The sequence below is a fragment of the Nicotiana tabacum genome, chromosome 12, assembly GCF_000715075.1.
Source record: "Nicotiana tabacum cultivar K326 chromosome 12, ASM71507v2, whole genome shotgun sequence".
NCBI lineage: Eukaryota > Viridiplantae > Streptophyta > Magnoliopsida > Solanales > Solanaceae > Nicotiana > Nicotiana tabacum.
In genome coordinates, this window is record NC_134091.1 from 105,578,944 (window position 1) to 105,651,032 (window position 72,089).

Here is a 72,089-nt window from a genome sequence, read left to right on the forward strand (position 1 = left end):
TCCGGTATCGAACCCGTAGGTTTTCAAAAGCATAATTACCTGCTCAGACAAATCATTCTGGTCTCGATAAGCCTTGGACAGCTCGGCCCAAAGATCTTTTATTTCCTCCTCTCTCTGTCCTAAGGAGAGTTTGAGAGAGTTTCTCTCATCGATAGCGCATTTCAGGTCGGCCGCGTATCGATGCAGCTCATTCTGGGAATGAGAACATTGTACTCGATGGACTACCGTGGCCTACAAAGAAACAAGGAGCGAAGTTAACGAAAGACGAACATAAAGGCAATACCAACAAAAAGGTTTTCAAAAGACTCATGGTCCAAAGCCTGCCGCAAACCATGAAAGAGATCTGATTCATCACCGGCACTGGCAACGTCCTCGATACCAGTAAACAGGTCACGAAGCAGATCCTCTTCATCGTGAGGCCTATCTAGATTAAGGGCCCCCGGAGCTTGAGCTTCCCGAATCACCCCTGCGGAAAAAGCGGGAAAGAGAGGCGAGTCTTCGATCGTTGCTGCCTCAAGTGAATCGCTTGGAGCATTCACCTCGGCTCGGAGGGGTTCGAAGGGCTCCCTGATTGTAACCCCTGCGGGTTGATTCCGATGAGAGGTGTCTTCGACATCCGATAGTTCGGGGACTCTGCAGGAACCACTCTCCGGTATATTTTCAGTTTGAGACGGAGTCCCATAGGGCATCATCGATCCAGCCGGCATTGAAGCATCGGTGGCTCTTTTCGTTCGGGCCGCCAGCGTGGACTCATTATATTCTTCTTCTTCTTCTTCTTCTTCTTCTTCTTCTTCTTCTTCTTCTTCTTCTTATTCTTCTTCTTCATTCCTTAGGCGCAAAACGGATTCTACGGTCAAAGGAATGACATTCTTGTTTGGTTTACGAGCCGTCCTCTTCTTCGGTTTTGGATATTCGGACAACGAAGCTCTCTTCTTTTTATTTTCCTTCACAGGCTTTGGAATGAAGGTCGAGACATCCTCCTCATTAGACAGAGGTCTCAAGACCACATCCTTACCCAAACCTGCATATGGGAATCCTTATCAAAAATATGTCGAGAAGTGCCTCGTCAGATTCCGAGAAATGAGCTTACCGTGGTTTTTGGCCTCCCACCGACCCTTAGACAAATCACGCCATGAGCGCTCGGCGTATGTGGAAGTCGAAACAAGAGCCCGTACCCAATTCTTGAGGTCGGGAACCGCTCCGGAAATCCAGGGAACTGCTACATCACGAAAAGGGGAGTGTCGATAAAAGAACAAATGAAAGAACAAAATAGGAACAACTGCAAAATCACACTTACGTTTCAGATTCCACTCCTCGGGAAAGGCCATCTTTTCAGTCGGGATCAGGTCCGAAGTCCTTACTCAAACGAACCTGCTCATCCAACCCCGGTCCCTATCCTCGTCAATACTCGAGAACAAAGCCTTGGTAGCCCGACGCTGGAGTTTTATTAACCCTCCCCGAAAAAGTCGGGGACGGTATAGCCGGATAAGTTGATCAAGGGTGAACGACATCCCCTCGATTTTGCTTACGAAATATCGGATCAGAATAACGATCCGCCACAAAGAAGGATGGACCTAGCCTAAGGTTACCTGATACTGTCGACAGAAGTCAATAACGACGGAATCGAGGGGACCCAAAGTGAAAGTATAGGTATATACACTCAAAAACTCTTTCACGTGAGAAGTAATGTCTTCGTCAGGGGTAGGTATTATCACTTCTTTTTCCCCCCAATTGCAGTCCTTCTTCAACAGATCGAGGTGCTTCTCAGTAATCGAACACATGTACCTCGATACCGGCTCACACCGGCCAGGGACCGATGAACATTTATCAACTTTAAAATCTTAAGTAAGGACGCACGCCCCGGGGAGACACTCCTCTGGCCGTGGTTCCACCGGTGTCTCATCGGCGACACACTGTGAAGATGAGGCTTTATCTTTCTGAGGAACTGTTTGTGATGTTTTTTCCATTTTTGAATTCAAAAATAAGGAGCAGAAGGAGGTGGTGGAGATTTGGTAGAATTGAGGGATCCTTTCGGAAAGAAATCACAGCTCTTTTGTAAGAAGAGATTGGGAAATTTTAGAAGATTGAAGATGTAAAATTGGTAAAAGATAAAGGTGAGAGCAATTTATAGGTTCAAAGCGACGGCGGTTCATTATCAGCAGTGGCCGACCATCGCCTGATATGCATTAAATGTCTTGGGAGACTAAACCAACAGGACAGCTATCATGTGCGTCATGATCGAACCTGATGGAATCAACAGAATATAATCCGATCGAGCTGTTGAAAATCATATCGTTTCTCGCCGTATTTACTTCTGAGAAATGAGGAGACTATCTGTATACGGTCGAAACGGATTTGGCATGTCCGGCACGGTTCGAAGGGTGATATATCGAAGTAAGATCCTGAAGGAGGGAGGGCACGAACTAATCTAGAGCCTGGGAAGGCCAGTCCGTGCTGAGATCGATATCATAATCAAACTCGAACAAGAATCGAACCATGGCGCGGGTAGATCTATCATGTAGATAATCCAAAAAACCAACCTACATCGACCAGGAATCCGTTCGAGGGCTCAAACCGGGATCGAGCTCGAGTCAAGATCACAAGTTCGAGCCCAAATCAAGCTCGAACCAAAATTGAGGGTTCTAAGCAAGATCGGGCTCGCAGACAAAAGCCGTTGTAATCCCACTAGAGGGAATCTTGGCAGAAATTATGGAAAAGCTGATTTATCATGGGTTTCCCGCTGAATGTTTGTTTTATTATACTTGGAGCAAAACCCCTTCACTATAAAAGGACTTGTTTATCATATTTGGAAGGAGGACACTATCAAAAAATTGTATTATCCCCTCTACAAGAAAGAGGGATCTTTTCTAGTTTCTCAGTTTGATCCTATTTTTGTTAAATCCTAAATTTCATTGTTCATAATTGGTTGGCCTGGATTACGTTTTTCTCTAATCTATATTCATACTTTTGTTTATCCTAGCACTCTGTATTAAGTTGTACCACGTATCTTCGGAACTACGCATAAATTCAACTCTATCCCTTTTTTTCCGGTAAACAGATACAATAACATACCTCAGGTTGGGAAAGTTAGCAAGTGGCAATTGCCAATTCTAGACCACACGAGGTCGAAGCTACCCACCAAAGGACCAGAGCGCTCTCTTCTTAAACATACAACAACAACAACAACAACCCAGTATAATCCCATCAGTGGGGTCTGGGGAGGGTAGTGTGTACGCAGACCTTACCCCTACCCTGGGGTAGAGAGGCTGTTTCCAATAGACCCTCGGCATCCTTCCCTCCAAGAACTCCCCACCTTGCTCTTGGGGTGACTCGAACTCACAACCTCTTGGTTGGAAGTGGAGGGTGCTTACCATCAGAGCAACCCACCTTGTCAAAAACATATGGTAGATAATTGTATATGTCTCTTTTTCACCCAAAGATTAACTTGAAGTGGACATAAACTAGCGGAACATATGCGTCAAACGAAAACTAGCGAGAAGTGAAGTTTAACTTTCAAGTAAGAGATTTCGTGCTGATAATGTATTACGAAATATAGCTCAAAATAATAATATGAAACTAGAAAATAGACAAGAGATGTGGAGAGGTAAAGAGAGAACTATCTTATTTCTTTAAGTGTTTCCCAAGTGTGTACAATATCACTTCTTATCCTCTGTTTATAGTATTACATAGAGGTATATAAAATAATATCATAAACTTGACATTAAACATTTGATATCATGGGGGAGGTTATGGAGGTATGGGAGTTACAACCATACATATTGGAATAGTGGGAGTTATGGAGATATAATGGAGAAGAGAGGGTGTTACTCCTTTAGGAGTTATGGACATTCACCATAATATAGTATTTCATCACAAGTTTTTTAATCCCACATATTATTAGAGATATATTTGCAATTATAAATTTTGAAAAGAAATTGTAATATTCCAAACCAACAGAGGATAAACTTGTCATTTTAACTTTAAAATAAGAGAAGATAAAGAATGTTTTATAAGGAAATGAGGGACCAAGGGAGTCAAAAAAGTGGGAAGCCAATTCCGGCCATCTTAATTTCTTTTATTGAAGAAATTCAACTGGTGCATTTTGATTTATTTTGTAGTTTAAAAGTAAAGAAATCTGATTAGATGTTATTGTTAACATCTGCCGTCAATTCATTTTTTCCATAATTAGTTCTTAAATACAGGATTTGAAATGGATCTGCTATTGAAGCCCTAGTTGGAGCAAGCCATCAAAGATTTCGGAAACTAGAAGAAAGACTCCAAGGACTACACCAGGAGTTAGGGTATATCAAGAAAATCGATAAATCACACCAAACCAGTGATCTGAGTAAAACCGGAAAAAAAAATTTCGATTGTGGTTTGGTTAGGTGTTGGAACAGAAAATCCGACCATAATTGGTTTGATTTGGTTTTAACTAAAAAAGGTCAAAGCGAAACCAAATCAATCCGATAGTACATATATACAATTTTTAAAACTATTTTAAACATATAAATATTTATTGTAATATAATTTGTAAATATTTCTTGAACTTTTTCATATTTTTATCTTTTAACGTATTATTTTAAATTTGGACTTAACATTCTTGAATGGTAAATAAATGTTTTAGCCCATAAACGCAGTAACTTAGACAAAGTTCAAATCAATACTAATGCTAACAAAATAAATTTAATTCAATACTAGGAATGACTGACAATGTTGGATAACTATTTTTTTAGTTTTACATTGGTTTTTAATGAAAACGCATAACTTAGTTTATCTTTTTCTTTAGTGCTTAGTTATGTAATTAATTATACTTATTTGCTATACTTATTTTAGCATGACCTATATAGTATTTTTAGATTATTTTAATTTTTATTATGGCTTAATAATTAACAATATTTGCTTTGTGTAATTTTATTATCTTTGTTATTAAATAATTTAGTAAAATGCTATGACTTATCTCATATTATTGTGTTATTTTCTTGAAATATATATTATATAGTTGTATCTTACTAGGACTAAAGAAATATTTGGAGCTCAAGTTACATATTTTATGTTATGAAGATTTTACCGAAAAAAACTCGAAAATCCAAAAAAATAGAAAAACCATAGAAAATTGAGATTGAAAAATCCAATTTTGTTGGTTTGGTTTGGTTTGGTTTGGTTTATATATTCAAAAATCCGACACTATTAGTTTAGTTTGGTAATTGAAACATCCGACACCATTAGTTTGGTTTGGTTCTTTAGATCTTTGAGCGTGTTGAAGGTATTTGGGGGTATTAGGAGATCTATAATTATGTAAAAGATAAAAATAAAAAATTAGTATTGGGCAGTGTGTACGGTCAAAACCGATTCTCAGTCATAAAGACTGATTGAGACAATGACGTTTCAATCGAAGGGTATCCACACGACAAGCTCGGACGAATTTCGAAGTAGGGGCTTCGAGCTTCGAACTATAAGCCCAATCGACGGCAAAACTCGATATCGTTATCGAGCCCGTGTCCGAATCATAATACGGGGCAACACCAATCGACACAGGCCCCGAATATCGATGCCCCAAGGCAGAATTGAGCTCGAACCAAGACTGGGGGTTCGATCTAACACCGAGCTCGGGTCAGTGCTAAGCTCGCAGACAAGAGCCGTTACAACTGCACCGAGGGAGAGAATCTTGGCGGGAATCAAGGAAGAGACAAACCATCATGGGTCCTCCACTATATGTATTATTTTATTATATTGTTATAGATAAAGCAGTGACCCTCTACTATAAAAAGGGACATAGACTACAATAGACGGAGGGAGATTTCATTGTGCTTGTTTTCTTTAGCTCATTCAGTCTTCATGTTCATTATTCCCACTTTATAGCAAAAATACATGTATTGCCATTTGGTATCAAAGGAAATTGCATACCCTTAGAATCATATCTAAATTTAATGTTATCCGATTTTTCGGATAAACAGTTTGGCGCCCACCGTAGGGCTAAGGATAACAGTGATCGTTTGATATAAACCTAAGGTACACGCCAGTTTGCAACTTCAAATCAGCAATGGCTTCACCTATCGACCATGAAATCGGCCTTCAAGATGAAACCAACAACTTGGTGCCCGGGGCCGGAAGGCCACTCGATGAAGGCGCTGAGGCTCGAATCGAAACACCCAAAATTCGAGCCGAAGTATCATTGGATGTGAATTCACAAATAGCTCTAGAGGCAAATCAGCATTCCGGACCGGAAAGAAGCATTCAGGGCGGTACTCGATCCGTAGCTCGAGACTCCCATAACGAGGAGGAGATCAGAGTCAGCTTATGGATGATTTTCGAGATGTTACAAGCCCAGCAAATAGCGATAGCTCAGTTGCAGAGCCAAACTCAGGTGCAAAGCAGGCCGGAGCCCAATCCGCTTCGAGAAGTCACCCACAGAACGGAACCAGCCATAGAGAAGCCAAATGAGCAAAAATCGGGGACTACTCCCGAAATTACTAAATTGCTCGAGAAACTCACAAAACGAGTCGAAGCCAACGATAAAAAAGTAGAAACATATAATTCCAGGGTCGACCAGATCCCGGGGGCTCCACCAATGATAAAAGGGCTAGATTCGAAAAAAATCATTCAAAAGCCTTTTTCCTCGAGTGCAGCTTCAAAACCAATCCCCAAAAAATTTCGTATGCCCGAAATACCCAAATATAACGGAACGACCGACCCCAACGAGCACGTCACTTCTTACACGTGTGCGATCAAGGGCAATGATTTGGAAGATGATGAGATCGAATCTGTATTATTAAAAAAATTCGGTGAAACTCTATCAAAGGGGCAATGATATGGTATCATAATTTACCATCTAACTCCATTGATTCTTTTGCTATGCTTGTAGATTGCTTCGTAAAAGCTCATGCCGGAGCCATAAAGGTCAAAATCAGAAAGTCGGACCTGTTCAAGGTAATACAAAAGGATAACGAGATTCTAAGGGAGTTCGTAGCTCGTTTTCAAATGAAACGAATGGATCTGCCACCAGTCACAGACGATTGAGTTGTTCAAGCATTCACTCAAGGTCTAAATGAGCGGAGCTCGAGGTCTTCGCAGCGGCTGAAGCAAAATCTGATCGAGTACCCGGCTATTACTTGGGCCGATGTGCACAATCGATATCAATACAAAATAAGAGTCTAAGATGACCAGTTGACTTCTAGGTCCATTACGAAAAAGCAAAAGTCGGCCAGAGATCGATACCAGCCATATAGCGGAAACGATACTATTGTTGAGTATCCGAGGACTCTTTAAAATTAACCTCGTACACAGGGGGGTTTTATCATTGAACGCATCTGTGATGACTATCAAGTTCGGTACAAAGGAAGTTACTTCGTTATTTCATGACAAACAATGTCTCAACGGGAAACGTTGTAAGGGCCAAACGGTCAAAACGAACCATGCTTATATAGTTGGCCCGAGCCCTGACGTAAAACATGAACCCATGTATAATGACCTGCAAAGAAAGCTCTCTTCTTTACCGATATTCTATGTTCAAGATTTATTATGCAAACAGGATCGAGTTCGAATTATTCGCTCGATTGCCAAGCCCACGGGCTACCTGTATTTCGAGTTCGAGCAACCACTCACTCGACCATTAAGCCTACGGGCTACTTTGACTATTACGCCTACGGGCTACATTGCATCGAGTTTGAATCATTCGCTCGATTGCCAAGCCTACGAGCTATCTTTATTTCGAGTTCGAGCAATCACTCACATGACCATTAAGCATACGGGCCACTTTGACTATTACGCCTACGGGCTACATTGCATCGAGTTTGAACCATTCGCTCGATTGCCAAGCCTACGGGCTACCTTTATTTCGAGTTCGAGCAACCACTCACTCGACCATTAAGCCTATGGGCTACATTGACTATTATGCCTACGGGCTACGTTGCATCGAGTTCGAATCATTCGCTCGATGGCCAAGCCTACGGGCTACCTTTATTTCGAGTTCGAGCAATCACTCACTCGACCATTAAGCCTATGGGCTACTTTGACTATTATGCCTACGGGCTACATTGCATCGAGTTCGAATCATTCGCTCGATTGCCAAGCCTACGGGCTACCTTTATTTCGAGTTCGAGCAATCACTCACTCGACCATTAAGCCTACGGGCTACTTTAACTATTACGCCTGCGGGCTACATTGCATCAAGTTCGAATCATTCACTCGACTACTAAGTCTACGGGCTACCTTTATTTCGAGTTCGAGCAATCACTCACTCGACCATTAAGCCTACGGGCCACATTGACTATTACGCCTACGGGCTACATTGCATCGAGTTTAAATCATTCGCTCGACTGCCAAGCCCACGGGCTACCTTTATTTCGAGTCCGAGCAATCACTCACTCGACCATTACGAGTCACTCTTCTCAGTGAGGCTCCGAACTTTGGCATCATGCTCCTCCCTGATTCGGAGAAAAGCCTCGTGATGCAACATCGAAGCCTGCAAACAAAAGGAGAAACATTAGAATGACCTACAACTCTGTGTAAAAGAAGCGGCAAAAATGCCATCAGGAGTTACCCGATTCAAAGCATGTTGGGCCTCGTTGAAAAGACAGGAAGCCCCTCCGCATTCATCACTGATTAATCTTCTCCGGTCACCAAGTACCGAAGGTAACTGGCAATTCTCACAGGGGAAGAAAAATTTCGGGTATCCTCGATAAAGTCGGGGACTATAAAGACGCATAAGATGATCGAGCATTACATACGTCATGGCCGGGGTCGATAGAAACGTCAGCATAAACTTGATCGAGTCGCAGGAAAATCATATCGTTCCTCACCACATCCTTCCCAAGAAATGAGGGGACTATCTGTGTACGGTCAAAACCGATTCTCAGTCATAAAGACTGGTCGAGACAATGATGTTTCAATCGAAGGGTATCCACACGACAAGCTCGGACGAATTCCGAAGTAGGGGCGTCGAGCTTCGAACTATAAGACCAATCGACGGCAAAACTCGATATCGTTATCGAGCCCGTATCCGAATCGGACTACGGGGCAACACCGATCGACACATGCCCTGAATATCGATGCCCCAAGGCAGAATCGAGCTCAAACCAAGACTGGGGGTTCGATCTAACATCGAGCTCGGGCCAGTGCTAAGCTCGCAGACAAGAGCCGTTACAACCGCACCGAGGGAGAGAATCTTGGCGGGAATCAAGGAAGAGACAAACCATCATGGGTCCTCCACTATATGTATTATTTTATTATGTTGTTATAGATAAAGCAGTGACCCTCTAGTATAAAAAGGGACATAGACTGCAATAGACGGGGCCCCCGGGAAGAGAGAGAGGGAGATTTTATTGTGCTTGTTTTCTTTAACTCATTCAGTCTTCCTGTTCATTATTCCCACTTTATAGCAAAAATACATGTATTGCCATTTGGTATCAAAGGAAATTGCATACCCTTAGAATCACATCTAAATTTAACGTTATCCGATTTTTCGGATAAACAGTCAGGCTTAGCAAAATAATGGGGAAAAGAGGAAGGAACAAAAAGCCGACCCAATAGATCTTTTTATCCAAAAATTGATCGTCACAGATATGTCTATTGCGACAGTTACGAGAAGTGCTGCAATAATTTACCCTACGACAACAGTTACTAGACAAAGGCAATGGTTTTGTAGCTAAACTGTCTCAAAAGCACTTTGATGCTTAGGCAACGGTTACAATCGTTGAATAGATCGGCTATAGCAACGGTTATACAACCGTCGCAAACAATTTCGTTGCCATACATATAATTAAAGTGTATTTTGGTCAGGAAATAAATACTTGAACAAAATACACAAGCATTTTGATAATGAAATATAATTATGTGAGAGGTCTTGTGAGAAAGGAAAAATAAAGGCAAAGGTGTTTGGTGAATATTTCGGAACAGTTTATAAATAAGGCGTGACCACACAAGTGTCAAGTGCCATGTAGTAACCATTCTCATGTGAGTTCTAATATATTCTTCAATCTATGTGTATCTTTTTCTTGGTTATGTTACTTCTTTGTATCTCTTAGTATTCCATTTGTTTTTTTAAAATATTGTTATAATAACATGCCATTGTATATGTAGCATTATGAATGTACATATGTCGAGTTGGTTCAGATTTTTCAATTATCAAACCAAATCAATTGTCTCGAATTTTTAAATATTTAAACCAAACCATACCAACAAAAGTTGGATTTTTCAATCTCGGATTTTTCGATTTTCTCGGATTTTTTCGGATTTTTTCCGACAAAATCTTCGTAGTATAAAATATATAATTTGTGCTCTAATATTTCTTACGTCCTAGTAGGATAAAACTATATAAGATGTTACCCAATAAAATAATACAAAATAATGTGAGATGAGTTATGATTATACTAAAATACTCAAGAAATCGCATAAAATAAATATTGCCAAGTAATAAGTCATAATAAAATAAATATGATCTAAAAGTACTAATTAAGTCATGCTAAAATAAGTACGACTAATAAGTACTAAGCATTAATTACATGGCTAAATAATATTTAAAGGAAGTTATGCATTTTCACTATTTAAACCAATGCAAAACTAAAAAAATAAATATCCAATACTATTATCATTCTTAGTATTGAATTGAATTTTTTTTTTGTTAGCATTAGTATTGATTTGATTTTGTTTTGGGCTTTATTTGAGTTACTAGCTTTTATGGGCTATAAAACATATTTTATCATTCAAAAGTTCTAAGTCCAATCTTGAAACAATACATTAAAAGAAAGAACTATGAAAAAGTTTAAAAAATATTTATAAATTATATTACAATTATTATTTTTATGTATAAAATATTTTTAAAACTTGTATACATGTAATGTTGGGTTGGTTTGATTTCGGTTTGACTTTTTTTAGTTAAAACCAAACCAAACCAATTATGGTCATTTTTTTTCCTAACACCAAACCAAATCAAACCAAACCATAGTCGAGTTTTTTTTTCTCGGTTTGATTCGAATTATCGATTTGATGTGGTTTGTCGGTTTTCTTTGTACACACCTATATAGCATGTATGGTAGTTTCTATATTTTGATAAGTTAATATTTTTTGTGTGTGATGCTGCTTAGTACTTTTGATTTATTGGATATTAGTTCTTGACTAATTTTTCATAGAATTAAAATATTCTCAATTTTGAAGTGTCCAATCTTGCTAATTTGGGTAACTTTTGTGCGGAGAAAAATATTTTGATGAAGATTTTTGTGTGAATATTTTACATAAAACTTTATTTTAATAATACTAATATTTATTTTACAAAACTTTTTATTACATGACTTGACATACACATGCAACAAATAAGAACCTTTTTTGCTAGGTAAACATAAGTAAACTTACAAGTAGGTTTTTATCGGAGATACAACAACAACAACCCAGTATAATTTCACTAGTGGGGTCTGGGGAGGTAGTGTATACGCAGACATTACCCCTACCCTGGGGTAGAGAGGTTGTTTCCAAATGACCCTCGGCATCCTTCCCTCCAAGAACTCCCCACCTTGCTCTTGGGGTGACTCGAACTCACAACCTCTTGATTGGAAGTGGAGGGTGCTTACCATCAGAGCAACCCGCCTCGAGCAACCCAGCTTTCATTGGAGATAGATGGAAGAAATAGTAGCAGCGCTGGAACTTTGGCAATTAAGCACACAAACTTGGTAACTGGTAAGAAAAGTGAAAAGAGAAGACGTTGTTTCGATGGCATGTTAAGAGGCGTCCATTAATTGAGAACATGAAGAGTAATGAGGAGAGCATCAATACTTTGCCAAGAGTAGCGATGTAAAAGCATAAAGGTTGCAACGGTTGAAAACCTTAGGAACAGTAGTTAATGGTCTTCAGGTTAATTAGGTTAATAACAAGGGCAATTAAGTAATTTAATTTTAATTTAGGGGGTTTTCTGCTTTTATAGTACTCTCTTCGTTTCAAATTAGATGATGTACTTTTTTTTTTAGTTTCTAAAATAAATAACACATTTCTAAATTTGGAAATAATTAACTTTAAACTCTTCATTTTACCCATTTTATCCATAATGAGAAGTTTTTATAACCACATAAATGTTATGGCCGCACAAAGCTTTTATCCCTTAAACTTTTAAGATCACAAATTTCAAAAGTCTTTTTTTTTTTTCTTCATAAATTCCGTGTCAAATCAAATTAGCTCGTCTAAATTGAAACTTTATAGTTTAAAAGTAGAGAAACGTGATTAGATGTTATTTGTTAACGGCTGCCCTTAATTCATTTTTGCCATATTTAGTTCTTAACTATAGGGATCTGCTATTGAAGCCTGAATTAATGTGGTCAAAGAATTCGGAAACTAGAAGAAAGACTCCTGGGACTGCAGCAGGCACGGATCTTTCGGCCATGAATTATCTTTATTTTGTGATCCACATAAATCTGACAGGCGAGTGAACATTACTTGAGGAAATAGAACTGAACTGGATTTTTTCCCACCTCAGTGATATCCTTACTTCAAATTAGATAAACTTTTAAATTAAAACTTGAAAAAAATGTGCACATTATTACCTAATTTTCGCATTGTACTTCATAAAAGATGGAAAACAAAGAAACTGGAGCTTGAAATGTAACTAAAAAGGATGTTTAAGGTCGACAGTTGAGCAGCTTTACTTAACATCCACTTATTTCAAAGTTCACATTGCTTGAAAGAACAAAGACAAACAGGTATTTCTTTATTGGAACAAATTCATCAGAAAAGAGGAAAGAAATACAGTGACACCATATGAAACAAGTATTCTGCTTGATCCATGAACCCAGGCTCCCGGCAATGTCACCTTGATTCTCTCCTACAGAAAAGAGGAAAGAAAAATATGAGAATGTGTTTAAAACCTAACAAAAAAGGAAAATATAATAGTGACCATTGTCGAACATATGATTAACAAACACAAAAATAAGTGAATGATCATGATTAAGATGCTGATACAAAGGACACCTGGATCCTGTTGTAATGGAATTTACTGTTCAATAAATGTTTGAGCAAAGTGCAATGCTAAATTTGAGAGAAAACACTTAACCTTAATCATGGAATTTATATTTTGTGTAGAGATAGCTAGATTCCAATCTCTATGGATCATTTCAAGATAAAATGAATCTGACTGACCTTTCAGCTTCATTGTGCTGCTTTGGACTAATGTTCAGGAGGAAATACGGTGAGGTTGAATTTGCTACTTTTAGATGTCTTGCTTTCCAGTATATCTTTTGCTGATTTGACCGCTTTGCTTGTGTTCTCCAGCCTCATCTCTTTAAGGTTTGGTATATCAGCCAGTCCACGTGGCACAGCCTGGAGCTTATCACAGGAGATAAGAACAAGGTGCCGAAGTATTGGAAAGTTAAGATTTGAAGCTTCCCAAGTTTCTAATTCTGCTGCTTTTTCAATCCATAGGACCTGGAGTTGGCTAAAACCTCCAACCTCCGGCTGCCAGGAATCACCGATAAATGCATCTTCTTTCAATTTTAGGACCTCAAGGGATTCCAACTGCCCCAATCTATTCGCCTCACTCCAAGCAAACCTTGTATTAGCCAAAGTTAATCTCTTCAATGTGCGTACAATTCTGAAGAATGCTGCAGGAAGGTGAAGCGCTTGATTCATGTAAATAACATCATTCAACAGTTTCAGATGTTCCAGGCACTTTAGCTCTTCAAGATTATTGATTCCACCCTTTTGGGTATCAAGAAAAGCCGCCATTTGCCCTCGGATGTTCAATTTTCTGAGATGACAAGCCTTGGCGAGCACATCTTTCTTGCAACTTTCTGGTGCAACCAAAGAAAGAGTTTGTAGAAAAGAAGCTTTACCTGTCGTGATAGCAGGGGATGGCAATTTTGCAGGTATGTTGGTGTGGAGATGCCTCAACTGTAGCATGTTCCATATGTCTGCTTTTATGTCAAGGGTGGGCTCTGATGTACTTGTATTAAGTATAAGAGTTTGTAAATTCCAGAATTTACCAAAGGTCGGAGGAAGGGCCTTGAATTCACCTGAGATAGCAATATACCTCAAATGAAATAACTGGTTAAAATCCTTGGAGAAAAGAAATTTGATGGATTCAACTTCCAAGACCCTGATAAGGGGAAACGCTTTGTGGATGAGTTTGATGTCATTAGGAGATAATTCGGTTTGTTTTTGTTTCGAGGAAAAACAATAGAAAGATCTCACATGTTCTGCAAAAGGTTTTCCAGAGAGAAAGTCATGCAGAATAGAGGGTTGAATGCACAATCGACGACAAGCATCTTGGTTTTGTATCGAAGGAATAACGTGACTCGGTGTTGGACATATTTCTTGAAACAGCCATTTGTTAGAAGCCTCCTTTATGCAGAACTCATGCAACATGTCGTGAATACGACACGTTTTTATTTGACCATCAGACCTCTTTTGCTGCAATATCACTAAGTTTCTATTGACAAGATCGTTCAAATAAAATTCTGCTATCTCCTCAAGAGTGTAGTTCTGTTGGGGCTTTATTAACCCCTCCGCTATCCACAAGCGAATTAATTTCCAAGAAGGGATATCAAAGCCTCGAGGAAAGACACCACAATACAAGAAGCACGTTTGCACCTCTTGCGGCAGACGATCATAACTCATCTCTACCAATTTAAAGCAGCTCTCTTGGCTATTCGTAAAAAGATGCTGCACCACATTTCTCTCAACTCTTAGCCAATCATTTTTGTTCGAACGACCTCTTAATGCTCCTGCAATTACCACTAGTGCAAGTGGTACTCCTCCACATTTTCGTGCAATGCTTTCTCCAAGTTCTACCAAGTCATCAGGACAACTTCCCCTGCCAAAAATTCTTTTTACCAACAATTCGGAACTTTCTGCTTGAGTCAAAAATTTCAGATCATGAGGATCTGGATTGGTATAACTAGCCAAATATTTATCAACCGTGGTAATCATGATTCGATGCTTCTTTTTGTTTAATGGGAAAACTTTCTTTACAGCATCAGTGACTTCTGCTGCCCAAACATCATCTAAGACAATGAGGCATCTTCCCCCTTTATCTATATACCCACATATCACCTTAGCTAATGCGTCCACTTCCTCATGTTGATAATCTTCGGTACGTTTAGTGAAGAATTTGAGAATATTAAGAAAAATATCCTTTATTTTATAAGATTGGCCCACGTAAACCCATAGGACGTTAAAAAATTCATATGAAAGCTGAGGATCATTGTAGATTTTTCTTGCCAGTGTAGTTTTTCCAAGTCCGGGCATACCCACCACGGGGACAATATCCAGACTTTCCCCTGGACCTTCAACAAGTCGCTTGATCACTTTGTTCGCCTCCTCATCAAAGCCGACGACTTCATCATCCTCCAAAGAAGGACCCTTTTTAAGATAACAAACTGGATTGCATCAGAAAACAGTGGATAATGTTCTTAAATTTTTGCAATTATGAATATACAAAGTCTAAACTTAACTGCAATGCTGAGATAAGATAAAACTATTTGCAAACATGATTATTAGCAACAAAAAAAAATTGGAAACCAAATTACTGCATAAGTGACATAAAAGCACTCCCTCTGCCTCATTCCACGTGGCTTTGTTTGACTGGCCACATAGATTAAGAAGGCAAAATACATAAACTAACGCTTAAAGTTGGCCCCATTTGACGCCCGCCGCTGACATGGCAAAGTGTTTATCTCTCAAACAAATTTGAGCGCATGATACATATAATTGTGTTTTAATCTTTTTTAAAATTATGTGGGTCCCACATTTTCACCCTTTTCCTCACACTTCTTCTTCAACAATAGTCAGTTCACTATTAAAACACTATAGACTAGCTCATGAATATGTCCGAAGATTAAAGGCAACGCGAGAAAATTTTCAACAAAAAACTAATAATAAAAAATATGTAAAACTAGTAAAACATCATTTTCAAAGCATACTTCACTTGTATTCTCGATCCTACCAACCACAATTCACAAAGCAGTGCATATTTGAAGAAGCAAAATGCTAATAAATGACAAAGCACAAAAAATAAAGTTACAACCATTAAAATCATTACATGTAATGGGGTAGCAATACCCAGGTTGTTAATTTCTGCAATTATACTACTAAAGTAAAAAAAAAAAATCACTATTCAATCGACTGAATCTCTCTTACAAAACTAGTGAAATTATCTTCTCCACACCAAAAAAGTGTTTTCGTAGTAGGAGGAAGAAGAAAGAATAGGCTTGACAAGAAACGGCATTGCTGACCGAAAATTTTTTCCGGCAATATACGTACCCGGAAAAATGAAAAAATGAAAAGGAGAGAGACGACAGCGCTTGCTTTTCACTCGCACGCAGCTTCTGTTACGACCTTTAACAAACTTGTAACGACCCGACCGGTCATTTTGAGTATTTACACTCCTTTCAACTATTTGAAGTCTTAAATAACTTCATATGATGTATTATGACGTGTGTGAATTTGTTGGTGTTGATTTTCAAGTGTTTCGGGATTAGTACGGAAGAATGAATTTCATGTTAGAAGCTTAACTAAGAAGGGTTGACCGGAGTTTGACTTTCGTATAAACGACCCCGCAATAGAATTTTGATGATTTCAATAGTTCCGTATGGTGATTTTGGACTTAAGAGCATGTCCGAAATTTTTTTTGAAAGCCCGTAGTTAAATTAGTCTTGAAATGACGAAAGTTAAATTTTTGGGAAGTTTGACCGGGGAGTTGACTTTTTGATATCAGGGTCAGAATCCAGTTCTAAAAATTTTCATAGTTCCGTTATGTCATTTATGACTTGTGTGCAAATTTTGAGGTCAATCGGAATTGATTTGATAGGTTTCGACATCAAATGTAGAAGTTGAAAATTCTTAAGTACCTTAATTTTGAATTGGGGTATGATTCGTGGTTCTAGCATTGTTTGATATAATTTGAAGTTTCGACTAAGTTCATATGATATTTTAGGACTTGTTGGTATGATTTGACGGGCCCCGAGGGGTTTATTTGTATTTTTGGATCATTGGTTGAGAGAACAGTAAAGTTAAAAAATTTGAGAGTTTGACCATGGTCAATATCGGGTCAAGATGATCTCTTTTTAGTGTTTTGAGTGTGCGAGTAGGTCTGCAGCATGTTTTATGATTGATATAAATATATGGTTTGTGTCCGGGAGATTCCGGATGAGTTCCAGGGTAGTTTCAGATTATTTCGGAGAAGTTTGAGTTTGCTAGTTTCTGGTGGGCTACTATTCATTCGCAATTGTGAACCATTTATCACAATCACGAAAGTACTGTTCATTCGTAATTGCGAACCATTTGTCGTAATTGCGAAAACACTGTTCATTCACAATTGCGAACTATTTATGGAAATTGCGAAAATACTGTTCATTCGTAATTGTGAACCATTTGTCGCAATTGCGAAAACACTGTTCATGGGAGGCACTGTTCATTCGCAAATGCGAAACTGGATAGAATGTTTAAGATCTGAAAATGGGACTTCGTCTCATTTTCTATTTTTACCGATTTGGAGATCGGATTGAGGTAATTTTTGAAAGATTTTCAGAAAAAATATTGGGGTAAGTGTTCTTAACTCAATTTGGTTAGATTACCCGAATCCATCACAATTTTTATCATTTAATTAGTAAATTAAGTTGGAAAAGTTTGAAAACCCTCTTGGATAAATTTGAGAATTTGAGGGCCGAATTATTTTCAGAATTTAGTAATTTTGGTATGGTTAGACTCGTGGTTGAATGGGCGTTCATATTTCATAACTTTTGCCAGATTCTAAGACGTGGGCCTCACTAGCGATTTTTAGCTAAATTTCGGATTTTTATGAAAATGGTTACATTTTCTTATGAAATTAATTTCAATAAATTTTATTGACTGAATCGAATTATTTGAGGCTAGATTCGAGGCATTTGGAGGCCAATTCATGAGGCAAAGGCTTAGAATTTCACGGTTTGAGGTAAGTAACAGTTTTAAATCTGGTCCTGAGGGTATGAAACCCCAGATTTATTGTATTATGTGAGTATTTTGGAGGTGACGCACATGCTAGGTGATGGGCGTGCACCGCAAAAATTGGGACTTGGCCCATTCCGTGAAACTGAAAAGTTGAATAAGCTTGTTGTTAGCTATGTGCCCTTTTTGTGCTATAGAAATTTGACACTAAATCATGCTTAGACTATGCGTTGGTGCTGTAAAGACCCCAGTGGTCGTAATACTTGTTGAACCTTCCTGCTTACTGTTACTTGTACTCAGTCGTTGTATTACTTGCATATTTTACCTAAGTCTCTGTTATTCCCTCCTGATACATTATATCATACTGTTTTGGGCTGATTCACCTTTATTACTAAGGGCCGTGAGACTAGCGAGGTTAATGACTGAGTGAGGCCGAGTGCTTGTTTGTGAGGTATTGATACCATAACACGTGAGTGGTCCGTGCGGATCCAGATATTATACTATAGCATGTGAGTTGTTCGTGCAACACGTGAGTTATCCATGCGGATTCAGATATTATACTATAGCACGTGAGTTATCCGTGCGGATCCAGATATTGATTCTATAGCACGTGAGTTGTCCGTGCGAATTATAGCGCTTGGGCTGTAGGAGTCCCTCCGGAGTCTATACACCCCTAGTGTGCACAAATACCTATTGAGCTGAGTGATTGAGCTGTTGTGATGAGTTGGGTGATTGTTGCCTTGAGAGGATGTACTTGCTTTTCATTTGTTGTTGCACTTAGTTGCTATCTGTCATTGTTGTGAAATCTCTGAAAGATTTTTATATCCGAATTACATGAACTTGAACTGTATAAAATTAATTTGACTTAACCTGCCGGATTTGAAAGCATGTCTATTCTTTGCTGGAATTACAGAAAAATAAACTATAACTGTGTAGCTCGTCTCAGTTCTTTATTTATTATTGTTACTTACTGATTTGGTTGTACTCATACCACACCTTGCACTTCGTGTGCAGATCCAGGTGTTTCCGGATATAGCGGGTGTTAATTCTTTCGCCCAGTTGATTTTCTGGAGATTCAGAGGTAGCTGCCGTGTTTCGCAGACCTTGCCTCTCCTTCTCTATCTCTTTTGCTTACTTATTTGGTCTCAGACTATTATGGACCGTATTTTTCAGACTTGTATTCATATTAGATGCTCATGTACTCATTGACACCGGGTTTTGAGAGTATTTATATTTGTACTTGTGAGGTTTTTCCGCTGAATTTAATCATTACGTTTTCAAATTTAAAAGATATGTGATTTATTGAGATTGTTGGCTTGCCTAGTATTGATATATGTGTCATCACGAAAGGTGAGATTTTGGGCTGTGACATGTTGGTATCAGAGCCTAGGTTACATAGGTCTCGCGAGTCATGAGCAGGTTTAGTAGAGTCTTGCGGATTAGTACGGAAACGTCTGTATTTATCTTCGAGAGTGTATTTTATCGTGCAGAATTCATTCAGCTTGAAACATAACTCTTTGAATTCCTTCAACGCATTTGTGTGCGCATGTGTGTGCTCGATATTAGTTGTGCATCACCAGCTTGTGATTCCATGAACGATTTTCGTGATATGTATTCTGTGTTTTGGTGATGGGCCAGTCTGGAGGACTTAAGGCCAGGGTTAGACCGCAGCTTAAGCTCGGTAGCTTCAATTGTGTGAACTTGTACATATGGACTCATATTTCCAGTAGTGTTCCTATGAGTGGAATTTATGGCCCGATGAGCAGTTGAATGGCTATATGATAAGTATTATGTGATTGCAGGATGTGTTCAGATGGGTTGAATATGACGAATAAAGTTTACTTGTGACTCAAGAGTTTGCTATTGTGTACTTGATTTCTATTATTTGACATATAGTCTCGAATTATGAGTATATTGAAGGATGTTTCACGTCATTAAATTGTGGGACAAATTAAATTCTCATGTCTTGTTAATAAGTTTGGACTCAGAAAGATTTAGTGATTGTGTAGTAATTGTGGCTGCCAAAGGGTATAACAAGATGCCAATTTGAGGCTAAGCAGGTGAGTTATAATGTTGAGTGGAGAGTTTCTTTTCTACCAGCGGAGTGTATGTGTTGAGATTTGAATTTGAATTTGGTTGAGAAAGTTGACTTCACTGTCACGAGAATGAAGGCGAGCTTAGAAGATGAATTGAGGTATTTTATGGTTTGTGTTACCTGAGCTTGTGAAGAATTTTTGTTGAACCGACTGCAGTATTATGGCAGTAATAAAGTATGGATATTGTGAGTTATGGAATATTTTGTTCTATGGCTTTGAGCCAAGTGGGGGAGCCTGCTATTGACGATTTGATTTCATGGTTGTGTATTGTACTGGTTTCGGTTTAAGGCATACATATGATTCAATTATGACTTGCAAAGATTGATATCGAGGATGACTCAAGTAAGGGAATTCCCGGATATAGGTTATATTGCACTTTATGAGTATATTGAAATTATGGGATGAGTGAGTTGTTATTGTGAAGGATGCAGTACGAACGGAGTATGAATTTGATCGATGGTGTTAAGGCAGGGTTACTTCTTTGGGTGTTGTTGTGCTAAGGGGGCATGTGTCTTTCGGCCCGTTTGGGTGGTACAATTTGGATTTGAGGAAAGTGAGCGACTCTCGAGAGGGTTCTACTGGATTCAAAATATATATGTGGCAATTGAAAATTTTTCGGATTCGTATATCGCTAGAATCAGTTATTTACATTGGATGGTATCGGGACTCGTGGTAAGTCTATATGGCTATGGATTATATATTTCAGTATAAAAAAGAAAGAGAAATAATTTTAAAATTCACATAAGGTCCTTCAGAGTGGGTGTCTCGGTTGTCATACTTTGTGGTTCTTAAGAAGAATACAGTGGCTTATGGGCCTGAGGGCGGTGTATTTTTATGTTAGAATGTCTTGTAGTGAGATTTGGGTAAGGATCATAGTGTTCTAACAAAGAGAAGTTTCAACTTAAGAGTTATTCAGAAGAAACTCAGAGAAAATAGGATAACTGGATAGTAGGCTAGACCAACATGGTAATGGTATGCTGGGTTATTTTGGGTAATTATGATGTGGTGAGACTTTACAGATGTTTTGGTGGCAATATTCTTAGGTTTGGTGACCTGTGTGGCTTGGTCGAGTTAGAGGGGTTCAGTTCTGATAGCTTGGTTATGTACAAATAGATTTTAAAGTGTTCTTGGTGGTTTCTACTAGGGGTTGAACTGGATATTTTCTACCGGTGTGAGGAACATATTGTGTATTGTGACTTTCTCCTGGATGGGAGCAAATGAAAGGTTTCTAACGAACCGGGTATGTAATTTGTTGGTGACTCATAGTTGATAATGAGATTATCGTACTTTTCACATGATAGATGTGGTGTGTTGTGCTGGATTAAGATTTCCATGTAAAAGATAACAGCTCAGTCTTGAAGGAAAGGTCACGAATTTTGGACAGAATGGCTAGTTTCAGATATTTAGATGAATGATATAACTGGTCGGCAATCCCAGATAAGGGTGCACATTTCAGAAGGCGCAATGTGTTTTGATTTACGGATGTTCATTGGTATTGCGGTACTCACCTGGTTGATAGACTATCGATATTCAAATTATTGCTATGTGGCACGGAAGAATTATGAAAGTATTCCTCATGGTAAGATCGTGAATGGAAGATGTGCTAGTCATTCTAGTGCTGGAGTTGGGATCAGTTACGGTGATTCATGTGTTTGATGAATTTGGAGACTGAGAGTTCTTAGAAGTATATTGTTTCGGGTTGCGACCTGTTTGAGGTGAGTATTTTATTTCAACTCAGTGGAGGCACTAGTTGCGTTAATTATTTGTGGTAGCTACGCGCTATAAGTGTGCATATATGTGAGGTGAGCCAATGTGCGGGCATCAGGGCAAGTATTCATACTCGAAAAAATAGTTAGGCTATGATATGCCTAAAGTTAATTGTTAAGCGTAAATTTATAACGTTTCTCGTGTTCGTACCTTTGTTGAGAACTATCTGGGCTATATTTGAGGTTACAAAGAGGCTAATTCCCCCGAATAAATGGGGTAGTTACTATTTATGCGTTAACTTGCCGATTTGAAGTGTGATAGCAGACTTTGCACATGCTTACGCTATGGCGTGTTATTTATACCAATCCAGGAGCATGAGAAACTTATTTCATTATCATATACATGTGTACTTGTTTAATTTCTCCTGTATGATATGTTGGGACTGGAGGCCTGTAACCATGCCAAGCGATTTATATTATTGGCACGCGAGTTGTCTGTGCCGTGTGTGGGAATTCTATTTCTATGATAATTTATCTGATTTATTAATTTCCTTCCTCTACAATTGTGCACATACGCCTACAGTTATCCTCTTCACGAAATCTGAGGAGTTGGTTGTAACATTGTGGTTGTGGTGGTGCTTGTTGAACTTGTAATACGGTTCTCTTCCTTGAGACATCTCCCATATTTGGGTACACGGATTGCGCAGTTGTGGCTTGAGTTATATTGATGTGGCGTGTATGTGAGACAGTTATGTTTAATAATATAAGGTTATTGGACCTAGAATGGGTACTATCAGGTTTGATTACAATATATTCGGGAGGATAATATTGAAAGTCTGCTTAGAAGGTGATTATGGTTCTGGTCAGGGCGAGAGAGCTCCATGGCTAGTTGATATGATGAGTGGTTATGAGTTTTGATTGTTTATTTCATCATTGGCAGTGTACAAAAGTTTTAGAATGAGGTTCTATTGAATGTGTGGTTTTATACTAGTACTTGGTTGGTTTTGAGTAGTTACTGTGATCGGGAATGGTGCTGCGAGTATGCGAATTGTGTAATATGTTATGTGATTATATCTGGCATTATGGTTATGGTTCGATGCAGCTTGTTCATATGTGAGATTCGTGTCTTGAAAAGAATTCTAGATGTTAAAAATTGGGCTCCCAGGGTTTTTGGGTTAAGGTTAAATTAATAATTTTCAATTATGTTGTGTTGTCATGCCTATATATAATAGGGTGACGTGGGATCACCCCCGGGTATGTGCGTTGAGAGGTGGAATAGAGATTTGAAGGTTTATGAACAACTCTTGGCACATTCGAGGACGAACGTATGTTTAAGTGGGGGAGAATGTAACGATCCGACCGATAGTTTTGAGTATTTATACTCTTTTCAACTATTTGAAGTCTTGAATAGATTCATATGATGTATTATGGCGTGTGTGAATTTGTTGGTGTTGATTTTCAAGTGTTTCACGATTAGTTCAGAAGAATAAATTTTATGTTAGAAGCTTAACTGAGAAGGGTTGACCGGAATTTGACTTACGTATAAACGACCCCGCAATAGAATTTTGATGATTCCAATAGCTCTGTATGGTGATTTTGGACTTAAGAGCGTTTCCGAAATTTATTTTGGAAGCTCGTAGTTAAATTAGTCTTGAAATGACGAAAGTTAAATTTTTGGGAAGTTTGACCAAGGAGTTGACATTTTGATATCGGGGTCAGAATTCAGTTCTAAAACTTTTCATAGCTCCATTATGTCATTTATGACTTGTGTGCAAAATTTGAGGTCAATCAAAATTGATTTGATAGGTTTCGGCATCAAATGTAGAAGTTGAAAATTCTTAAGTTCCTTAAGCTTGAATTGGGGTATGATTCGTGGTTCTAGCATTGTTTGATGTAATTTGAAGTTTCGACTAAGTTCATATGATGTTTTAGGACTTGTTGGTATGATTTGACGGGCCCCGAGGGGTTTGTTTGTATTTTTGGATCATTGGTTGAGAGAACAGTAAAGTTAAGAAATTTGAGAGTTTGACCATGGTCAATATCGGGTCAAGATGATCTCTTTTTAGTGTTTTGAGTGTGCGAGCAGGTCCGTAGCATGTTTGAAGATTGACATTCATATATGGTTTGTGCCCGGGAGGTTCCGGATGAGTTTTAGGGTGGTTTCAGATCATTTTAGAGAAGTTTGAGTTTGCTGATTTCTGGTGAGGTATTGTTCATTCGCAATTGTGAACCATTTATGGGAATTGCGAAAACACTATTCATTCGCAAATGCGAACCATTTGTCGCAATTGCGAAAACACTATTTGTGATGACCCAAAATATCATCTTTAAATTTAATAATTAATTATGTGTTCTAAGATCTCGAAAAGCACTATTTTATCATTCCTCGACTTGCGTGCGCAGTCCGTAATATTTTCCGAAAAGTTTTCAGGTGAAAAATAGATTAAAATATGAATTAGAGTTTTAAAACTCAACTGAGTTGACTTTGGTCAACATTTTGAGATAACAGATTCAGATCAGTGTTTTGACAGTTCTGGTAGGTCCGTATCGTGATTTGGGACTTGGGCGTATGCCCGGAATCAAATTCCGAAGTCCCTAGCTCGAGATATGGAATTTTGAAGAAACATTAAAAGTTTAAATTCAAATAGTGACCGGATGTCGAATTATGTGCAAACGACCCCGGAATAGAGTTTTGATGATTTCAACCGCACTGTATGGTGATTTTGGACTTAGGAGCGTGATCAGAATTTTATTTGGAAGTCCGTAGTGAAATTAGGCTTGAAATGACTAAAATAAGAATTTAAAGTTTTGAAGTTGACCGGGGAGTTGACTTTTTGATATCGGGGTCGAAATCCAGTTCTGAAAATTTTTACAGCCCCGTTATGTCATTTATGACTTGGGTGCAAAATTTGAAGTCAATCGGACTTGATTTGATAGGTTTCGACATCGAATATAGAAGTTGGAAATTTTAAGTTTCATTAATCTTGAATTGGAGCATGATTCGTGATTTTAGCGTTGTTTGATGTGATTTGAGGTTCAAATAAGTTCGTATGATGTTTTAGGACTTGTTGGTGTATTGGGTTAAGGTCCCGAGGGTCTCGGGTGAGTTTCAGATGGTTAACGGATCAAAAGTAGGACTTAGCTACTGCAAAAGCTGCTGCAATTTTTCTGTTGGAAATGCTGTCAAAATCGAGCTCCCTGACAAAATCGAGCTCCCTGACAAAATCGAGCTCCCTCACAAATCGAGCTCCCTCACAAATCGAGCTCCCTGACAAATCGAGCTCCCTGACAAATCGAGCTCCCTCACAAAATCGAGCTCCCTCACAAATAGAGCTCCTTGATAAATCGAGCTCCCTAACAAATCAAGCTCCCTTAAGGATACAGTTCAGCACGGTGATGCCAAGGAAGTCACTATTGGTGATGACGATGTATTACGGATGCAGTGCAGCCTATGTGTGCCTAATGTGGACGGTTTGCGTAAGTTGATTCTCCAGGAGGCTCACAGTTCACGATACTCCATTCATCCGGATGCTGCAAAGATGTATCAGGACTTGAGACAGCACTATTGGTGGAGGCGGATGAAGAAAGACGTAGTGGGGTATGTATCTCGGTGTCTAAATTGTCAACAGGTGAAATATGAGCATCAGCGACTGGGTGGATTACTTCAAAAGTTAGAGATTCTAGAATGGAAAGGGGAGCGGATCACTATGGATTTCGTTGTTGGGCTTCCACGGACATAACGAAAGTTTGATGCAGTTTGGGTGATTGTGGATAGGCTAACCAAATCAGCTCATTTCCTTCCTGTGATTACTACTTACTCTTCAGAGCAGCTGGCTCAGGTATATATTCGCGAGATTGTCAGACTTCACGGTTTACCGATATCTATCATCTCTGACCGAGGTACACAGTTTACCTCACAGTTTTGGAGGGCAGTACAGCGTGAGCTGGGTACTCGGGTAGAGTTGAGTACAACATTTCACCCTCAGACGGACGGGCAATCCGAACGCACTATTCAGATACTGGAGGATATGCTTCGTACGAATGTGATAAATTTTGGGGGTTCTTGGGATCAGTTCTTACCACTTGCGGAGTTTTCTTACAACAACAGTTACCAGTCAAGCATTAAGATGGCTCCGTATGAGGCTTTATATGGTAGACGGTGCCGGTCTCCAGTGGGTTGGTTCGAACCGGGCGAGGCTAGACTATTAAGTACAGACTTGGTTCAGGATGCCTTGGAAAAGGTTAAGTTGATTCAGGATCGACTTCGTACATCCCAATATAGACAGAAGAGTTATGCGGATCGAAAGGTTCGTGATGTTGCATTCATGGTTGGTGAGCGGGTATTGCTCCGGGTTTCGCCTATGAAGGGTGTGATGAGGTTCGGGAAGAAGGGCAAGTTGAGCCCTAGGTATATTGGGCCTTTTGAGATTCTTGAGAGAGTTGGAGAGGTGGCTTACAAACTTGCACTACCGCCTAGTCTCTCTGCGGTTCATCCGGTATTCCATATTTCTATGCTTCGAAAATATCACGGCGATCCGTCTCATGTGTTAGACTTCAGTTCGGTTCAGTTGGACAATGATCTATCTTATGTTGAGGAACCAGTGGCTATTTTGGATAGGCAGGTTCGAAAGCTGAGGTCAAAGAACATTGCTTCCGTAAAGGTTCAGTGGAGGGGTCATCTGGTCGAAGAGACGACTTGGGAGACCGAGCATGATATGCGCAGCTGTTATCCACACTTATTCACCAGCTCATGTATTTTTTTTCTAACTCCGTTCGAGGACGAACGCTTGTTTTAGAGGTGGAGAATGTGATGACCCAAAATGTCATCTTTAAATTTAATAAGTAATTCTGTGTTCTAAGACCTCGAAAAGCACTATTTATCATTCCTCGACTTGCGTGCGCAGTCCGTAAAATTTTTCGAAAAGTTTTCAGGTGAAAAAGAGATTAAAATGTGAATTAGAGCTTTAAAACTCAACTGAGTTGACTTTGGTCAACATTTTAAGAAAACGGACTCGGATCAGTGTTTTGACAGTTCTGGTAGGTCCGTATCGTGATTTGGGACTTGGGCGTATGCCCGGAATCAAATTCCGAAGTCCCTAGCAAGAGATATGGAATTTTGAAGAAAAATTAAAAGTTTAAATTCAAATAGTGACCGGATATCGAATTATGTGCGAACGACCCCGGAATAGAGTTTTGATGATTCTAACAGTTTTGTATGGTGATTTTGGACTTAGGAGCGTGATCGGAATTTTATTTGAAAGTCCGTAGTGAAATTAGGCTTGAAATGACTAAAATAGAAATTTAAAGTTTGGAAGTTGATCGGGGAGTTGTATTTTTTATATCGGGGTCCGAATCCAGTTCTGAAAAATTTCACAGCTCCGTTATGTCATTTATGACTTGGGTGCAAAATTTGAGGTCAATCGGACTTGATTTGATAGGTTTCGACATCGAATATAGAAGTTGGAAATTCTAAGTTTCATTAAGCTTGAATTGGAGCATGATTCGTGATTTTAGCGTTGTTTGATGTGATTTGAGGTTCAAATAAGTTCTTATGATGTTTTAGGACTTGTTGGTGTATTGGGTTGAGGTCCCGAGGGCCTCGGGTGAGTTTCAGATGGTTAACGGATCAAAAGTGGGACTTAGCTGCTGCAAAAGCTGCTGCAATTTTTCTGCTGGGAATGCTGTCAAAATCGAGCTCCCTGACAAAATCGAGCTCCCTGACAAATCGAGCTCCCTAACAAAATCGAGAATCGAGCTCCCTGGCAAAATCGAGCTCCCTGACAAAATCGAGCTCCCTGACAAAATCAAGCTCCCTGACAAAATCGAGCTCCCTGACAAATCGAGCTCCCTGACAAAATCGAGCTTCCTGACAAAATCGAGTTCCCTGACAAATCGAGCTCCCTGACAAATCGAGCTCCCTGCAAAATCGAGCTCCCTGATAAATCAAGCTCCATGACAAATCTGTAAGTTATAAAAATAGGGGACTTCGTCCCATTTTGCCTTTTTGACAAATTGGAGCTTGTGGAGAGGTGATTTTGATATATTTTCAAGGAAAAATATTGGGGTAAGTGATTCTAACTCGAATTTGGTCAATATACATGAATATATCATTGTTTTCACCATTTTATTAGTGTTTTTGAAATAGAAATTTGAGAAACTTTTAGAAATCTCATAGAAATAAATTTTTTAGATTTCGGTGTTGATCCGAAGTCAGATTTGAGTGAAATTGGTATGGTTGGACTCGTAATTGAATGGGTTGTCGGATTTTGTGAAGTTTCGCCGGATTCCGAGGTATGGGCCCCACGAGCGATTTTTGAGCTAATTTCGGATTTTATTGAAAAATGTAGTATTTTCTTTTGAAATTGATTCCTATAATTTTTGTTGACTGTATCGAATTAATTATGACTAGATACGAGTCGATCAGAGTCTAAAAATCGAGGAAAAAATATAATACTTGGTTAAATTGGAGCAAGTCGAGGTAAGTGACTTGTCTAACCTTGTGTGGGGGAAATTCCCCCCCAGGATTGATAATTGTAATGTGTGAAATGTCGTGTACACGAGGTGACGAGTGTGTACACGGGCTAAATGTGAAGGATTATGTTTAAATTGTGTAGATCACTATTGTGCATTAATTAATTATTTTATTTTGTTATATTCTTCATCATTGATTTAATGTTTATATTTTAAATATGCTTGACCTTTTCCTGATAATTGTTTTATCTGTTTAGTTGGAACTTGGTTTCTTTTATTCTGTGCATTATTTGAAGGTTGATTTTCTTTAAATTAAATATTATTAATATGAAGTATTTGAATTTTTTTTAAACTTGATATTGAAGCAACATATTAAAGAGTTTGAAATATTATTTTCCTGAATTGTTTACTCTTGAATATTTTTGTAAGATTTTCGTACTCATTGTGATGGAGCAGTGAGCTCTTTATTGTGGAAAAATATTATTGATGATTTATTTTGGCATGAGCGGTGAGCTCTTTATTGTGGAATAATATTGTTGTTGAATTATTTTGGCAAGTTAAATTATTTGAGCACTTGAGGTACAAATTGTGATATATTGTGATATTGAGACGCATGCGGTGGTATAAGGTCTGGGTATTGAAACGCATGCGGTGAGATAAGGAAGGCTTGATACGCGTGGCTAGTAGGGGGAACTACTAGAAGTCATGCGGTGTGATAAGGATGGCTAAAACGTGTGATGCTATTTCGGGAAAAATATTTTCTTTCAAATAAATTGTGAAGGCTCCCGCGGTGAGATAAGGAAATGAGATATTGTGAATTTGCTTATGATTTGGGACTACGAGGCGGTACCTCGGGAGTGCTCTTGTTGATATTGATTTATGGCCGCAGTTGCCTTTTGATTATTGTTGTGATTTCTTAAAGTTGAAAAGAATTATGTTTTGTTTCCACGAGGTATTTATTTGCCATTATTTGGTGTAATTAAATGTGACATACTACTTGATTCATTTTCAATGTCATTTTATTTTACTATATTGTTAAACATTTTACCATGCCATTATTATATTCTAGAAGGGCCTCACCTGACCTTGTCACTACTCTACCGAGGTTAGGCTTGACACTTACTGGGTACCGCTGTGGTGTACTCATACTACGTTTCTGCACATCTTTTTGTGCAGATCTAGGTATATCTTACCAGCCTAGACGTCAGTGAGTTACCTGCGCACGGAGACTTCGAGGTATATCTGTCAGCGTACGCATACTCCAGAATCCCCTTCTATTTTTTTTTATGTTGCTTCCTTATTTTTCTTTAGACCTTGATATATAGAGACATTGAGAATAAATTCTTAGAAGCTTGTGACTTATTTCTACCGGGTTTTAGGAGTTGAAATTGTTTGAATTGTAATTTTAATTATTTTAGATATTTATTATTATTTCGCATTGATAGGCTTACCTAGTCTTAGAGACTAGGTGCCATCACGACATCCTACAGAGGGAATTTGGGGTCGTGATACTGTTCATTCGCAATTGCGAACCATTTGTCGCAATTGTGAAAACACTGTTTATGGGAGGTACAGTTCATTCGCAAATGCGAAGTTTTTGTCCGAAAATGCGAACCTGGATAGAATGTTTAAGATCTGAAAATGGGACTTTGTCCCATTTTTCATTTTTACCGATTTGGAGCTCGGATTGAGGCGCTTTTTGGGAGATTTTCAGAGGAAACAACGGGGTAAGTGTTCTTAACTCAATATTGGTTAAATTACCCGAATTCATGGTTGTTTTTATCATTTAATTGGTGAATTAAGTTGGAAAAGTTTGAAAATCCTCTTGGATAAATTTGAGGATTTGAGGGCCGAATTGTTATCCGAATTTAGTAATTTTGGTATGGTTATACTCGTGATTGAATGGGCGTTCATATTTCGTAACCTTTGCCAGATTCCGAGACGTGGGCCCTACTGACGATTTTTGAGCTAAATTTTGAATTTTTATGAAAAATTTACATATTCTTATGGAATTAATTTCAATAAATTTTATTGACTGAATCAAATTATTTATGGCTAGATTCGAGGCGTTTGGAGACCAATTCACGAGGGAAAGGCTTAGCGGAATAAGAATTTCACGGTTTGAGGTAAGTAACAGTTTTAAATCTGGTCCTTAGGGTATGAAACCCCAGATTTATTGTATTATGTGAGTATTTTGGAGGTGACGCACATTCTAGGTGATGGGCGTGTGGACGTGCACCGCGAGAATTGGGACTTGGCCCATTCCATGAAACTGGAAAGTTGAATAAGCTTGTTGTTAGCTATGTGTCCTTTTTGTGCTATAGAAATTTGACAATGAATCATGCTTAGGCTATGCGTTGGTACTGTAAAGACCCAAGTGGTCGTAATACTTGTTGAACCTTCCTACTTACTGTTACTTGTACTCAGTCGTAGTATTACATGCATATTATACCTAAGTCTCTGTTACTCCCTCCTGATACATTATATCTTCTGTTTTAGGCTGATTTACCTTTATTACTGAGGGTCGTGAGACTAGAGAGGTTGATGGCTGAGTGAGGCCGAGGGCCTGTTTGTGAGGTATTGATACCATAGCACGTGAGTTGTCCGTGCGGATCCAGATATTATACTATAACACGTGAGTTGTCCGTGTAGCACGTGAGTTATCCGTGCGAATCCAGATATTGTACTATAGCACGTGAGTTGTCAATGCAGCACGTGAGTTATCCATGCGGATCCAAATATTGATTCTATAGCACGTGAGTTGTCCGTGCGGATTATAGTGCTTGGGCTATAGGAGCCCCTCCAGAGTCTGTACACCCCTAGTGAGCGCAAATACCTATTGAGTGTGAGTACTAAGGACTGAGAGCCGAGTGATTGAGCTGTTGTAATGACTTGAGTGATTGTTGCCCTGAGAGGCTATACTTGCCTTTTCATTTGTTGTTGAACTTAGTTGCTATCTGTAATTGTTGTGAAATCTCTAAAAGATTTTTATATCCGGATTACATGAACTTGAACTGTATAAAATTGATTTGACTTAAACTGCCGGATTTGAAAACATGTCTATTCTTTGCTGGAATTACTGAAAAAGAACTATAACTGTGTAGCTCGTCACTATCTTTAGTTCTTTATTTATTATTATTACTTACTGAGTTGGTTGTACTCATACTACACCCTGCACTTCGTGTGCAGATCTAGGTGTTCCCGGACATAGCGGGTGTTAATTCTTTCACCCAATTGATTTTTCGGAGATTCAGAGGTAGCTGTCGTGTTTCGCAGACCTTGCCTCTCCTTTCCTATCTCTCTTGTGTGCTGTATTTGGTCTCAGACTATTATGGACCATATTTTCTAGACTTGTATTCATATTAGATACTTATGTACTCAGTGACACCGGGTTTTTGGGAGTATTTATATTTGTACTTGTGAGATTTTTTCCATTGAATTTAATCATTACGTTTTCAAATTTAAAAGATATGTGGTTTATTGAGATTGTCGGCTTGCCTAGTATTAAGATAGGCGCCATCACGACGGGTGAGATTTTGGGTTATGACAAAACTTAACGTCTCAGATTGGTGCGAACAGATCAAATTCTATCGGAGTTTTAGATCTTGATGTTGTACTTTATACTAAGAAGCTAGCTACTATTACTCAATGTAAATATTCGACCGGTCATTTTGAGAATTTGAATGCAATTCGATGATTTAAGGTCTCGAGCAGCTTCTTATGGTGTATTACGACTTGCGAATATCGTTGGTTTTGATTTTCGAGTGATTCAGAGCTTATTTAGAAGAACGATTCTCATTTTAGAACTTTAAGCTGGAAGAGATGACCAAGTTTGCCTTTTGTATATTTGATCTCGGATAAGAGTTGGTAATTTGAAAGTTTAAAATTTTTCTAAGTTTGGCAATGATTTGACTTTGTGGTTATCAGGCTCGGAGTTTGGTTTTAGGACTTGAAATAGGTACGCTTTGTCAATAATTACTTGTTTGCAAAATTTGGTGTCAATCGAAATTGATTTGATATGATTCAGACGCTTGTTTGTAATTCTAGAAGTTCTTGAACTTTTCTTTGAAATTCATGCATTTTGATGTCCGATTCGTAGTTCTAGATATTATTTTTGTATTTTGATCGCGCGATCGAGTTCGTATGATATTTTTTACTTGTGTGAATATTTGGTTTGGATCCCCGATGGCTCGGGTGAGTTTCAGATTGGTTTTCAGATTTGTTTTGTCAAATCTTTGTGTGCTGGTGCTGGTGTCATCGCATTTCCGATGAAAAGATTGCAAATGCAACCATCGCATTTGCGGACATCTAGTTGATTTTGCGATTCTGTGTTGCTGTGGAAGGAATTCGCATTTGCGAAGAAATTTCTCGCTTCTGCGAGAGTTTTGCTATCCGCTTTTGCGAGACATCTATCGCTTTTGCGATGGTAGATGTTTTCGCATTTGCGAAGCTTTTGGTCGCAAATGCGACTTTAGCAGAGAGTCCCATGGTTCACTTTTGCTATGAAATGCTTGCTTTTGCGGCTTCATATTTACGAAACCAGTGTCGCAAATGCGACATCTGAGGTTGGTATTAGGACTTACATTTCGGGACTTAGTCTTATTTTATTACCTTTTGATCCCTAGACTCGGTGAGAGGTGATTTTGTAGAGAGATTTTCATACCAAATTAATGGGTAAGTGATTTTAATCAATTTTTAACTATATTAATGATTATATCTTAGATTTAATATCAAATATATGTGAATCAAAGTGAAAATTTTGAATTATCAAAAGGTTGTAAAGGAGTCTAGTGTAAATGAATATTTAAGACCAAACGCGACTCAAATAGAAACATTGAACATCACAAGGCCAAACTTGTTGCCGAAAATTTCACTCAGAAAGATGGCATTGAGTGACATTTTCACCGGTCTCTAGGAAAGACTCTTAGAATTATAATGGCGTTAGTAGCTCATTATGACTTAAAGTTACATTAAATGAATATGAAAATCACCCTTTCTAAATAGGAATTTAGATGAAAATATTTATATGGATCAACCAGAAGCGTTTGCCATGGAAGGAAATAAGTAAATAGTGCATAAACTAAAGAAGTTAATATATTGACTTAAACAAGCTTTGGTATCTTAAGTTTAATGAAACTATTGTTACCTTTGAATTTAAGAAAAATACTGTTAATTGGTGTATATATCTGAAGGTTAGTGGGAGTAAGTATTATGTTAGTCTTGTTTAATGATATCAACTTGCTTGCTACCGGTGATGTTGGTATGATATATGATATCAAGAAATTTCTCTCTAATAACTTTAAAGTGAAAGATATGAGAGAGCTATGTGATTAGGATAGAAATATCCGAGGATAGATCACAATGATGGTTAGGGTTGTTTCAGAAAGTCTATATTAATAAAGTGTTAAAGAAATTTAGAATGGAAAAATGTTCACAAAGTTCAGTTCAAGTTCAGAAAGGAGATAAATTTAGTCTCAATCAATGTCCAAAGAATGAATTGAAATGCAAGAAAATAAAGATATTCCTTATGCATCTATAATTGGGAGCTTAACGTATGCCCGGACATGTACGGGATCGGTCAATTTTGCTATTGGGATGCTGGGCAGATATCAAAGTAATTCAAAAATGGACCATTGAAAGGCTGCAAAGAAAGTGTTGCGGTACTTGCAGGGAACAAAAAACTATATGCTCAGTTATAGAAGACTATATATTTAAGATTATACAGGTTTGTGGATATACGAAAATTTATATTTGATTATTTATTCCTATTAGCTGGAGGAGCAATATCATAGAAGAGGCAAAGCAATCTGATATAGATGCATCCACCATAGAGGTTGAATTTGTGGCATGCTTTGAGGCCACAGTTCAGGCTAATTGGCTGCAAAACTTTATTCCAGGACTTGAACTAGTCGACAACATTGCTAGACTGCTAAAAATTTATTGTGATAATTTCACAGCAATCGTCTTCTCTAAGAACGACAAATATTTGAAAGGTGCTAAACATATAATACTTTACCGTCAAAGACGATGTTCAATAATATAAAGTGTTAATTGAACATATTAGCATCAAACTTATGATTGTTGATCCTTTGAGGAAAGGATTACCGTCCAAATATTTATAGCACATGTTGAAAGAATGTGGTTTATTGATAGTAATGAATGTCTTTATGTAAAGACTTTATTATGCTTAACAACTGACACTTTGAGCTTATTTATGTATATGTTTCTGTGATTACATATTTTTTTCTTGTATACACAAGGCTGAGAATGACAATGATAGGTTCTGGCTTAGATAAAACACATGTAAGCATTATCGTTGGACTAATAAGTGTTACTTTTGCAGGTTATGTTGGTAATATACTGATATTGTAGTATATAAAAGGAACTATATCGAATAAATATTAAATTTTGACATGTAGGAAGTGTATATGTAACTATTATATTACTAGTCTATTCAAAGCAATTTACTCCGACTATTATTGTTGTTCGAGTTACCACTGAAAATTCCACAAGCCTCCCTTGAGGTTTAGACTTGTAACACGTATCTCTCTTGTCAATTTATATATTACAATCCACCCTTTTATCATACATAACAAAAGCATATTTTATATAAATAGACAAGTTTGCACCTCATACTCTAAGTTTATTCTTTTCTGTAATAAATATATTTTCTCATATTTTATTGGGTGATGAATCTAATTGTGTCTTCTTCCTTTCAATTTCTTCAAATAACGTTTGCACAATTAAGTAGATAAATAAAAATAAAAATAAAAACAAATACTCTATAAAAGAAAAAAATTCTAATTTTATTTTTCGTCAATATTTATGTAAAGAAATTATTTAAAGAAGTTGAGTGGCATAAATGAATCAAATGCATCGGGCTAAGCAGGAAGAATCAAATGGAACAAGGAGTTTATCATTAAAATGGACCAAGGAATTAAACTTATTCAAAAAATTAAGTTTATTATGACAAATTAATTATCATTTATTTCGTTTTGCCAATCACTATTTGTTACATAGAGTTACTTGTGAGTATATGTTTCTATGATTGCCCAGCTCTTTTTACCCGATTACAAGTACGTACATAAAAGTTAAAACTCTTGTTTATTAATATGTGATGCAACTGAATAGATGAGGTGGGGATGCAATTATTTGGTAGTCTATTTGAAAGGGGAAAAGAAAATAGAAGCTTTTGGGGTTTCAGGCATACCTGCGCTGCTTCCTGGGCACCTTTTTTAGTCAGATCAAGAACTGGGCGGGGCAGAAAAGTTTCATTATTTTGGCGAAGTTCCTTAACCATCTCATAAATGGCTTCGATTTCAGCTGCAAGATTCCTGACTGTAGCGAGATGGCCCACATCGAAGGATCGTGCCACTCTATTTTTGTCTTGGTGCATCTTTGCCTGGACAAGGAACTTATCAATGGCATCCTCAGCTCTATGTACCGTTCTTTGAATCTTCTCCTCCAGCAGTTTCCACTGACTGCCCTCACTTTGGTATTTTGCAGCATCGTCTAGGAAGGATTTTAGGCGTTGGACTTCTTCCAGCAGATTTTCCAACTCTCCCTTTGCACCTGCAATCAGTTTCACATTTTCACTTAATAGCTGCAACAGGTTCTCTACTAGAAAATTCACTACTGCATCTGCCATCTGTCTTTCTTTGGTAAACAAGAACGTAAATAGAGAGGGTAGTTTTTTCCAGCTTGTAGCGATGAGATTTTCACTTCATCGCAGCTGTATATAAAGAATGTTGCATATTTTAAGCTGACTCTTATTCTGAATTATTTAATCAGTCTTCCTATATTCTTTTTTTTATTTTATTTTTATTTTTATTATTTTGGGTGCACCAACCAACAATGTAACAACTCTAATGACAGTTGGTATCCCATAAAAATATTTGCAAGTGGATACCATAATTAGTCTTAGGGCTATGGCTTTTCGATGTTAAGATACTAGTTTTCTTGGCACTTACAATATTTCCTCTAGGCTAATAATGATGGCAAATTCAATCAAAATATGCTTGACCCGCTAAATCCATCTATAATCAATCCGTAATCAACCCGTTCACTTAAAATACCTATATGGATTAATGTGAATCAACCCGTATTCATGAACCCAAATATTGACTGTTGACAGCGGGTCAAAAAGATGGAAAATCTTAAAATGCTTTATGTACAGCAGCCTAAGCTTTACGCTGTTGTAACTACCTCAAAGCGTTCATGATCAATAAACAAAAAGCACAACATGAGGGCATCATACTCCTTTTGCTTATTTTGGATAGCAATTTTTCTGTTAGCTTTTTGCTAAAAACAAATACATTCGTCTTTTAAAATAAAATAGAACTCTTAAATGATCTCAAAATCAATTAAAATGTTCTCGCAAAACAAACCAAATAAATAAAAACCTCGGGTTCAAGCCCTTGAAAATATAATTATATTTGTTAGTAGGGTTTTGCCTTCAAAAAAGTGGGACTTTCGTAGAATACGTCTTGCATTAGTCGGGCCCAATAACGGTTCCTAGACACCAAGTAGAAAACAAATACTTCACAAATCCAAGAAGTATACTTGGACTGATGCATGCACAGATATAACTATATTGATTTTGCTATCGAATTTTATCGTCTTGTTCTGTGCTTCATATTTTCAAAATCATATTATTTCATGTGGCTAAAATAAATAAATTAAATTTAAGAAGAAAGTTAAAATGAGGTATAAGAAAATAGTAAATAAATAAATCCAAATGTCTCCATTTAACGTGCAAATTAACGCAACTGTGAAACCGGTATGTTTGTTGAATTAGAGACTCATTTACGGCCGCACGTAAAACCATGGTTTGATTTTTTTTTCCTTTGATTTTTATGTACTTTTAAAATGCAAAATAAATTGCATCCTATAACCTATTGTACCTGTTATAAAAGTATTAAATATTTATTTTATTTTCAATTTGCAGTTTTCCAAGTTCATTGTCTATGTATTTTTTTATATGTAAAATACATTGAAAACAAATGAGATACGAGGCGCAGATCTTGGGTTAATGTGATTTGATATATATGATATTCTGTTGATTTGGTGATGATTTGATTTGGGCGATTTTCGGTTTGCAACTAACTGTGGCTGACGAAATATTAGCCAGAATTTTCACCGGGTGTCTTTTTTAAAGACCTCATGTTTAACTTATATTCCCGTCTAAACAATTTGTGCAAAAGTAACATTGTCCCTGCACCCCCGCCAGAAATTATTCTTGTTTTTCTCCTACTTCTTCTTCTCGTTCTTCCTCCTACTTCTCCATCTTCTTCTTGTCCTTTTCCATCTTTTTCCTTACAATAAATTATGAGTACGCAACTAAATTTGGAAAAGAACAAGATATATGCTGTACAAAATTGAAGACCTATTGCTTTATTTGTGGTTGGGAGTGGGTAAAATTCCACTGCGTTAAATTGTCTATCCCTAATAATTTGGATTGGATTGAAGAACTTCATTGTTGAATTTTTATTGAGCTTGAAAAAACTTTGATAGGATATATGCATTCTTGTTATGTTTTGATGATCTAACAAACTTAATGATAAGAACCAGATAAGGAACCTAATACATGTCCTCAAGTACGTGAGAATAACAAGTCTCAAGTTGGGGACGTGAATCAACTCTTAAGAGTCAAAAAAACAACAAGGGGAACATATGGACACCAGTTCCCTTGATGACCGTACCAGTCAACCTCCCAACCGCTGTAAAGTTGCTGCCTGCACACGCAACAGTGCAAAACAGTGCAGCAGTCAACTTCATTGGTAATGCCCTTGTACCAAACATGCTTGCATTATTCAAGTGATGTCACCTATGTAATATTAACATTAAACAAAAGGCAAAAATCACTTGAACATTTGAAGAATCTATCCAGCATTCTCTCAAGTCTGTGCATCAATCCAGCAAGTGATTCTCAAGGGCATCAAGAACAAAAAATAACATAACAAAGGACCAGTTTTCTGTATTGAGTTATCACATGTCCTTAGTGGTGTTTCACCTTTGTTAAAGTACTTTACTTGTGATTCGTACTTAGCTTAGTTAGATGCATTGGATAGGAAACTTTTGTAAACTCATAAACCTTGTGTTTGTGTCTTGGCTAGAGTTAGTCGAGTTGTAAGCTTTGTAATAGAGTTATTACAAAGGGGCTTGCAATAGAGTTGTTACAAGTTAGTGAGGAATTAAGAGGTTAATTACTAGGTTACAATAGGTTGTAATATGAAGTTTGCTCAGTAGTGAAGTTGAAATCCTACAAGGGGAGGTCGTGGTTTTTAATCCAGTGAGCTGAGAGTTTTTCACATAAAATTCCATTGTATCATTCACTTACTGCAGTGTGCGTGCGTTTCAGTGGAAACTAATAGAGAACCTGGTTCTCTATATAGTTTGGTGGACCCTTAGTTCCTTAAATTGGTATCAGAGCAGGTTCTTTCTATCAAGCTAACACCTAGAAAGGATCCTCATGGCTGCTCTACCAAACTTTGAAGAAGGTCAATCTACCTACAGACCACCAAGATTCAACGGCCAATACTATGGATGGTTGAAGACAAGGATGCATGATTTTATCATGGCTGAAGATTTAGAGCTTTGGGATATTATCTGTGATGGAACCTTCGTCCCTATGAAGACCAATGGTGACCCAGCAAATAACAGTTCCCAAAATAAGAAAGGAATTCAATGATGCTGATCGCAAGGTCATAGAGAAGAACTTTCAAGCAAAAACAATTCTCGTCTGTGGTATTGGACCAGACGAATACAACATGATTTCAGCATGTCAATCTGCTATGGATATCTGGAAAACTCTCCAAACAGTTCATGAAGAGACAAATCAAGTTAAGCAGTCGGAGATTGATATGCTAACCACAGAGTATGAGCTCTTCAGGATGAAGGATGATGAGTCCATTTAGTACATGCACACTCGCTCCACCTCTATTATCAATGAGCTCCATTCTATGGGAGAAATCATTCCAAGGAACAAACTTGTCAGGAAAATACTTAGCGTATTACCCAGTTCCTGGTAAAGCAAAGTAAATGCTATCACGGAGGTAAAGCATCTACAAAAGCTGACCATTGATGAACTCATTGGGAATCTGAAAACTTATGAAATGAGGAAAAAAAAGGACAATGAGATAAGAGAGCCCAAAAGGGAGAAGAACCTTGTCCTCAAAATAGACAATAATGAATCAAGTGGTAAGGATGCTGATATGGCCGACTTGACAAAGAGGTTTCAGAAAATGGTTCGCAGAAATGGAGGTACTCCAAAATGGGGCAGCTCCAGCAAGCAAAGAGGCTATGACCTATGTCATAAGTGTGGGAAGTCAGGACATTTCATCAAAGATTGACCTCTCCTCAAGCAATATCAATACAAACACAACACAGACAAAGCAGCTAAGAGGAACCAGGTTCCTGACAAATGGTTCAAAAGAAAAGATGATCCTGATAATGTTGTGAAACAAGCTCTCGCTGCATGGGGAGACTCTTCCAACGAATCTGGAGAAGATGATGAAAAAGGCGATAGCTCCATGATGTCAGTAAAAAGTGAAGCAACTAAATACAACTCTATCTTTGCCCTGATGGCACAATCTGACGATGATGAAGATGAGGTAAACTTTCTAGATATTAAAAAAAAAACGGAAGTCTTACTCTCCTAAAAAACTTATGTCTTTGGAAAATGTTTTAATTGATGCTTATCACAGTCTTATAAATGATTAAAATACATTAACTTTGGAACTAGGAGAAGTAGAACATGAGAGAGATGATCTAGTAGTTTGTGTGGTCGATTTAAAAGAAACCATTGAGAGTTTGAAAAAAGAAAAAAATGCCGTAACTAAAATAATTGCAAACATATAACATGAGAGAGATGACCTAATGGTTGTTGTGGTTGATTTAAAAGAGACCATTGAGTGTCTTAAAGAAGAGAATAAAGCCTTAACTGAAAAGGTAGCTAACATAGAGCATGGGAGAGATGACCAATTAGTGGTAGTTGTGGACCTAAAGGAAACAATTAATGAACAAAAAGGAGAAGGTGGTCATGAGATTACTCGAAAGGGAAATAACGTTGCAAGTGAGAAATATCTTAGGATTGAAGATGAGTAAAAATCAGTATAATCCAGTTAGTGTGCCAAACTAGAGAAAAACAAGCAACTTCAGGAAGATCTAGGAAGAGTTAAAAGTGATCTAGAAAAATCACTCAAGTGGACCTGGTCCTCTGATGCTATCATTGCCATGTATAAGAACAATGGGGGGAACAGGCAGGGAATCGGGTTCCAAAAGGAAAATACTCCTTAAAATCCTCACAGCAAGTATGTTACTGTCCCTGATAACTAGCTTTGCACTCACTGTGGTAACACTGGGCACTTTAAGGAAACCTGTAAGGCCAGATTTCAGTCTCAACAGAAAAATAAATTTTTTGCTAAAAAAGTAACTACTGCTAAAGAACCTGGTCCCTCATATAAAAAACATGTGATGCCTGCTTGGACCAGAAGAGTCCGGATACATCCCTTTCCTCATTATAAGGGACCCAAACTTGTTTGGGTTCCTAAGTCTAACCCTTGATTTTCTTGTGCAGGGAGCAGTGAAAGGGAGCAACCAACAATGATACATGGATAGTGGCTGCTCGAAGCACATGACTGGAAGCACAAATGATTTTCTTTCACTCAAGGCCCTACAAGGAGGGAGTGTGTCCTTTGGAAACGACAAAAAAGGATACATAAAGGGAGTTGGAAGGATTGAGAAGTCTCTTTCTCACTCAATTGAAAATGTGTACTACGTGAACGGGTTGAAGTACAGCTTACTGAGTGTCTCCCAAATCTGTGACAAGGTAAACAAAGTGGAATTTGTGTAAAACATATGCACAATCATAAATCTTGTGACTGGTGAAGTGGCTTTGGTAGCTAAAAGATACAAAAACATCTATGTTGATGACTTTGAATCCCTGCAAAATGGGGATCTCAGTTGTCTGAATGCTGTAGATGATGATGCTGAACTATGGCATAAAAGACTGGGTCATACAAGCTTTATGTTGCTAAATAAATTGGTCAAGAAGGACCTGGTTCGTGGCCTGCCCAACTCAAGCTTCAAGAATCACAAGGTGTGTAATGCATGTGTAAAAGGAAAGTAAGTCAGATCTTCTTTCAAGCCCAAAAAGGATGTTAGTACCTCAAGGCCACTTGATCTCCTCCATATAGATCTATTTGGACCTATGAGAGTTCAAGGTAGAGGAGGAAAGAAGTACATCTTTGCTATTGTGGATGACTATTCCAGATGCACCTGGACTCTGTTTCTCAGATCCAAGGATGAAACCTTTGAAGTATTTGTTGCATTTGTGAAGAAGATCCAGGTGAAGATGAGCCATAATGTAGTAAGTATAAGGTCGGATCATGGCATTAAATTTGACAATGCCAAATTCGATGAATTCTGTGCTGAAAATGGCATCACTCATAATTTTTCAGCTCCAAGAACACCTCAACAAAATGGTGTTATGGAGAGGAAGAATAGGACCCTTGAAGATATAGAAAGAACAATATTGATTTACAGTGGCATTACAAAAATATTTTGGGCAGAAGCCATCAACACTGCATGCTACTTGGTGAACAGATGCATGATCAGGTCCCTTCTGAACAAAACCTCATATGAACTGCTGAACGGGAGGAAGCCCAAGCTGACACATATAAGAATATTTGGGTGCAAATGTTTTGTCCTCAACAATGGAAAGGAAGCACTTGGACAGTTCGATGCCAAAAGTGATGAAGGGATCTTTCTGGGCTATTCATCATAAAGCAAAGCCTACAATGTATACAACAAATGAACTCAATGCGTTGAAGAAAGTATACATATGATCTTTGATGAATCTCATCACTCATGTGGGGAGGATCCACATGATAATATTGATCAAGATGGAGAACAGTCAATTTTCCCTGGTGAATTCATTGACATGTCAAATGGAAAAGCTAACACGATGAGCCATGTCAAAGAATCAAATGATGATGGTGCAGTTATATCTCTAACTGATGGGGAGGAACCTGGTTCCTAAATCACAACAACTGAAGCTGAAAATAGAGTTGCTGATATTGTACAAGGCACCCCACATACTAAGGTGAGAAGGCACTCACGACAACTAAGGATCACATTCAGAAATACCTGGACTTTCCCACAATGAGGTTCAACTGTCTAACTGGAAACACAAAAGTTCACATCCACTTGAAAATGTGATCACTCCTCTTGACTCAGGAATTCAAACCAGATCAAAGACAAGAAACGCGCTTGCCTTCTCACCTTTTCTCTCTAAAATTGAGCCCAAACATGTCAAGGAAGCATTGAAAGATGCTGATTAGATTACGGCTATACAAGAAAAACTCCATCAATTTAAGAGCAACAACGTATGGAACCTGGCTCCACGACCTGCTGACAGAACTGTTATAGGAACCAGGTAGGTATTCAGAAACAAACTTGATGAGTTTGGAAACACAACTAGAAACAAGACAATGCTAGTAGTTCAAGGCTACAATCAGAAAGAAGGGATTGACTACGATGAAACCTTTTCTCCAGTTGCTCGAATGGAGGCCATCAGAATCCTCATTGCCTTTGCATCTCATATGGGATTCAAATTTTTCCAAATGGATGTCAAAAGTGCATATCTGAATGACTTTCTAAAAGAAGAAGTCTTCGTCAAGCAACCACCTAGATTTGAGAATCATGAGCATCCTGAGCATATTTTTAAACTTGACAAGGCATTATATGGGCTAAAGCAGGCTCCTCGTGCTTGGTATGAAAGGTTGTCCAAATTTCTTCTTGAAAATGGCTTTACAAGAGAAAAAATTGACAACACCTTATTTTTGAAGAAACGAGGGAGAAATATGCTCATTGTGCAAGTCTATGTTGATGACATCATCTTCGGAGCAACAAATGATTCACTGTGTGAGGAATTTGCAAGACTCATGGGAAGTGAGTTTAAAATGAGCATGATGGGGGAACTAAATTTCTTCTTGGGATTACAAGTCAAGCAAACTCCTAAGGGGACAATGATAAGTCAGTAGAAGTACATCAAGGAGCTTCTGAAGTGATTTGATATGGAAGGATCAAAAATCATTGATACTCCCATTGCCACTGCTACTCGTCTGAACATGGATGAACCTGGTTCTCCTGTGAATGAGACCATGTACAGAGGTATCATAGGGTCACTAATGTATCTCACAGCAAGCAGACCGGATATTGTTTTCAGTGTGGGACTTTGTGCCAGGTTTCAGTCTAATCCAAAGGAATCTCATCTGAAGGCTGCTAAAAGAATCCTGAGGTATCAAAGGCACGCAGGGCCTGGTTCTCTACTACCCCTCAGGAGACAACTTTGATTTAATCGGGTATACTGATACTGATTATGCTAGTTATCTAGTGGATAGGAAAAGCACTTCTGGCATGACATATTTTCTGGGATCATGTCTGATCTCATGGGGTACAAAAAAATAAAATTCAGTGGCTCTTTCAACTGCTGAAGCTGAATATGTGGCGGTTGCCTCTTGATGTGCTCAATTGCTATTGATCAAGCAGCATCTGGAAGATTTTGGGGTATTTTCTGACTGTTTACCCTTACTATGTGACAATACAAGTTCCCTCAACATGGCCAAGAATTCGGTTCAACATAAAAGAATAAAGCATATTGATGTGCGACACCACTTCTTCAGAGACAATGTTGAAAAAGGGCTCATTTGCATGAAATTTTGCAGCACAGAAGATTAAATTGCAGACATCTTCACCAAAGCACTAAGCAAAGAGCACTTTGAAAGGAACTGCTTGGCACTAGGGTTGATAAAATCAAGCTAAGGACTTGGTCCCTCAATGATTGGCTATGAAAGAAATGTGCAGGTAAAATGGCTAAAAAATGTTTTCTGGCAAAGTCTAACTCATCTCTATACCGTTGCAGGTAGACACAAATGATGATTACAGAGCAAACAAGTAGCCAATGATATTGCATTTAGTCAAAAGGATGAAGTTAACATTTACAAAATCTATGAGGGAACCTGGTTCCTTTGACACAGGTTAGTAGTTTCTATGTACTCTCATCCACATCTTTTTAACGGCTAAATTGGTGCCACGTCATTAAAATGTCAATCTTTCCTTTCTCTCTCTTTTTGGAACTCAAGCGTCCTACCCGTTAGTTCGTATGTCCTCAAAGAAACTTACAATTCCAAAGTCCAAGAAAGAGTCATCTGTGAGTGAGATGGGTTTGAGTAATGTTGAGGGTGAAAAATCCGATGAACAAGTAGTTGACAAATCTGATGAGAAAGTTGTTGCCAAGTTTGGGAAGAAAGTAACTAAAGAGTCAGTTGAACAAGTGTCTAAGAAATCTGTTGATAAAAGAAAAAGTGCAAGAAAATCAGTGAAAAGGAAGGCTGGTGACAGTGAGGTACCTGGTTCCTCCAGGAAGGCCAAGGTTGGTGCAACCTAGGATGCTGGAAGGGAAAATTTGAGAAACCAAAAGGTGCTGTGGGGACGTACATTTGCCCTTGATATTCTTGACATGTCAGGAATATACCAACTGGTGGATATCTGTGAGTTCCAACAATGGACATTTTTGTTCACAAGTGACAGGCCCAAGGTGTATGAGGCTGAAGCGCGTAGTTTCTATGCTGACTTCTTCACAGTTGAGAATGATAACATCTGCCTGAAAGTGAATGGTGTTGATTTTGTGATGGATACTGCTGTACTGGGAACTATTTTAGGCGTGCCCATTGATGGGATGTCCTCTATTGGGGGGCCTGCTCTCCGAACTTCAGAAATGCCATCTTGAAGGATAAGGCAGTGCAACAAGGGGAACGGGTACACAAGAAATCCCTCCTTCCAGTGTATCAACTGCTATTCAAAATGGCGAACAAAGTTCTGCTCCCACATGCTGAAAGACGCTCCATTACATCACGAGCAGACTTGGTTCTCATGGAAGCACTGGATGGCTACACCGCTATAAACCTGCCTGGTCTTATGATAGAGCACATGAAGAAAGTGGCAGAGTTCAAGGATGGTAATCACGGGTTACCTTACGGGTTCCTCCTCACTAAAGTATTTGAATTCTTCAAAGTTCCCTTGGGAAAGGCTAAAGTAGGAACTCCAAGCAATCCTTCTCCAAAACCACCCTTAAAGGGTGTGAGTGCATTGATAGGAGTGGAGGGGTTGGCAACAATTCCACCACCTCTTAGCTGATCAACGCTCAAAATATTTCCATTGAAGAAATAAGGAAGCTGAAGGCACGGAATGCCATTCTCGAAGGTCAGCTCAGTCTGGCCTAGGAGACACCTGGTTCCAGAAGTTCCCAAAGCACAGAGATTGCCCGTTTGACAAAGGAAAATGCCGCTCTCAGGAAACAGGTTGAGGACCTGAAGGAAAGGTTGCTAACCGAGTAGGTGTCCGCTAATGCTTGAATGGACATTCTTCTTTGAACCTTTGCCTCTTCCTCTGCCTCCAGTGCTCCCCCTTCCAGTGCTCCTTAATAGCCGTCCCCTTCCCAGTGTCAAGTTCTTAGTGTCTATCCTTTGTTCTCTTTTCTTATGCGTAGAGATGTTTATGACTGCTACCTTTTTGCTGTTTTTATTTTGTGGATGATTTGGTAACAATGAAACTGCTCCCTGATTTCTTTCCAAAACTTAATGATAATTTTATCTTTTTGCTGTGCATGTCTTGCTCTTTTGCTCTGTTTTGTGTTATGTTGTGTGCACACATGTGGCACGAGTTAACCAATCTAGACTTCTTTTTGCTTATTTCTTGCTACTGATATTTTTATGATGCCAAAATGGGGAAGATTAAATTGAGGGGGAACAACAGATTCAGGGGAAATTCTGGTTCTTAGGGGAAACTTCAATTATAAGTTTGTCATCATCAAAAAGGGGAAAATTGATAGGATATATGCATTCTTATTATGTTTTGATGATCTAACAAACTTAATGATAAGAACCAGATAAGGAACCTAATACACATCCTCAAGTACGTGAGAATAACAAGTCTCAAGCTGGGGACGTGAATCAACTCTTAAGAGTCAAAAAAATAACAAGGGGAACATATGGACACTAGTTCCCTTGGTGACCATACCAGTCAACCTCCCAACAGCTGTAAAGTTGCTGCCTGCACACGCAACAGTGCAAAATAGTGCAACAGTCAACTTCATTGGGAATGCCCTTGTACCAAACATGCTTGCATCATTCAAGTGATGTCATCTATGTAATATTAACATTAAATAAAAGGCAAAACATCACTTGAACATTTGAAGAATCAATCCAGCATTCTCTCAAGTCTGTGCATCAATCCAGCAAGTGATTCTCAAGGGCATCAAGAACAAAGAATAACATAACAAAGGACCAGTTTCCTGTATTGAGTTATCACATGTCCTTAGTTGAGTTGTACCTTTGTTAAAGTACTTTACTTGTGATTCCTATTTAGCTTAGTTAGAAGCATTATGTAGGAAACTTTTGTAACCTCATAAACCTTGTGTTTGTGTCTTGGCTAAAGTTAGTCGAGTTGCAAACTTTTGAGTTAGTCTTGGCTAGGTTTTGGACCATTTTTGGTTGTGCTTGCATTGCTGATTTCTGGTGTTGTTCTGATGAGCATCGCGACCGTGACAAGAGCTTCATGATCGCAAATGCTGTTTTGGGGGTACCTAGTGGTTTATTCATTGTGTTCGTGTTAGGAAGATCATGTTCGCGAAGCATTGTGAGCGATGTTCTTCACGTTCGTGCATTAGGCATCGCGTTCATGATGTGTGGGTGGTCAGCGGTCAGCAGAGGTCGCATTCGCGACTCGTCGTCTGTGTTTGCGAAGCTTGGAGGCCAATTGGCCCTCGCGTTTGTGTGGCTATATCCGTGTTTGCGGAGCAGTGGTGGGGTTGTGTGGTCTTAGTGCATCACAATCGCATAGATTGGACCATGATCCCAAAGAGTATTAACTGGCAATGTATTTAAGTTGTCCAATTTCGGGACTTGGCCCATTATCTCATATTTTGTGCCCTAGACTTTGAGAAGATGAGATTTGGAGAGCAATTTCACTACTACATTGGAGGTATGCAATTTTCACTTGGATTTGGCTTTAATCTTGAGTACCCATAGATTTCTACACCTAAAACTTGGAAATTTGCAAGGAAATTGGAGTTTTTTGCCTACACCTCAAGAGAGTGTGTTTTGGAGATTTGTGTACTGATTTGGACCTATTTTTGGAAACTAATTACATATTTGGACTCAACATGTTATGTGTCATCGGGTTTTGGTATTGGTTTTGGATTTTAATTACCCAGGCGCAGGTTGACTTTTGTTTACTTTTGGGAATTTCGTCAAAGATCAAAACTTCATGGATTGGGATCACTTCCTATAGCATTGTTGACTTCTTTGAATGACATTTGGCTTGGATTTCCACAATTGAAGGACTAGTCGGGATTTTGACGCAATTTGAGGTTGGAGACTAGCCTAGATGAGATAAGTATCTTACCTAAACATGGTTTGAGAATAATTTTCTCGTTGTCTGTGATATTTGTTATATGTTTGGGGTGACGTATATGCGAGGTGACGAGCATATATGCGTGCACCAGGGTTATTCATGATCCTGGTAGACTTTTGGTTATTATAGGCCTTATTTTGCTATTATGCTCTTTTGATATTGTGTTTCTCCACTTCTATGACTACATGAGCTATTATTCATGCTAGAAATCATGTCTAGGCTATTTGCCTATTTGTTGAGACATGATATGACCATTTTTGCTATGTTGAGCTATTTGCCTTAGCCGTAGTCATATTTCTAAATCCGCGTGTTATATCTCTGTCTCTGTGCAATTTTATATGTTATCTCACTTGTTGTTGGTGCCCTGTGTGTGATACTAGTTTGAGCCAAATTGTGAAATGTTGGTATATTCAGTGCAGTTTTTGATTGTTGTTACTGTGATATATTGGCATTTTGAGACTTGAGCGGATTGATGAATGATATTTGGGTATAGATCCATGTTGGTATTGATATTGAGGTGATGCGTGCGCTAGGCCCTATATTGGGTTGAATTGTATTAATATCGAGGTGACACACACGCTATGCCCCATGTTGGGTTAGATTATATTGATTGTTAACTTAGATCCGATCAGCGCTCGGGCTAGGACCCGCCCCTCCGAAGTCAGGTAATAACCCATGGCATAGGAACATGGTCGTATATGTGCTTGGTGAGGGACTTGTGTCAGGCACCCATACAGTGATGAACGTGTGTATGTGTGTGAAGGTCCATGGGCTTTGAGCCAGGAACCATGAGCATACTTAGAGCATGATTAAGGGTTACTTTGTGCCAGGCACCATGCATTTGCTAATATTATGTATACTTGATAGCTAAACTGTGATTCTTTGTTAATTTGGCATGTATAACTGACATGTAGGCATAAAGCCATATTATCCCTCATGCTAATTGGTATTTGATAACTCCACTTGATGTTTAGAGTTTGATATTATAGTTTTATCTTGTTAAATACTTGCCTAAGAGAATTTTGGGGAAGTTGATGCATTGACTGTTCTATCTGAAAAGCATGTCTATTTCTCCTCCTGTTATTTTAAACTGAGCCTGTTATTATTTGAGTTGTAATCATGGGAAGTGAACTTTGGACCTTCCCATACCCGTTACTACTTTCTGCCAGAGGTTGGACTTACTACTTATTGAGTACATGGAGTCGGTTGTACTCATACTACACTCTGCACTTCGTGTGCAAATCCAGGTGTTGTTGATTGTGGTAGTTGCCCGTGAGCCAGATCCGAATTAGTTGGAGATCTTGAGATAGCATTGTAGTTCCGTTCGCATGCCTTGAAGTCTCTTTCCTTATTTCATGTTAACACTATTTTGTCATTCAGATAATATTGTATTTGATTCAGACCTTGTATTTACTTGTTCTATATAGCTGAAGTACTCGATGACACCCGTATCATATGATGGTTTAGTTGTGTTGTTGCTATTGATTTCAGCTATATTTGATTATTCCGCTGATGAGACTATTCAATATTCTTATTTAGGTTTGTTTCTGCTTTTTGATTGATGTCTTGCCTAGCAAGCTTTGTTAGGCGCCATCACGACTCTGGTGGGATTTTGTGTCTTGTCAAGTTGGTATAAGAGATCTAGGTTGCTTAGATCTCACGAGTCATGAGTTACCTAGTAGAATCTTGTGGATCGGTACTGAGACGTCTGTGCTTATCTTTGAGTGGCTATAGGGATTTTTAGGAAACTTTCCCAATACTGGTTCATTATCGTGCGAATTTATCTATGCTCAAAACCTATATCATCAATTGTTTCCTACTCACTTTGTATGCGATTTTGAGTACTCAATATCAGTTGGGCACCGACGAGATTTGATGATACATACATGGTGCAAGATATTTTTCCCTTGTGTAGGAGGTAAGACTAGTATTGTTGTTTTGCGGATGAGTTGCCGTCTATTGTGGTCTTAGTTTTGGTGTTGCCTATGGGTTTTGGTCCTTATACAGTGTATTGTGATGACTCACACATTGGTCTTGATACAGTGTGGGAACACAATGGTAGGGTGATTTCTTATCCTTGTGGTCATGGCAACCTATGAAGAGGATTACTTGGTTCACGATTCAGAGTTTGGGCATGTGTTCCATCGGGGGTAAGGCCTTTGGGCTATATATGTTGAGGACCTAGTCAATAGACTTATGAGATTAGTATTTTTGGGTTGCGTAGAGCTCTCGCTTGTGTTGTTGCACAATCATCCTTGTTTGAGTACATTAAGGATCATCAGTATGATGGTTTCCTTTAGCTGGCCTTAGGGACACAGTGTTGTGACTTCAGGGTCAGATTTGTGTTTTTAGTATTGATTGTTCGATGGAGATGGTGTTTGTTTGAGGAGGTTTGTAGTTTGTGGTATTTTGTTCATACAGATGATGCATAGATGTAGCATGGTTCGAGGTAGCATTATGGGTGGCGAAGGATGACGGAAAATATTATTGGGCTTGTCTCACGGTGTTTGTTGGTCAACATGTCGAGAATGAGCATCAGTGATCGAGTGGTTTACTTCGGAAGATGGCTATGCTAATATGGAAGCGAGAGCGTATCATTATGGATTTTGTGTTAGAATTGCCATAGATTTCGAGGATGTTTGATTCCATAAGGTCATTATGGACCAATAAGGGCATTTTATATTAGTGGCAGCTTCTCGCATTTTGAGAGTTTGAATTTTGACGAGAATGGTTTATTAGAGCTATTAAGGAATTGTGAATGCTTGATTATCATCTTGGTGTGCACACTGTCTTGAGTTAGGATGTATTGGAAAGTCTTCTAGTTGTTCATTGATTGAATGAAATAGATTTTTGCAGCTTGTGGATGAGTGTGGACTCGAGAGGAGTCATTGATTACATAGCGTTGTACCATGGCAGGTCATAGAAGATCTTGATATGAGGCCACATAAGTGGACTATCTCCTATGAGGAAGTTAGGGGTTGCATGATTTCTTATGATACTCCTATGAAGAGTTTTACCTTCTATTGAGTGGAGTGTTTGCGCTACGATGTGGGTTTGTATCGCTTGAGGAAGATGGCACGATTGTCATGAGGTTGAGTTTGCTTTTGGGCTGATGAATTGGGATGCATTATGGTTGGCACAACATGAACTTGTGAGAAATTCAGCTGAGTAACAATGTGCGATCATGACAGTTATAGAGGAGCGATCTTTATGAGTTCTTGGGTTATGTGATTGTGGCTTAGAGCCAAGTAGGGGATTCTACTATTGACGAGTCATTAGAGTTCTGGGTGCATGTTGTATTTCACCTTAGTGGTATATAGAGATGGTGGAAGGAGTCAAGTTCGAAATGTTTCTATGGAGGTAGTATGCAAGGGAATGATTCGCTCAGTTAATTCATTTTGGTGTATGCATGTGCTAACAAAGCACTAATTGCTCGGCATGATTAGTTACATATTCAGGAATAAGACGGAGTGTGTGACTCTTGAGAAGGCTCTAATCGATTCAAGATTCAATGTGTGCTATCTAAGGATTTCCGGATTTGTGTCTGACTGATGATTCGAGATTTGTGTTGGGTTGTGAAAGAGACTTAGAGCATTTCTGTACTATTATCGGTCCTGCAAGGCAGTGTTTGAAAAGATTAGGGGAACAACTTCAGATTCATAGAAGGCTTCTTCAGAAGAGGTACTTTGTTTGGAGGTACTACTAGATGTATAAAAGGGAAAATTGACCTACGAGTCTTAGGACAATGAGATTTCATGTTAGGATCACTTGAGATGAGTTTCGATTGAGGTATATAGTATACTGGGAAGGAGTAGGGTTGTTGTAAAGGCAGGCATGAGTAGTCGAAAGAAGTTGGCATGTTTAGCAGTGGCTTGGGTCAGCATGGTAATAGAGACGATTAGTTCCTTTGGTATTATAAGGCTTTACGAGTGTTTTGTGGTAATACAATCGGGCTTGGTAATATGTGTGATTTGGGTGATTCAGAGGGATACAGTTCGACTGGTGTGGTTATGCGCATGTGGTCTCCAAAGAGTTTGTAATGATTTTGATCCCAACTTGCGGTTCGTTTCTTCTACATGCATGGGAATGTTGTTGTGTGTTGTAATTCTTTCCTGAATTGAGCTTAGTGGAAGGTTTCTGGTTTATAGAGTTTGTATCTTATCCGTGATTTAGAGTTTATAGTGGGATTTTCGTATTTTTGCATATTAGCATAGTTGATACTGTATGGAATTGGGATTTCATGGACAAGGTTGTGGTTTAGGTTTGGAAGGAATGTTATGAGTTCTAGATGGCATGGGAAATATCTTATGTTTAAGAGAATGCTAGCACTATTTTTGTATCGCCTTAGGAGTGTGTGCTTTGTGGAAGATTCATTGTGTATTGATTGTAGATACTTGACTAACACTACATAAATTGCATAGTTGGTAGCCATTGATGTTCATGCTTTGTTGCGTGGTGCAGAAGGTTATGGGAATATCTTCCATGGGATGTGTGTTTATGCATGATGTATCAGCTATGTGAATGGGAGAGTTAGAGATCAGGTATGGAGATTTTGGTACTCTCGTAGTTTGGGAGATTTTATTTCTGAGAGGTGGATTATACCTTTGGTTGCGGAGTGTGGAACTGTGCTAAGGAATTGACAGCTGATTGTATGTGTCATGGTTAGAGTTACTATGGACTTGTGGATGGATATTGGATTATTTTGGAATGATCCAAATCAGTTGGGAGGCTCATTAATAGGCTTAATGAGAATGTGTATTCTACACTAGATTGGATTCGCGCGTTCAGCACATCATTTTCTATGGATGTGTCATCGGACGGAATGGATGTTATTCTTGAATTGATCTATTTCATGTGTGACTTCCTTATGCGATGATGGGTTGTGAGGCGACTTGATTATTCACACGCATATTGTGGTTTTGTTCATGCCTTTTGGGGACATTTGAGCGAGATGGTTCTTAAGATGTTGACCTGCTTATTTCAACTTAGCCGTGCTTGGCCTTTTCGTAGCCCATCATGCTATCCGTTTCCCATAGATATATTTATGCCCTTTACGAGCTGGATGTTTTTACACATGTATTTAGTGAGTATGAGCATTATGGCTCAGTGGGTGTTCCCATGTGGATTGATATATGTGGATCAGGTTGCACACTGCAATGGTATTATATATGGATTGGATTGCACGTCGCAATGGTATTGTAAATGGATCGGGTTGCACGTTGAAACAAGGTTATGTTGGATATGATTCCTTGTTCTGGTTTTGTGTGTTTTGGTTTCTCCCTTATGGGATAAATTCATAGAATTATGCTCTTAATATTGTATCTGTTGAACTTGTTCGATAGTTCCCTTTTGGGTTATTTTCTTATTACTGATCATATTTGAGCGGTTACTTGTTGGTGCATGGATCACATCATATGAAGTTCTTGATGGTATTTGATATGGCTTATTGGTCGAGCAACTTATAGTGAGTGAGACTAGGTTATTGGATCTGGAATCAGTACAATCAGATTTGTATAATATATGTTTGGAGGAGGAATATCACTAGTTAGCTCAGAATTTGGTAATAGTTTTTGTCGAGCGAGAAAACTCCAAGACTTATTGATTTGACGAGTGGTTATGAGTTTCTACATATCTCTTTCATCATTTGCATTATTGTGAGGGTTGAAATGAGGTTTTATGTGTCATGAGGTATATTACCGGTACCGGGTTTGCATATTAACAACATTTATTATCGGAAGCTATTACTATGCGTATATGAGTTATGCTACATCATATGGTTACACCTTAGAAATACATTTATGTTTTATTATAGCTTATTGAGATTGATACAGTGTATATATAAGAATCAGATCTTAGAGGGAGCTCCGGAAGTTAGAATTTGGTACTAAGGATTGCAAGCTAAGGTTGAAGGAAGAAAATTCAGTCTGGATTGTGTAATGTCCTTATGTGGTATGAGGTGATGTTATATCACCCATAGGTATGTGTATGATGATTTATACAGTAATTTGGCAGCTTTGGAACGATTCTTTGCATGTTCGAGGACGAACATATATTTAAGTGAGGGAGAATGTAACGACCCGATTGGTCATTTTGAGCTTTAGCATTTTATTTTGGGATTTATGACTTTGAGTAGCTTCATATTACGCATTGTGACTTATGTGTATGGTTGGTTTCGATTTTCGAGAGGTTCAGAGTTGATTTGGGAAATTTGGAAGTTTTAAGTTGGAAGAATTGACCAAGGTTTGAATTTTGAGTAAACGACCTCAGAATCGGGATTTGATGGGTTTATAGGTTCGTATGGTAATTTTGTGTATGTTTGGATTTGAATTTGGATGTTCCTAGAAGGTTTGGCTCAATTAGTCAAAAGTTGGCAATTTGAAGGTTCTAAAAATTCATAAGTTTGACTGGGAGTTGACTTTGAGGCTATCCAGGTTAGATTATTTTTTCGGGAATTGGAATAGCGTCGTTTCATCATTTGGGACTTGTTGCAAAGTTCGGGTTCATTCTGGATTGGTTAGGCTTGACTCAGATACTTGGTTTGAAGTTGGAAGTTTATGACCTTAAGAGATTGATCTTGAATGATGATTCTTGGTTTTGATGTTATTTGTGGCATTTGTAGCCTTTGAATAGGTTTAGATAATGTATTTGGAATTGTTGGTATGTTTGGACGGGGTCCCGTGAGGCTCGGGTGTAATTCAGGGTGGTTTTAGATCATTTTCGGTTGTGGTTGCATTGCTGATTTCTGGTGCTGTTATGATGAGCATCGCGATCGCGGCAGGAGCTTTGTGATCGCGAATGGTGTTTTGGTATCCCTGATGGTTTATTCATTGTTTTCGCATTAGGGGGAGATCATTCGTGGAGTGTTGTGAGCGATGTTTTTCGCGTTCGCGTATTAGGCATAGCATTCGTAATGTGTTGGGGGTCAATGGTCAGCAGAGGTCACGTTTGCGACTCGTTGTCCATGTTCAGGAAGCTTGGGGACCAGGTGGCCATCGCATTCACGTGGATCAATTGGCGTTCGCGGAGCAGTGTTGGGGCTGTGTGGTCTTGGTGCATCGCTATCACATGGATTAGACTGCAGAAGAGTATTAACTGACAGCGTACTTGGCCCAATATTTCATATTTTGAGCCATATACTTCAAGAAGAGGAGATTTTGGGAAGCATTCTCACTACTACATTGGAGGTAAGTAATTTTCACTTGGATTTAGCTTTATATCTTGATTACCCATGAATTTCTACACCTAAAACTTGGAATTTTAAAAGGAAATTTCGGGTTTTTTGCCTACTCTTTAAGAGAGTTTATTTTGGTAATTTGACTACCCATTTAAACTAGGTTTTGAAAATTAATTACATATTTGAACTCGACAGGTTATGGGTCATCAGGGTTTTGGTATTGGTTTCGGATTTTCTATATGTGGGCCCGAGTTGACTTTTGAGAAGTTCATCAAAGGTCGAACCTTTATGGATTAGGATCGCCGCTTATGGCATTTCTGACTTTTTTGGATGATGTCTGGCTTGGATTTGCGCAATTGAAGGACTAGATCAAGGTTTTGACGCAATTCGAGATTAGAGACTAGCCAGATGAGGTTAGTATCTTTCCTAAACTTTGTTTGAGGGTATGTTTCCCGTTATTTATTATATGTTGGGGTTACGTATATGGGAGGTGACGAGCGTATATGTGTGCACTGGGTTATTAATGATCCAGGTAGATCTTAGGCTATTATATGCCTTGTTTTTCTATCATGCGTCTTTGATATCATGTTTTCTCCATTTCTATGACTACGTGTGCTATTATTCATGCTAGAAATCATGTCTAGGCTATTTACTTATTTGTTGAGACATGATATGACCATATTTGCTATGTTGAGATATTTTTCTAAGCCGTAGTCATATTTCTCAGTCATGATATTAAATTCACGTGTTATATCTCTGTCTCGATACAATTTTATATGTTATCTCTCATGTTATTGGTGCCCTTTGTGTGATACGAATTTGAACCAAATTGTGGCGTGTTGGCATATTAGGTGCGGTATTTGATTGTTGTTACTGTGAGATGTTAGCATTTTGAGACTTGAGCATATTGAATACTGATTTTGGGCCATAGAACCATGTTGGTATTGATATTGAGGTGACGCGTGCACCAAGCCCCATGATAGGACGAGTGGTATTGATATTGAGGTAATGCGTGTACCATGCCCCATATTGGGCTAGATGAAATTGATCGTTGACTTAGATCTGATCAATGTATGAGGGTCCATGGGCTTTGAGATAGGCACCGTGAGCGCGATTAGAGTATGATTGATGATTAGCTTGTGCCAAGCACTGTACATGTGCTAAGATTATGTATACTTGATAGCTAAAATGTAGTTCTTTGTTGATTTGGCATGTATAACTGACCTGCATGAATAGAGTCGTATTATCCCTCATGCTAATTGGTATTTGATGATTCCACTTGATGTTCAGAGCTTGATATTACAGTTTTATCTTGTTAAATACTTGTCTAAGAAACTTTTGTGGAAGTTGATGCCTTGACTGTTATATTTGTAAAGCTTATCTATTTCTTCTCCTATTATATTAAACTGAGCCTGTTATTCTTTGAGCTGTATTCTTTCACATGCTATTGTTCTGTTGTTATTACAATTGTTGGATGTGTGAAGTGAGCATTGGACCTTGCCAAACTCATCACTCCTTTCTTCCTGAGGTTAGGCTTGCTACTTATTGAGTACATGTGTCAGTTGTACTCATACTATACTCTGCACTTCGTGTGCTGATCCAGGTGTTGCTGATCGTGGCAGTTGCCCGTGAGCCGGATCCGGATTAGTTGGAGATCTTGAGGTAGCACTACTGTTCCATTTACTGGCCTTGAAGTCCCTTTCCTTACTTCATGTTAACATTGTTTAGTCATTCAGACACTATTGTATTTGATTCAGACCTTGTATTTACTTATTCTATAGTGTTCATGCACTCGACGACACCAAAACATGGGATGGTCTAGTTGTAGTGTTGTTGTTGATTTTAGTTATTTTTGATTATTCCGCTAATAAGACTACTCAATACTATTATATAAGTTTGTTTCTTCTTATTGGTTGATGGATTGTCTAGCAAGTTTGTTTCTGCTTATTGGAATGGTGGAGCAAAATTCAATTACTGTCACGACCTAACCCAACCACAGGGTCGTGATGACGCCTAACATCCACTTGCTAGACAAGCCACCATTAGCTAAACAAATATTCACTTTAACAATTTAAAAATACATTAATAAAAGGTTAAGTCTGAAGTATCATGAAACGTATAATAACATTCATAAACATCGATGTCTAGTCTAATCCCAGAAACTGGTGTCACTAGTACATGAGCTGCTAGAGTACTACAAATAGAATCTGGAATGACATACAACTGTCTGATACAAAATAAATAGTAATATAGAAAGGAATAGGACTTCAGGGTCTACGAACGTTGTGTAGCTCTACCTCAAGTCTCTTGAAAGGAGAGGCCTGAGTAATCTCTGCTACGCGCCGCTAATACCAACGCCGGAATCTGCACAAGAAGTGTAAAAGTGTAGTTTCACGACCCAAAATCCCAACATGTCGTGATGACTCCTAACATACCAGCTAGGCAAGCTAAATATAACAATAAAGAAGCCAAAACATTAGATTTTAAAGAAATAGCATAAGTCTAAAATCTCTATATGACAAGATACTGCTAATACTAGACAAATCCCCAAAAACTGGTAAATATAGAGTCATGAGCTCTAGAACGGAATACAAGTCTGAAACTAAATAATGATATTGTCTTACTGAAACATAAGTACACAAGAAAATATAAATCAAAATTGCGGCAAAGAATCCAGTTCTACCTCGCTCCTCGAAGCTCAGTCCAACAAGCAAATCTACTGTTGATAACTAGTCCCCACACCTAGATCTGTACAATTAAGTGCAGAGTGTTGTATGAGTACAATTGACCCAATGTACTCAATAAGTATCGTAACTAACCTCATCGAGGTAAAAGAAGCAAGGCCAATAAATGATACTAGCTATATCTTGTAGAGGTTCATAAGGAAATCGAGTCATAAAGAACATGAAGAAGTATCTGTGAGTAAGTGTACAGTTACTCAAATACTTTGCACAGTCAATGTTAAGCATATAGAGACGATATGCAGTTAAATCAGTTAATTAACCACGAAAATTTCAAGTAATGATGAAATGCAAAATCTAAACAAACACTGGCCGGATTTCCTCAACCTTTCCATATCCGAACCAAACCACTGATCAGATTTCCTCAATATCCATGTGTACACCATCAAGAGAGAAACATGAGAGGGTGACCCTAGGGGGATGGATCCATATCCACACATAAGCACGACCAATTCAACGTGCTATCAGCCCGGCGTGGTCACAGGCCCAATATCATAATCCGCCCGACGTGGTCACATGCATAACAACATAATCCGCCCGGCATGGTCACATGCGTAACAATATAACCCACTCAGCATGGTTACAGGCATAATAACACAATTTGCCCGACGTGGTTTCAGGCATCCAGTCCAAATCATACAATAGAAAACTCTTTGGCATCATCGTGCTGCACTGTGTCTTTAAGGACAAGCAAATGGGGTTCTCTGATGCGCTCATAGGCTCCGAAGCATCTAACCTCACGAACTGATTGGCCAAATATTGAACATTCAATGGTAACGGCCTCTCACCAACTGGGATATATGCAAGGCTACCCATACTCCCAACCTTTCTACTCAAGTCACCGGCCACTACATTGGCCTTCCCGGGATGATACAAAATAATGATATCATAGTCTTTTAACAACTCTAACTACCTCCGATGCCTCAAATTTAGATCCTTCTACTTAAACAAGTACTGTAGACTCCAATGATCTGTAAATACCTCACAAGACACGTCGTATAGATAATGCCTCCAAATCTTCAATGCGTGAACAATGGATGCCAACTCTAGATCATGAATAAGGTACTTCTTCTTATGAGGCTTCAACTAGTGTGAAGCATAAGCAATCACCCTATCCTCATGCATCAATACACACCCAATTCGAATCCGTAAAGCATCACAATATACCGTATAATAACTCGATGCTGAAGGCAAAACTATAAGTGGAGCTGTGGTCAAAGCAATCTTGAGCATCTAAAAGATCTCCTCATACTCATCAGACCACCTAAATGGGGACCCCTTCTTGGTCAATCTAGTCAAATGTGTAACAATGGACGAGAAACCCTCCACAAAACATAATAGATGGCCAAACCAAGAAAACTCTAAATCTTAGTAGTTGAAGATGGTCTGGGCCAACTCTGAACTCCTTCAATCCTATTCGGATCCACCTTGATCTCGTCACTGGACACCACATGCCTGAGAATGTCACAGAATCAAGGTAGAACTCACACTTGGAGAATTTATCATATAGCTTCTTCTTGCTAAACATCTGGAGTACAATCATCAGATGCTGCTCATAATCCTCCTGGTTGCGTGAGTATACCATTATATCATCAATGAATACTGTGATAAAAGAATCAAGATATGGATGGAATACAATGCTCATCAGATGCATAAAGGCTACTGGGGTGTTGGTCAGCTCAAATGACATCACAAGAAACTCGTAGTGACCATACCGGGTCCTGTATACCGTCTTTAAAATATCATAATCCCAAATCATCAACAGATGATACCCTGACCTCAAATCGATCTTCGAAAACACCCTCTCACCCTGAAGCTGATCAAATAAGTCATAAATTTATGGCAAATGATACTTGTTCTTCATGGTAACTTTATTCAACTTCTTATAATCAATGGACATCCACATAGTACAATCATTCTTCTTCATAAATAGAACCGATGGACCCCAAGGCGACACACTAGGACTGATGAATCCCTTATCAAGTAGCTCCTGAAGCTATTCCTTCAATTCTTTCAACTCGCGTGGTGCCATACGATACAGAGAAATAGATATAGGCTGAGTTCCCGACTCCAGATCAATACCAAAATCAATGGCCCCTTCGGATGGCATATCCGACAGGTCTGCAGGAAACACATTTGGAAAATCTCTCACTACCAGAACTAACTTAACGGTAGGAGCATCAGTACTAACATCCCTCACAAAAGCCAAATTTGCAAGACATACCTTCCTAACTATCCGTTGGGCATTCAAATATGAAATCAATCTACTAGGAACATAGTCCAGGGAACCTCTCCACTCAACTCTAGGCAACTCTGACATCTCCAATGTCATGGTCTTAGCGTGACAATCCAAGCATGAAATGGTGACAACCAATACATGCCTAAAATCACGTCAAAATCAACCATGCTAAGCAGTAAAAGATCAACCCTCATCTCTAATCCCCCAATGGCCACCACACACGACCCATACATACGGTCCATAATAATAGGATCACTCACCAGGGTAGATACATGAACAAGTATAACTAAGGAATCACGTGGCATATCCAAATAATGAGAAAAGTATGATGATACATATGAATAAGTGGAACTAGGATCAAATAATACCGAAGCCTCCCTGTGGCATACTAAAACAATACCTGTGATCACAATATTAGAAGAAACTGCCTTTGGCATGGCTAGATATGCGTAGCAATGAGCCTGGCCACCACCTGATCGACCTCCCCCTCCAAGGCAGCCTCGAGCTGACTGGGCCCCACCGTGAGCTGGCTGTGCGAGTGGTGTAGCTGGTGGTGCTAAAATCATAGGCCGAGAGCTCTATTGTGGAACCCTACCCAATAATCTGGGGCAATCCCTCTTGAGATGACTCAAGTCTCCGCACTCATAGCAACCCCTCCTAATAGGCTCCTGACCCTGATAGCCCAAAGAACTGCCTAAGTAACCCTGTGCAGATGAAGTATGATAAGAACTCTGTGCCGGCAATGCACTGAATGATGACTGAGCTGGGCGTGCAATTATAGAGATTGTGGCTAACTGAAGAACCGCGAGGAACATGGCAAGTTGCATGAACGGGTCTAGAAAATAACCTTTATTGTAGTAGGACTGGCCTCTAGATGAGGCACTGCTGAAACCACATGAACTATGAGGCCTCTTGTCCTCCCGTTCCTCACGCTATTGCCTGCGAACTAGCTCTAAAAGTCTAGCAATACTAACCACCTCGTCAAACCTCGCGCCTGTCGCCCATAATGAAGCGTTATACATAATTGAGGCTATCAATGAACATGCTAATCTTCTCTCTCTCAGTGGGATCCAACCATACCGCGTGACGAGCCAACTCTGAAAACCTCATGTCATACTGAGTCATGGTCATGCCCTCCTGGCGTAGCTACTCAAATTGCCTACGCAATTCCTCTTTGCGAGTCTGTGGGACAAACTTCTCTAAGAAGATAACTGATAACTCATTCCATGTAAGTGGCGCTACATTGACTGGCCTGATCAACTCATAAGCATTCCACCATCGGTAAGCTGCCCCTATCAGCTGAAATATAGTAAATGAAACCCCACTGGTGTCCAAATTACCCATTATGCGAAGAATCCGCTATCACTGGTCTATAAAATCCTAAGCATTCTCCGACTTTGCTACACTGAACTCTGGGGGCTTAAAGCTCCCAAATCGCTCCAATCTCTTCTGCTCCTCATCACTCATATGGGGACGAACCTCGGCCCTAGTGGCAACAACTGGATTAACTTGCAATACACCCGGTGTCTAGAGTCCCTGAGCTAGCTAATTTGGAGTACGGGCAGCACGAGTCTGGGCACCTCTCCCGGCCTGTGAGGTGGCTGGTGCAGCTAGAACTGAGACTGCCTGAGCGAGGCTCATGCACACAGTCAAAATCTGGGCTAAGGCCTCTTGAAGGCCAGGAATCACAATGGGCACTGCTGGTGCCTGAGCTGGTCCCACGGGATCAACCACATCTAGTACCTACTCCTAAGCTGGAGCAACTGGTGGCTCCACAGGTGTTGCTCTGACTGTAGTACCAACCACACCTCGGCCTTTCCCGTGGACCCAACCTCTCGCGACCCTAACTAGTGGTCTTCCGCCTGATCTAGTCGCACATGTCCTCACCATATGAGTGAGAATAGAAGAGTCAAGTTCAAATTTCGGAAATATCAAATTCGCACCGCAATAATAAAAGCAAGTGAAGTTTCCTAACAGTTCAGTAGCCTCTCGAAGATAAGTATAGACGTCTCCGTACCGGCCACAAGACTCTACTAAACTTGCTCACAACTTGTAATATCTAGGAACCTAGGGCTCTGATACCAACTTGTCACTACCCAAAATCCCAACCTATCATGATGGATCCTAACACAACGGCTAGGCAATCCAAATATAATAATAAAGAACCCAAAATAAGAATATAATTTGTACTTCTTAGCCTATATGAAGTCTCAGAGCACAGAAAAAGAAGCTAGTAAACAATAACCAAGTAAACAATGTCACACTTTGTACTTCTTAGCCTTTAAATAGGAATATAATTTTGTCTCCTTGACATGGTAAATTTCAAAATATATGTACTTTGTTCCTCCTCCCTAGATTCCTCCATAGGCATAGGTGGCTCGACTCCTATGTCACCATCCAAACATAATATAAAGAAAATAATTAGAATGAGGTCTAATGCGTTCCAACTTTAAAATCGCTTTATTTTTTAACATCCTTACTTTTCCACACACTAGTCTTAAAAAATTATATTTTCCATTTCTTCACTTGAATTCAATGTACTTTTCTTAACATTGACATCATCTACAAAACATATTGTGGAATGGATGAACCTCCACTTTTAGCTCCTCTATTTGGTTATTAGTTCTTTTTCAGTTTTACACAACTCATAACTAATTTGTTGGGTTGTCACGATCCAATTCCCATCATAGGCTGTGATGATGTTCAACGCTGCCGTTAGGCAAGCCAACAATTAATCCACACACCGATCGATAGTTCATAACACATTTTGAAATAAGTGATAAAATTAATGAGCGAAATCATTCTGTTTTTATAGTAAACTACTGACATTATCTTCAAGGTTAGAATATGATCAAAATATAAAAGTGAATATCATAACAACAATATACAATAGTACTATGACTATTGCCTAGAATAGGAAATAGACAAAATATGATAAATGAATAGGACGAGGACTCCATGTGCTGCAAATCATAACATGGAATGCAACTCATCACAAAGTCTCCTCAACAACTGCGCCTACGCAGCTAGATGACCACAAAATTTACATGTCTCAGTGCCTGCATAATTAATACAGAAGTGTAGTATGAGTATGTAAATCAACGCGTATCCAGTAAGTATCTAGTCAATAAAAGTAGACAGGTATGAAGCATGGCAAGTAAAACAGTGAAAACAGATATATGTACATAACACGATCCACAACTAAGAGTAAACACGAAGTCCTCAATAATCAGATACTACCTTGAATAGAATACATAATGGTCAACTCCAGATAAAATATCACATCTCAAGTCAGTATCAAATATTATGCATAATTCTACCAAGGCAAACAACCTGATACCATAAGAGCAATGCCACGATATCTGATGGTAGGCTATAACCTCGTATGTTAGTCGCTTATTGCACTCTAATTCACTGCACTTTACTTGTTTTGAGCTTTAATTGATAGTGTTTTGCACTTATTGTGTATTTTATGCCTCGTATAAGTGATTCCGAGCTATGTACATGTTATGGAATGAATTTGAGTGATTTGGAGCTTTGAAGTCTGAGTAAAAGCCCAGGGGATTAAGTTGGGATCGTGTTCGGGGGTCGAGGACCAAGTCTGAACGTCAAAATGCAAGAAAAATCCGTACTCTAAGAAATCCCCACTACTACGGCGCATGGGGCAGCGCGTGGGGCGCCACACTTGTGCATTTCTCTGCTGCCTGTCCGAACCAACTCTCTAGATTTCTTCATTAATGCCCTGCATGGTGCGTCGCCCCATGCAGCATGCCTGTGCAATCTTTACAGAGTGAAAATTCTATTTTGGCTTGGAGAAGGTGATTTCATCTGGGCCCGACCCTTCTTAGTATAAATAGATGGAAAAATGTTATTCATTTGTTCATGTAATCGAGAGAGGCATAACTTGTGATATCTTTGCATTATATTGTTGATTGAGTTCATTAATTCATATTAGCATTCTTTCATATCTTCACGTGCTTAAATTAGTTCATCTTGTGAGGTTACAACTTAATCAAGAGAGGAGTTTTTGCATAATGTTTGAACTAATAATTGAGTGAATTCGAGAGACTCACTTAAACATTAGAAGTGAATTATCTAGAGTTAGATCCCAAACAATTATCTTGTACCTATCCTATCAACCTCTATTTTTCTCCCACTGATAACTTCCTTGCTTATTCCTTGTTTCGATATCATTAGTCAATAACTTTAGATTCTTAGTTAATTTTAGTTATTAATCATATAAATCTAAATTCTTGATTCTCCTGGATAACAATCAATCTAGAAGCTACGAAAATACTGTTTAACTCCAATCCCTGTGGATACAATATACTATCTTTGACTAGCAAGCATAATTTAAGTGGTATTTTGCGCTCGTCAAATTTTGGCACTGTTGCCGGGGATTGACATTCAATAGTGTTTGAAATAGTTTGTACTGCTAATATAGGAATATTTCTTTTATTCTTATTTTATTTTTCTCTTTTTATATTTGGTGTTCTTTGACTGTGCGCAGGTTACAGGTTAGATTGGTGCATGACTCGAACATCTACGAAGGAAGTGCTACCATATGAGCAATGCAGTTAGAGGTCCGTTGATGAAGAAGACTCTAGAGGAGATAGTCACAATTCTTGACGAGTTATCTGAAGATGCAAATTAGTGGCCCTCTGAGAGTGCTGGAAGAAAAAGATCAACTGGTGTTCACCAGGTTGATGCTAACACATCTGCGTAGGTACAACTTAATGCTATGGCCAAAGAAATAAGAAAGTTGACCTTAGCGTCGATACAAAGTGAGCCTCACGCAACTTGTGATTTATGTGGACGAGGAAACCCTACTCATGAGTGTCAAGCCTCAACTGAGGAAATAAATACTGTGAAAAACTACAATTTTAATGCAACAGGTCAGACGCACCCCGATTTTTCATGGAGTTCACTGGGGGTACCGCGAATTCATGACAACAAAATAACTCTAGACCCCAGGGATAAGGAGCTCCAGCATTCCAAAATCAGCAGAGGCAGCAATTTCAGCCTCAATAGCCCATTTAGTTTGGCATAGAAGATCTCATGAAGGCCTTCATTCTGAAAACTGATGAGAGGCTTGAAACTCATAGCGCAACTATACGGGAACATGGAGCAGCTATCAAAGAAATAGGTACTAATTTTCAAAACTTGGAAATACAGGTGGGGCAACTAGCCACTCTATTGTCTGAGAGGATTCCAGGAACTCTCCCCGCTGATTTTGGGAGAAATCCCAAAGAATAGTGAATGTTGTGACCTTGAGAGGTGGGCAAGTATTGAAGGATCCCACCCCAATCCAAAAAGATATGATAATTGCAAAAGAAAGTGGGTAGAAATTGAAAAGTGATGATGACATGAAGAAGAAATGCCCTATAAAAACTGAGAAGAAGAAGAAGAAGGAAGAAAAATCGAGAAGGGAGGAACCTGAGAAGAGCGAGCATATGGCTTATTTACCTTTCCCTCAAAATCTATATAGAGAAAAGTTGGACAAGTAGTTTGGTAGATTTATGGATGTGCTAAAACAAGTTCATGTAAACTTACCATTTACAAAAGTGCTCTCACAAATGCCTGCTTATGCCAAATTTATGAAGGAGATCCTTACAAATAAGAGTAAGATAGAGGAGACCACAAAGGTCAAGCTTACAGAGCATTGCAGTGCTATATTGCAAAATAAACTCCCACAAAAGTATGGAGATCCAGGGAGTTTTACTATACCTTGCTCTATAGGAACTATTAATTTTAATAAATCATTATGTGATTCTGGTGCCTCAATTAATTTAATGCCTCTATATATTTACAAGAAACTGGAGAAGAAGATTGGAGAGATAAGGTTGGTGCCAATATCTTTGCAGCTGGCAGACCAAACAACTTTAATACCCGAGGGGATAGTGGAAGATATGTTAGTTCGAGTAGATAAGTTTGTATTTTCTATAGACTTTATAGTGGTGAATATGGAGGAGAAAAATGAGGCCCCCTCATCCTAGGAAGAACATTCTTAGCGACGGGTAGAGCTATACTAGATATACACGAGAGGAAGCTCATGCTTAGAGTGGGCGAGGAGACGGTGACTTTTGATATGAATGTAGAAAAGGGGGCACAAAAGAAAAAACCAGCTGTAAATGTTGAATGGAAAGTGAAGGGTTCAAAAGAGAAGGATGCATTCAGTGAGAAAGATAAGTGTGGGGTGTACCCCAAAAAGGCCGAGAAGAAGCTGTCTGCATGGATGTGCATATTAGTTCGAATGCGAGAATGAATCCTGACTTCGACTCAGACCCCGACTAGATATTCAGGGAAGTTTCCTTTACCTTATACTTTTTAAATGTGTGTCATGGGGAAATACCACAACTTAAAGTGTGGGGTGGGGGATATTTGTATATATGTTTGTATATGTGTTTCTTTTTGTTAGTTGTAGTAGTTAGAGATTGAAAAAAACCATAAAAAATGAAAATAATTTGATTTTTCCCGACAATGGATATCATGCGATGAGTTTCTTGAGGGATTAAAGTCGAAAGAAAAAGACAAAAAGATTTTCTTTTTGTTAGGTAGTGTATTAATTCCCCCTTGGTTTTTCTTTGTACCGCGGTTCTTTTTCAAGGGTTTTGTTTGAATCGGGTGTAGTTAGTTTTTATTTTTCTTAGGAGTAGGAAACCTTGTGCTATGATTTAAATTGAAAGCAATATCTCTTGACTTTATTATACCTTGAGAATAGTGAGTACTTTAGTTGTGACGCTTAGGCTCAGTTTGTGACTCTTGTATAAGTACCTTAAATTGTCTGATCTTAACTTTGTTTAACTACTTTGACTAGAGTGTCTTGATAGTCCAATCTGGAGTGAGTTATGTGCCATGTGTGTATGGGTTTTTGTGTTATTTTGTGCATTGCATTTGATGTCTAGAACTTGCCCAATGTGTAGTAGTTTTATTCAGTCTTGGAAGTGATTTAGGCATTTCTTTTTTGAGCCAGTTATATGCTTTTACCCACTGAATTGCTATGTATCTTAGTTAACCCCTTGAACTTGTAATCCTGTTTCTTTGGCAACCACATTACAAGCCTTACCCATTTGTTTGAATTGACCATCTATTTGAGCCTTTTACCTGTCGTGAGCACTTGAAATTATTATAAACTTTGTAAAAGTTGAAGTGTGGGGTGGTTGGTTTGGTTTTTGAGTGGAACTAATGAAATAAGGAGAAAGGTGCACTGCATTGAAAAATGTAAGAGCCACTTGAATTGGAAAAGAAAAGAAAAAGAAAAATAGTTGTATTATTGTGAAAAAATATTCCTTGATAGTGGTAACTCTTGATGTATTTGTGCTTAAAGAAGTAGGGAGTTAATGTATATTGCTGTGAAGGTGGATTTATGGTTTGACATAAGTGTGGGGTTTTGAATGGTTAAATGTATGTATTAAAGTGCATAGGGAGGTACATTCACTCATATATCTAAATGTATCCTACCCGTCCCGAAGCCTACATTATAACTAGTTAAAGTCCTACTTGATCCTTGACCGAATGAGCTCAATTAGTAGAGTATTATGCTATACGGGCAAGCTTATGGTATGTCTTTTGTGGCATATGAATGTTGTTTCTGAGAGTGAGTGTATTCTTTCTATCTTGAGTTCCTAATTGTTCTTAAATTTTATTGTGTGTGGAACTACTCTCTATTATTGAGTGAGGGCACTTAATTCATGAAGGAAAGGTAATGTTGTTTACCACTATATTAGAGTAAGTGAGCGGGTTGTGAAAATTGTGTGGTGCTTTTGAGTCAAATTTTGAGGCTAGGATATTACGGTATTGTGCTTATTCTATTTTAATTATTCTTGTTGTGATGAGTTAGCAGAGTTGTTGAAAAAGGTCATGTTCTATGTGAAGTGTAGTTTGATTGCTCGAGGACGAGCAATGGTTTAAGTGTGGGGTGTTGATGGTAGGCTATAATCTCGTATGTTAGTCGCTTATTGCACTCTAATTCATTGCAATTTACTTGTTTTGAGTTTTAATTGATAGTGTTTTGCACTTATTGTGTGTTTTATGCCTCGTAGGAGTGATTCTGAGCTATATAGATGTTATGGAATGAATTTAAGTGATTTGGAGCTTTGAAGTCTAAGTAAAAGCCCAATGGATTATGTCAGGATCGTATTCGGGGGTCGAGGACCAAGTCTGGATGTCAAAATGCAAGAAAAGTCCGTACCCTAAGAAATCCCTACTGCCGCGGCACGTGGGGCGACGAGTGGGGTGCCCCGTTTGTGCATTTCTCTGCTGCCTATCAGAACCAACTCTCTGGATTTCTCCACTAATGCCCCGCATGGCGCGTCGCCCCATGCGGCGCGCGTGTGCAATATTTACAGAGTAAAAATCCTATTTCGGCTAGGAGAAGGTGATTTCATTTGGGCCCAACACTACTTAGTATAAATATATGGAAAAATATTATTTTTGGGACTTTTGACACATATTAGACCTAAGGAGGCTAAGGAGGAGTTGGAAGAACATAAGCACAAGGATTTCATCATTTCTTCCTCACTCAAGACCCGAGTTTGGATCTTTTTATGTTTTCCTTTACTTTAAACATATTTGTGATGAATTGCTCCATATCTATGGAGTAGTTCCCTTTAGGGTTTGATAGATTTTGTGTATTGATATTTGTTTGTGGATTATAAATCTAATTTTATGTATTGAATCATTTTGGATGATTTAATCGTTGCATCTATATTCACTTATCCATGTAATCGAGAGAGGCATAACTTGTAATATCTTTGCATTATATTGTTGGTTGAGTTCATTAATTCTTCTTCGAAAGAGGTTAGTTGAATCATTGATTAAACCTTGTTAGGAGGATAATCGAGTAAGGTTCTCCTAAAGACCAATCTACTACGCATTCTTTCATATCTTCGCGTGCTTAAATTGGTTCGACTTGTGTGGTTAAGACTTAATCGAGAGAGGAGATTTTGCTGAATGTTTGAACTAATAATTGAGTGAATTCGAGAGACTCACTTAATCTTTAGAGGTGAATTATCTAGAGTTAGATCGCAAATAATTATCTTGCACCTATCCTATCAACCCCTATTTTTCTCCCACTGATAACTTCCTTGCTTATTCCTTGTTTCGATAAGCATTAGTCAATAGCTTTATATTCTTAGTTAATTTTAGTTATTAATCATATAAAGCTCAATTGTTGATTCTCCTAGATAACAATCAAGCTAGAAACTACAAAAATACTGTTTAACCCCAATCCCTGTGGATACGATATTATACTATACTATCTTTGACTAGCGAGTATAATTTAAGTGGTGTTTTGCGCTCGTCAATATCCAGCCGTGGCGTACGGTCCGATCCCATATAATAGTGATGTTGGGCATATTTGTGTGTGTTTCACTATTATACTCACATTTTTATCTCTCTTTTATTATATTTTATATTGAATACACTTAATATTATTTAATTATAGAGATTATGCTAATTGGTTAATATTTGGTGAAATAGGATATGCTTGAATTGAAGGGGAAGAAAAGTGCTGAGAGATGGTGTGCTCACGTGAACTTTGGTTCTGATATATGCAATTAAAATATTAAAGTATGGTTGAAGGACGTTGGCATGGAGCAGCAATTGAAATTTGTTACCGAAATGCACAGAAGACAAGACAATAGAAAATGCATGAAGATGACATAAGAAAACAAGGAAGAAGTTGAAAGAGATTACCTTGAAATAGAAAGAAAAGGTTAGGCAGCCCAACACTACCAGGGGATAAATAAGTAGGCAACGTCAAGAATTTGAAGAAGCAGGCAGCACGAGATGGTTACCTCGCGATTGCGCTCGCGAGGCGCGGTCTGACGCGGGACGTTCGCACGTTACGTGCGGTAACGCGCGTGTCTGGATTTCGAGCCTATATTGTCTTCTTTTTAGTTTTAAATTTGGTTATTTCGTCTAAATATTTCCCTACACCTATAAATAGTCTTTAAACACAATGTTTATACAATATTTGGCGAAAGGAGAGCACAGAGCCGCCGTGGAGGCCGGATTTTATCTTTCTTCCACAAAACTTAGTAATTTTTATGTTTCTTGGATGATTTGTTGTTTGGCTACCATGTCTATGTGGAGCTAAACTTCACATTCTAGGGTTCTGGTTCTTTCATGACTATTGTTATTCGGATATTGATTTTGGTTTCTTGATTTATCGTATTGTTTATTTATTCAATCCTGCGCTTAATTATTTAATTGCTTGATCACCAATTGAATTCTATTTAAGAATCTAGAGTTGAACTCGAAAGTTAAAATTCTAGATTAAACATAGGAATGAGTAGAGAAGGTTCTTGAACTCGGGTATTGGGGAATGGATTCGCGGTTAGGATAGACATATGCTAATTCCGTTGTTTGGTTATTATACGGGAATTACGAATGTATTCTTGTTGATTCTAACTCTATAGACATATAGGCGAGTAGGAGATCGACATATTCTTATGAGCAATATTAACCCTGTCAACCAATAAACCAGATAAATTAATTATTCAACTCAATTGAAGAATATGATAGGATTGTTAGATAGCCCATCACTCTAAATTGTTTTCATCGCATTGATAACATACAAATCTCCTCTTCTTTTGTTCACAGTTCACTATTTATTTTTTATTTTATTTTAATTAGTTTAGATTCCGATACTTCTAGATTTATTTCTTGTGTAGATAAGTAAGATAGTCTAATTTAGTTAATAGTTAATAACAAGTACTCGTGGGTTCGACACTCTATCTTATCACTTTATTACTTGACGACCGTATATACTTCCGTGTGCGTTTGGCTGCAACAAGTTTTTGCGCCATTGCCCGGGACTTAGAAATTAGCTGTTTTTCAAGATTAGACTTTTACTTTTATCTTTATAATTTTTTTTTGTAAATATTTTTATTTTTATAACTATTTGATATTTCTCTTAGTGTGTTTCTAGTACTCTCAACATGATATCTGGTGACGAAATATACGGAGGTAAGGTTATTGATGAAGATGCTTAGTTGACGGAAGACTTGTGTGGCTCGTATTTTTGGTCTTGTCGTAACTCGATTTCTTGGAAGTCTGAATTTGAATATAGGAGTACGGGTTAGTATTATGACGAATATTCTCGATTAAGGGAATATACGGAATGACGTTGTCTTCTAACAAAGTTAGTGAACAACTGATCTAAGGAGATAATTGATCTTGCACAAGAAATTGACAGGTTGGCTTGGCTGTGCACAACTTGAATGCAGATTTGAGTTCGTAGGTTGATGCGTGTAATGCCCAATAATTTAGTGATGAGTTGTGTGAAACTGAAAAGAATATTCTAGACCAAATTGAGGAGCTAAAACGAGAATACTAATTATTAGACCATATTTTTCTTGAGGATGCTAATGTTGAGAAGAGTGTTCTAGAGTCATATGAGGAAGTAGATAACATTACTTTGGGAGACTTGAGTGTGTGTATATATGAGGATGTAAATAGTAGTACAATTCATGAGTTAGGGCACATTAGACCTCATTCCAATTATTTTTTCACATTGTGTTTAGATAGTAAGATAGTAATCGAGCCATCTGAGCCTATGGGGGAGTCAAAGAGTGAGGATGAGAGTATCTATATTCTTGAATTTGTTGTGCCAAAAAGAAAAAAATTACATTCCTCTTCTAAAGGCCGAGAAGTACATAGTGAAAAATGTATTACTTAGCTTGGTTATCTTTGTTGCCCCACAAAAAGAGCATAGCAGAAACTTGAAGCCAAATTAGGGGCTCAATTCATAAGTTCGAGATGGAGGAAAAATTGGTTCATGTAGTGCCGCGACGTTAAATTAGGCACTTGTTGGGAGGCAACCCAACTTTATTACTTTCTTTTATTTCTTTTTATTTTTATTTATTTTATTTTTTTATTATTTTTGTAGTGTTGTTTTATTTTGTAGGATTATGAGTATATGAAGAAAAGCCACTGGAAGTGTGCAAAAGCGTGCCAAATGGTTGGAACTAGTGTGAAGTAACCACACAAAAGACCATTCTTGGAAGAAGTCTGAGTACCCCATGAGCTGCTATTGCTTTGGCCTTTAGCCTCTCGGGGAATTTCCTGTCCACCCTCATTATTTTTGCTTTATTTGTGTATTGGGGACACTGTACTCTTTTAAGTGTGGGGTGGGAGAATTCCTCTAGATAATTAGTAGTAGTATGTTAGTAAAAATGTTGACTTCTTATTTTGATTTTAGCTTCTTATTTTTATTTGTAGTTGTATTGTATTTTAGTAGTAGTTTTAGTAGCTTAAGTTTTTTTTGAAAAGAAAATCGAAAAT

At 38.5% G+C, this 72,089-nt stretch overlaps 1 protein-coding gene across 1 annotated transcript; it reads right to left on the reverse strand.

Annotated features, from left to right (window-relative positions):
* Positions 1 to 12,575: 12,575 nt before the first annotated feature.
* LOC107768910 (putative late blight resistance protein homolog R1B-23) lies at positions 12,576 to 35,908 on the reverse strand. The gene is made up of 3 exons (XM_016588076.2): positions 35,382 to 35,908; positions 13,117 to 15,336; positions 12,576 to 12,802 (listed from the first exon to the last, which is right to left on the reverse strand). The coding sequence occupies exons 1-2, from the start codon at positions 35,817 to 35,819 to the stop codon at positions 13,144 to 13,146; spliced, it is 2,631 nt and encodes an 876-aa protein (XP_016443562.1). The 5' UTR covers positions 35,820 to 35,908; the 3' UTR covers positions 12,576 to 12,802; positions 13,117 to 13,143.
* Positions 35,909 to 72,089: the final 36,181 nt, after the last annotated feature.

What these genes read in the sequence shown, in the direction of transcription:
- LOC107768910 (XM_016588076.2), bottom strand. Translation starts at nt 35,819, where the DNA reads ATGGCAGATGCAGTAGTGAATTTTCTAGTAGAGAACCTGTTGCAGCTA. An exon ending in GTGCCCAGGAAGCAGCGCAG is followed by an intron (nt 15,337 to 35,381) that starts GTATGCCTGAAA and finishes TATCTTAAAAAG; the next exon opens with GGTCCTTCTTTGGAGGATGA.